Consider the following 66,774-nt stretch of genomic DNA (forward strand, 5'->3'; position numbering starts at 1 on the left):
TGAAAACCTCAATCAAAGCCAGAAATCTAGGGGTTATCATGGATTCTGATTTACATTTCGACAGTCACATCAAATCAGTTACAAAATCTGCATATTATCACCTTAAAAATGTAGCAAGACTTAGAGGGCTCATGTCCACCGAAGACTTACAAAAACTTGTACATGCCTTTATCACTAGTAAGCTTTATTACTGCAATGGTCTCCTTACAGGTCTCCCAAAACAAACTCTAAGGAAGCTTCAGCTTGTTCAGAATGCTGCTGCTAGAGTTTTAACAAAGACCAAAAAATTTGAACATATTACACCAATTCTTAAATCGTTACATTGGCTTCCTGTAGGTCAGAGAATTTATTTTAAAATCATGTTGCTAACCTATAAATCCCTACATGGCTTAGGCCCAAAATATTTAACTGATATGCTTCCACTACATAAGCCTTCTAGAACACTAAGGTCTTCTGAGACCAATTTAGTTTAAGACTTGCCCCAACTCTGAGCACCTTTAAAACAAGATTGAAGACTTTTATGTTTGCTTTAGCTTTCTGCTAAATCTTAAATACTTTGCCTTTATTTTACTAAAATGCCTTTATTCCTTTATTTTCTATTTTTACCAGAAAGATACATGATCTGATACCAGAGAGAAAGGATAAGGGTTTGAGACCCAAGTTCTGTCTGGGTTAGAGTCCTAGAATCTGGGTTGGAGTCCCAGAGAAAGGACCAAGTTTCTCCTCCCAGTTCAGTCGAGTTCCCAGTGAATCGATTCACCGGAAACTCGCGGTGGCCCGATCCTGCAGATTTGCACTTTACAACATCCGCAGAATCTGGCCATTCCTCACAAGGGAAGCAGCTCAGCTTCTAGTCCAATCACTGGTCATCTCCCGCCTCCACTACTGCAACTCACTCCTGGCTGGACTTCCTGCCTCTGCGATTAAACCCTTGCAGTGCATCCAGAATGCGGCAGCGCGCCTAGTTTTCAACCTACCGAAGTTCTCCAATGTGACCCCCCTCTTCCGGGACCTCCACTGGCTCCCTGTATTAGCTCGCATCAAATTTAAAACGATGGTACTGGCATACAAGGCAGTCGATGGAACTGCCCCTGCCTACCTCCAAGCATTGGTAAAGCCACACACCCCAGCTCGATCCCTCTGCTCAACTACCTCAGCTGGACGTCTGGTACCGCCATCGCTAAGAGCTAGCAAAGGTCGATCAGCAAAATCACAACTTTTCTCGGTTTTGGGACCTCAGTGGTGGAATGAGCTCCCTGCCGTTCTCAGGACCACAGAGTCGCTCACTATCTTCCGAAAAAGACTCAAGACTCACCTGTTCAGAGTCCACCTCGACTCTTCATAGCCACCCTCCCCCTTCTGGCTACCATTGTATATTTTATTGTATTGTGTTGTATTGTATAATAGTACTTAACTGTGTAGCAACTGCAGGAGTTGCTACCATTGCTGTAACACGGGGAATTGGTTAGCCTAGCGATTGTTGTACTTGCACTTGGTTCTATGAACATCCTTACTGTACCGACAGTGATATATTGTTGCACTTCTTATGACAAATGTACTTATTGTTTGGATAAAAGCGTCTGCTAAATGCCCTAAATGTAAATGTAAATACAGCGGTAATAAGTTGTACTTTAAAATCAATGCATCTGAAAAGACCGTACAGCAAACACATATTATCTTAACACAGACATCGTGTACAAGCCCATGGACTGTCTCTAAGGGCTAGAACTCCAAATCTCGGATACGTCTTTCTCGCAACCCAGTCGCCAAGAAAAAACGTTGACAGTGTACGTTTCCATGAACACTGGATACGTAGCATTTCAACGTAAAAAATAGCGTGTTATACCTACAGTATCCACCAGTGTTGTTTTCGTCAGGCAAGACGAAAACGAAAATGACGTCGTCAGACCCCTTTTTTCCATGACGAAAATGAGACTAAGACGAACGTCACCAAAGCCATATAAAGACTAAAATGTGACGAAAAATGTAGACATTTTCGTCAGACGAGAACTAGACGAGACTAAATTGTTAGTGAGTGGACGAACAGTCACGCTTGTCCTAACAGTCACGCCCCCATCACACACTAAAAGCCTCGCTCGCGCGCAGCTGCGCCTGCACGCACACGGCACACACACACTACAGAGAGAGGCTGGTGGACGAGGCACACACACACTCAGTCATACACTACAGAGAGAGGCTGGTGGACGAGGCACACACACACACACACACACACACACCATGGCAGCAGCAGCGGTGCCGGGTGCGGGTGGTCGTAAAAAGTTTTGCGACGAAAACTTTTGAGTTTTCGTCGGACTAAAACTAGACTAAAACCTTTGGAGTTTTCGTCGGACTAAAACTAGACTAAAACTTTCAAAGATAGAAATGACTAAAATGGGACTAAAACTAAGAAGCATTTCGTCAAAAAGACTAAGACTAAAACTAAATCTAAAATGCCTGCCAAAAACAACACTGGTATCCACGCGTGCCGCTGTGGAGGCGGGTTTCGGGGTTTGGGTTTCACGGCTTTCGCGGCAAATTGTGGACACGATTGTTTAGGGGGGGGGGAGGTAGACTGTTGTTGACCGGGGAGGGGGGGGGGGGGGAGACACGTTTGTTGAAGGGGGGGGGGGGGGGACACGTTTGTTGAGGGGGGGGGGGAGACACGTTTGTAGGGGGGGGGCACGCTCGACAACGAGAGTTGGTTTTTATTGAACGCTCGACAACGAGAGTTGGTTTTTATTGAACGAGACTTCAACACGGAACAGCTGCACGAAACGATGGTCACGTCACTCTCGGTGACGGTGTCGACAACAATGAACACACGAACAATGTTAATAGAACAACACACAACCACATAACATCCCGAACCCATTAACCCCACTTAATCCTAACAACAAAACAAGTTAACAAAAGCCCCATTTGTCAACTGACAACCCCAATTCCCAGAATCCCCCGCGGCTCCGGAACACGGCGTAGCTTATATTAATCTTTATTATCTGAATGGGAAATGCAATATTTTAGGACAGATACACCATTAAACGCGTTTCTAATGACATTTCTAGCGAGAAATGTACATTTTCCTTACATAATCTTCAGTCAGTGAATGTGTATGATCTTTATTAATCTTTATTAACTGAATGGGAAATGCAATATTTTAGGACCGATTCACCGTTAAACGTGTTTCTAATAACATTTCTAGCGAGAAATATACTTTTTACTTGCATAATCTTCAGTCAGTGATTGTGTCTGATCTTTAGTTTTATAGTTATTAGGATTTGATCGGCTCGCTCGCATGTTTCAACGACGTCAGGTTGTTAGGGACGCTGCTTTCGCTAAACTAGCAGCTCACGTGCTTCCTGCGTTTGTGTTATTAAACTACCCTGCGTTCACACCAAAAGATGCAAAAAGTTGACGCGCGTCACGATCCCATTCAAAGTGAATGTAGAGACGCGTTGCTGCTTTGCTGCCGCAGCATTTGCTGCCGAGAAAACGGGCAGCAAAATTTGATTTGCGGCGGGTCAAAATCTGATTTGCAGCGCGGCATGCCCGTGCCGGCACGGGCGGCGGGCGCGTTCACGTATTTTGCGACGCGTCAAATGCTGCTCGAGTTGAAATATTTCAACTTTTCGGCAGCAAACGCGTGATGACAGCCAATCAGCGTTCAACAGCGTTGCCACTGAGGCGTTGCCACTGAGTGACATGCCGTAACAGCCAATCAGTGTTACTTAAATGGAGGAGAAGATAATAATTGCAGTCTCCGCATACCCGGTGATCTTCAACACCACCGTGGCCAGTTATAAGTGTCCAATACATATATATATATAAGTATAAATGTCCAACCAAGAGATCCTAGCACCGATCCTAGCTAGCAGGTCATCAAACTGGGCCGGATTCAACCTCAAATAGCGCTGGAAGCGTTCGTCATCCAGACGGAGCTCCTGCAGAAGACGGTGAAATTCACCGAGCTCTGTACGGCTCCGAATGGTCTCATGAACCCATAAACGACGGGCATTCCGACGTCTCTCCCTCTTCCACAACAGGTAAAGACATGCAATGCTCGTAATGTCGGCCATGGTTGTGAATGAATTCAGAAGCACCGCGGGAAAAACTTGCCACGCATCAAAACTGCGGCGCAGCAAAACTTTTGCGGCGCAGCAAAACCTTTGACGCGCCGCAAAACCTTTGCCGCGCCGCAAAACCTTTGCCGCGCTGCAAAACTTTTGACGCGCCGCAAAACTTGATTTGCGGCGCCGCAAAACTTCGGCGGCAACGCGTTCGGGCAGCAAATGCATCTTTTGGTGTGAACGCAGGGTTACTTTATGTAACTTGTAATGATATCATCTTGTTAGAAACACGTATATCTGAGAGCCAACCCAGTCGCCAAAAGCATACGTTGACAGTGTACGTTTCGTGAACACTGGATTACGTCGCATTTCAACATAAAATAGCGTGTTATACACACACACGCGCAAGCACACACACACAAGCACACACACGCACACGCACGCACAGACACACACGGACACACAGACACAGACACACACACACACACACACACACGCGCACACGGTGCATTTCGCTGCTAAAACAACAACAAAAAAATATTCCCTCAAATATTATTACTTTCAAAACGTTGGCCAAAATGGCCAATAATATCATTTTTTATTTGGGATGCTTCTAGGACATTTTGGGTGGATTTTGAACGGTATGTGGGCAGCACGTTTTTTGCAGGACCTGGCAACCCTGCGCTGTTGCCCGAGATCTGGATCCACCACCCCCCCCCCCCCCCCCCCCCTAAATAAATACAAATACTATGGCAGAATAAAGAATAAATTCATGCATTATCATTAAACTTGAACATTTGTTTTTACAGTAGATTAGTGGAGGGATGACGTATGTTGGCCAACCCGGAGGTTAGCGTCGCCCTGGGTTCCCTTGACAAAAAGCCAACGGGTTTTTCCATTGGATTTTGGATTATTGCAGAAAAATTAGCATCTTTGAAGCACCTCCTCAAAAACTGAAAATAAATAAATAAATAAAAATAACCGTTTTCCAAAGAACGAAATGTAAACCAATGCATTCTGAATGGGAGTGTTTCTCCGATTTTTCCATGCTACACAGAACGAAATGTAAACCCATGCAAATAAAGACTTCATGGTCATAATAATTGAAATATCATTAATCTCCTGAGTGTGTTGGGTGGTATTCTATTTTTTTCAACGGGGCTGCATCCAGTCACTTGACCGTCATGGTTGCTATGGTGGTTGCTATCGACCGCCCCCTCTAATCCTTACATGGCTCTAAAAACCACGCGGCAAAGGAGCTGCCGTAAATTGTGTTGTTTTTGTCGTAAACTGGGGTCCGACGGTTAAAAAATAGACAGATATTCCGAGGTATCCTTAAAAGGCAGCTTGGATGTTTTTATTTTCTGCAGTTTAGACTTCTTCTATAACCTATTTTTGAAAGCAAAACACCAAGTTCATTGATTTAACGAGGCAGGGTTATTTGAAACAATTTATTCAATAAATATTTGTGAGAGGTCATTCCTTCTCCTGAGTTTGCTTCATATTTATGTCTAGTGTACACCCCTACTGTCCAAAAGCATCCCCCCCCCCTCCCCATATGGATTTGGAGAGTTGTTGCCACGTCCCAGTGGTGGAAGTATCATATAATATGAAAGAGGGCATTAAATTATACTACAATGATCAATTAGGAGGCCGAAGCCCTAAAGGAAGTGATGCAATAGGTGACTGAGGCGAGAACATTTAAGTAAACTGTACCTTGGGGTCTCTTATATATCAAAGGGGGTTTCAAAGGACGCATACGCTTCAACCTGTGGCTCCAGCCCTACAGGAAATGACTCAGCAAGTGCTCCATCTCGTTGCACCTGCACCCAGCGGCTCGCTTGCAAGATTTTGGCCTGAAGTTCTTCCCAGACCTATACCCTAACAGTCCTACATGCATATCTGAGAATCAGGCCTCTCTTCAATAATGACAAAATGTTATGAGAGAAATACAGATTCACTTTTTGTTATCTCATAAGCGGCGTGGTGCCGGCTCCTTTTGACCTTTTGACCCCAGACTTCAAAGACGTGGCCACAGGCCAGCTGTGTCTACACACATTAAGCCACAAATGTACACCTCCATCCCGCAAAAAATGGGGCCTAGAAACTAACCTCTGTCTTATGTACATTGACTGAACTGTTGGAGGTCACGCCCCTTTTCCGGCCTTTTCGAGATAGCTAGGGATGCTAAAATGTTTACACACATTTCCCGGGGCCCCGAGAACGACATATCCAAGATTTGTAGTTCTAGCCCATAGAGAAAAAAAGTTTTCCCAAATGGACTGTCATTTGGACAAAGCCCCTTCAGAAGTGTTGCCTGCGAGACCTAATGGTTTAAGGTCTCGCAGGCAACACGGCTCCAGATCAAGCTCGCCCTCTTGCTACACCGAGATCATGTCCTAGACCTAGGTGTACCATGTAAAATACATGTTACCATTAGCTAGAGTGTCATGCTTGGTGTCATTGGACTCAGCTCAACGTGTAGATGCTAAATAACATGTCATTTGTCACAAATTTTTATCGGGAAGCAAATCAATAGCTGCTCATTATTGATTAAGGCCTCCAATTTCGACAGCTAATTACTACCATTAAACATGTTCGAATATGCTCATGTGTGGCACCGTTGCAATTGCCTGGAAGCGTAGATGTTGAAGGACACCTTGTTCGTCCTCCTACGCCACCGGGAAGATATTTACATGCTTCTGATTGACTAATGAATTGATTCAGCTATTCCCCCAGAAGTCTGGGGTCAAAAGGTCAAAAGGAGACGGCACCACGCCAAAACACCAAAAAAAAGTTCCACCAAAAAAGTTCCTTATTAATTACAAGTCTAAACTAAGGAAAATATAAACATATTCTAAGGTGCCTTTTGAAGGAAACCTTGGAATATCTGTATTTCCTAACCAGCGGACCCTAGTTTACGACAAAAACAACACAATTGACAGCAGCTCCGTTGTCGCCTTAGCCAACGTGGTTTGGAGCCATGTAATGAGCAGAGTGGGCTGGCAACCACCATAGCAACCATGAGAGTCACGTGATATGGACGCAGGCCCATTGAAAAGAAAAGGCCAAAAAACGTAGGCATGTCACATGTTTAAAGCCGTTATTGTATTTGATTAATCAAATATTTAAATATATATTATCTATATAAATATACAATTATTTAGTTATAATATTATTAATAGACCATAGCTTTTATTCAATTTTCGTTATAACAAGATCTGTATCTAATCAGCAAAGACAATGGTTTTATAGGTATGATTTAAACGGCATGCAAGTTGCTGGTTTCAGTGTCCATAGGAACCATCATAGCATGTTATTATATTTCTGTCGAGATCTGAAATATTCATAACTGTCAAACCAAAAATACTTCACATTCACCGTGCGAAGATTATGAAAGTAAAATGCACATTTCTCCCTAAAAATGTTTACATAAACTATACTAAAATATCATATTTTCCACCCAGAATAAAAAGTATGGCCACCATTTTCACAGAAAAATATCCTAAAAACAATCCCATCGGAAAGATGCTCACAGCGTCTATTAAAGCCGTAGTCGGGTTAATAAAGGAGTGAATGGGCTGCTGGAAAACCCACTCTGAATGTCAAACATCGACGGGGATGGCATTACAGTGTAGTGAATTTAACCCCCTCTCCGTCTGCAGAAGACGCCGGAGGGTACCTTTACCGTCAGCGACCGACACTAAAGTGCCCTTGCCAACAGTCTGTATTTGAGATTCTCGGAGTGAGACTGTGTTGGTGTGTGTGTGTGTGTGTGTGTGTGTGTGTGTGTGTGTGTGTGTGTGTGCGTGCACGTGCAAGTGTGTGTGCGTGTGTGTGTGTGTGTGTGGTTTTATGTGTGTCATGTGCTTGGGAGTGTGTGTGTCTCTGAGTTAATTGCTGGTGTTTAATCTTCCACCAGGTGCCTCCCCCCCTCTCCCCACCTTCTCCCTAGAGATGAGGGGAGAAAAGGAGGTGAGGAGGGGAGGTGAAGGAGGGAGGAGGATAGAGGAGGATGAGGAGGGGAGGGAGGAGGATAGAGGAGGATGAGGAGGGGAGGGGAGGGCATGACATGGTTCCCGCGGGTCCTTAAAAAGTCTTAAAAAGTCTTAATTTTTTTTGTGTAAAATTAAGGCCATAAATTGTCTTAAATTTACTGTAAATTTGCTCTAGGTATTAAATTTTGCAGAGGGTTTTTTAAGACTGGGAAATTGTCGCACACAACAAATCACCTAGTGCGTCTTTTAATTACGGCATTTTCAGGAGTTTTACGTTACGTTAACGTTGACATCAGTCATCGGGGGGCCGGTTGCATCTGCAGCCTGCAGCTGCGTCTGTAGGCTAACTTGCTGGCGCTACTTTTAGCTAGTGACGGTTGACATCATTAGGCCAACTTGCGCTACTTTCAGGATGGGACAGTGCAAATTCAATGAGAAATGGTTTGAGGAAGATACGTTTCGGGGGTGGTTGGAGAAGGCAGGTGACTACGAGGCAAGGTGTTGTTTATCCCGAAAGGCATTCATACTAGGGACCATGGGAGCAAAAGCTCTTGAGTCCCACATGAGGTCGCAGAAATATGACATTAGTAACGTCTTGGCTGCTATGTTCCCAGATTCTGAGTTTGCGAAGTCGTTCACCTGCGGTGAAAACAAAACGGCCTATCTAGCCAAATACGGGATCGCATCTTTCATAAAAAGAGAGCTGTCACGCAGCGTAAACGATAAACAGTACGTCCTCATGTTCGATGAGTGAACAAAACCACTAAAAGCAAACAGATGGATATCCATGTGAGGTACTGGCCCACGGACGACACCGACAGCCATGTCTTATCGCGGTACTATGGATCACAGTTCATGCTGGATCATTTTAATGTAAGTATTCCAAACAGTAAATTAATTGAATTGTGTGACGGACTTTTTCCCAAAAATCATATTCGAAGTTTGTTTGTTTATTAATATTAATATTCGAATATTTATTAATAATATTATGAGCATTAAATTCCTTCAGTAAGACCTGGATTGGGCTTCGCGGGGTTTGTTTACCGGCGTTGCTATGGTTACCGGTCCTGCGTGTTCCGACGGTTTATTAGGTATCTAATAAATCGCTGTCTAATCAATACTTCATTCAATGCCTCTTCCGTGGTCATTGCAATATTATGAGTAGACTGCGTCGGGTTCTCGCTCTCCCTCTTGGCCTGCCATAACAGGTTCGAATATTAAGGGCTGCCTAATATTTGTTTGAATTTTGATTTATTTTTTGATATTCGTGTGTGTGTGTGTGTGTGTGTGTGTGTGTGTGTGTGTGTGTTTGAGATCACTGTCAGCCGTGTTTACATGGACACATCTGATCCGCATAGTTGTGGAAGAACAGCTCAATCGGAATAGAAAAGGATCATATAATACGCCTCAATCGGAATACAATTATCTGTTCGTAATATAATTCTATTCGGCTACAGAAGAGGTGGTGTAGTCTGCTATAATCGACATGCATACACTTATTCCGATTAGTTTGGGGTTTAACTTAGGAAAGCTGCAGTAGTTCGCATTTGGTCCACTCCGCACTCCAAACTTGACCGCTGTCAAGGACGGTGGATTTATTGCCCGATTCATGTCTTTGTTATCACTCCGTAGTAGTTACAGTAGTCCGGTAACATATCAACCCCAGCGTGTCTGGTTGCTAAGCGACGGTCATGGGTGACTATGGGTGACACGGGTGGGTTAATGTGTTCGCGTATCGTCGTGTCCGCGCGCTTCTGAGATAACTTTGCAAGAGTACTACTACTGCTAGTACTACGGCTACGGTTGATGTGTATAAGTGACTCAATTATACACACCTTTTCTATCAAATAATTTTTCTGACATTTTTTGGGTCTTAATTTATGTATGTGTTGGTCTTAAAAAGTCTTAAAAAGTCTTAAATTTGACTTTAAAAATGGTGCAAGAACCATGCATGAAGAGCTGGCCAGGACGGCTCTCCTTCCCCAGCATCTGTTTCTCAGAAGTGCAGAGCGAGCATCGACCCATTACTTCAGCATCTCGAAGACTTCTCCCACACGGCCGTGATCTCACTTGAGCGGTGGTCCAAGGGGCCCTGGGGGCCCCCGGGGCCCGGCCCCCCAGGGAGCCAGAACCATCGGCTCCACGTTAAATATCCCAGGCCTCACGCAGCCCTCCGCACGGACGTGGTTCTGGGCTCCAACTGCTAGAGTTGGGAAAATGTTTTGGTTCAGACCTCAAAGCACTACCCCTTCTCCTCCTCCCCCTCCTTCTTCTCCTCCAACACCTCCTCCCCCTACTCCTTCTTTCCCTCCTTCTCCCTCTTCTCCTTCACTTCCTCCCCCTCTTTCTCCTCCTCCACCACCGTCTTCTCTTCCTCCTCCTCCACCTCCTCCTTCCCCTTCCTCTATTCCTCCTCTTCCCCCTACTTCTCCTCTTCCCCCTACTTCTCCTCCACCTCCTCCTTCTCTTCCACCTCCTCCTTCTCCTCCACCTCCTCCTCCACCTCCTCCTCCATCCCCTCCTCCTCCTCCTCCTTCTCCTCCTCCCTTCCTTTAAAAAGCCCCTCCATGTAGCCACAGATTCTAGCTCGTGCTCTAGTGCGGAATTCTCTCCCTGTTCCAGGATTTGGAGCCAACCGTTTTAATTAGCTAATTGGCGCAGCCCTCCTATCTCAAAGTAAAAGTACCCCTCCCCAGGATTTTGGGCCAACAGTTTTAATTAGCTAATTGGCGCAAAGTCTTTATGTTTCAAAGTAAAAGTCCCACACCCCAGTTTTTTGAGCCAAATGTTTTAATAAGCTAATTAGCTGCAAAAATGTGTGGAATTGTCTGGCTGAGTGGGTGGTTGGAAAGAAACCATGGAAGGTTATTTCGAGGCTGGATTTCTCTTAATTCAATTTTGTGAACTTTTTGTCTTTACGTTACTGTGCTCTACTGTGTCTCTATTCGAGAGCTGTTATCATTCCAATGTTCAAAATTAAAGTAATACAGAATGCTGTTTTAATTAAATACAATCTAGTAGCTTGACAATGGAATCATTCCATTCCTCTTTTGATGTCAGTCTTAATATCTGCCCAAATACTTTAGGTTTTGGGCCTGTTTTCTCTTCTCCTATATTCTGTATCTTCTTCAGTGGGTCTCTGGGTCTGCGCCCGGTGCTCGTCTCCTAGCCCTGGGTGGTTGGTTGTCGTTGGCGGTCGGCGAGGTGTTGAGACGCTAGAGGAGCGGGACGGGGGGAGGGGGGGACAGGAGGGCGGGGGCACGGGGGGCTCGGGGGGGATGGGGGGTGGGGGGGACGGGGGCGCCCAGCTGAGGAAACACGCCAGGGAGGAGGAGCCGCTCGCTCCACGCTAAGGACAACGTTTAGGGGAGGAGGGCAGGGTACGACAGGAAGAGGAAGGTTCCTGGTTGAGGACAGAAAACATACTCACTCACTCACTCTCCCACTCTCTTACATTGTTCATGGGAAGGAGGAAAGGGAATCAAAATGTCCCTGCAAGACAGTTCTGTCACTCTCTCGATCTAACGCCGGATACAAGGTTGAATGTATAAATGAATAGAATATATAATGGGAACAATTATTTACATTTACGTTTAGCAGACGCCATTATCCAAAGTGACATTAAGTACATTTGTCAGAAGAAAGAGAAACAACAATATATCTCTGTCGGTACAGTAAGGATGTTCATAGAAGTGCCAAGCATTAGCATCACTAGGTTAATCCATTCCATGAATACAATAATACACAATAGAATGCAGTACAACACATATATATTAAAACGAATGATATGAACACAACACAATCCTAGAGTCACATCCAATACAGTGCCATGCAACACAACACAACGTAACGCAACACACTACACCTTACAGACTCTGCCATGGTGTGCTTCTCCCTCCATGGAGCTCGGCCAGCATTCCTCAGCTCTACTTGGAGTTAAAAAATAGTCTGTTGGAAGCTTCCCTGGATGTTCCTCAGAGGTTCCTCGGTGACAGCAGTCGACCGCGGCCGCAAATGACATCATTCCCCGTCGCCCCCGTCGCCCCCCTTCCCTAATAATAGGGGGGGAGGAGGAGGGGGGCTGGGGTTCTTTTGTTTCCCCTGAAGCTTGGCAGCGCTGCTGTACCCTCACAGCCTCACCGCATCACCGCCTCACCGCCTCACTGCCTCATCTCACCACCTCGCCGCCTCGCTGCCTCACTGCCTCACCGCCTCATCTCACTACCTCGCTGCCTCGCCTCACCGCCTCTCCTCACCACCACGCCTCGCTGCCTCACCACCTCACCGTCTCACCTCACCGCCTCACCTCACAGCCTCACCACACCTTACCACCTCACCGCCTCACCTTACCGCCTCACAGCCTCACTGCCACACCGCCTCACTGCCTCAGCGCCTCACAGCCTTTATTGCTGTTGACCTTGCTGCCAGCCACTGTGTGGACAGCAGAGCACATAGTTTCAGATGAATGCAGACGAGGGGGAAAGGATCAGCGACGGCTGCAGGGGGTTTAGTGCTCAGCAGCTGGATGCACCAACGGTGAACGTAAATTGCCCAAACGTTCGACTTTACACTCAACTAAAAAAAATAGCAGTTGCACCCAGCAGATAGCTTCAACGTAACACTAAGTTATATATAGATATAGATTTTACGACTCCCCTCTAGCTGGTGCAATGTTCCATTCTAGCGATAAAGACCGGTAAATACATTAAAAGACTTAAATACAAAAGATGGCTATTCGAGTTTCAACGGCGTTTGCGTCGGGAACGGATTGTTCGTGACCGTATTGATCCATTTCATCGGCATGATGATGTAGATCAGTGGTTCTCAACCTTTATTGAGCAAACGCCCCCCTGACCTTACCCTGATCCTCTGGCGCCCCACCCCCAATAAAAAAATACAAATAAACTAACAACCCCACTCAAACTCGTGTTATATTGCTTAAAGTTGTCAGTGCATCTTTTTTCATTGATTTTGCGTTGGTCACTGATAGCAATGAATGCCTTCCGATTCGGTTTTGGTGCAAAAAATAAAAAAATATTAATGAATATTCAATTAAACTTCCAGAGCGACAGGGGGGAGGGAGAGAGAGAGAGAGAGAGAGAGAGAGAGAGAGGCCAAGAAAGAAGGGTTGAGGAAGAAATGGTTGGATTGAACATTCATTCAGCGTGACCGCGGTGCGGGCACTCCCGCGGCTCCCGGCCGCCACGTCTCCCGTCGTACCCCGGCGGCCCGGGCACCGTGACCTTGGGCACCGCGACCACTCCCGCGTCTACCGCGACTCCCGCCATTTCCTGTGAACAAATGAATGAATGGCCCTGGAACCACGGGCACCGCGGCCTGGGCAACGTGGAGACTACGCTCAGAGCAGCTGGAACTGAACAAGAGGAAGGAGGAAAACGAAACAAAATTAAATATTTGATTGTGTTGTGTTGGTTATTGAACTGTTAACCCGCAAACTTGGGTTATGTTTATCAGCGTTACTATCAGGGCTTGAAAACGAAATTATTTTTCAATCGTTCCGCTCCGAATGGAACCGGTATATTTAACGTTTTCGTTCTTGAATTCCGCCACCAACATATCGTTCCTGAACCGGTTCGGAACGTAAAATAACATTTGTTCTTAACGTTCCGGCAGTGTTATTGGGCCTAGTCTATTTTTGTGGTCGATAAAAGGGTGACCAGATGTGACGCTTTGCGCGGGACAGTCCCGCATTTCGATTACTTGGTACACGTCCCGCAAATTGAGACGTTGTCCTGAATTGTTATTAGGGCTGGCCCAAATTATTCGAATATTCAAATACTCGTTGGGAAAATTAGCTTAAATCAGTATTCGGAGCTTCGTTGTTTCCGTACGTGACGTTACCAGAGCGAGGGAGGCAAACTATAAGCGACACCAAGCAGAGAAGCGAGAGGTGGAGGAAGAATAGATATCTTGTTTCCCTTAACTTTATAACCACATTAGTGGGATCTCTGGAGGAAAATAAATGCTTAGTGAAATGCTAACCTTAGCTTAGTTGTTTGTTTACGTTCGCTGTACAGCGCCGCGCCAATCAACTGTGACTGGCTTGCTGCAGAGCGTGAGCGTCTTGGGAATACCCGGTAAATATAATGGATATAATATGGGCACATAAGACAATCAATATTCGATATTTGTTATGGATTTATTGTTCAAATTCCCTGAAAAGATGCACGTTCCAGAATGAATTGAAAAGCTCCCGCAAGGGCTGAGATGGCAGAGGACAGCTGATTTGGTATGGAACAACCGCTGTTCGCTTCCACGGGGAAAATCGAAGTAGCTCCAACTTACTTAGGCCTACTAAATAACGTTCAAAAGCTATTAAATCTTCAACAAAATATGCAGATACTGTCAAAATCGGTTCCAGGGAGTATATAGGGATTATTAATGTTGTTTTTGATGGTGTGTTTTTCGGGAATGAGTATTCGAATATTCGAGACGCAGGTTAAGGGCACGCCCACCTACAAGAAACAATGCAAAGGCGATATAGTGGACTCGGTTAATTTAGCTCACGTTACCTTTGTCGAAGATAGAGCTCAGTGCAACTGTTGCTTCGAAATCGCCTCTCGCCAGGGCGGTGGTGGGAATTTGTGACAACTGAGCTTAGCGGGCGGCGAAGTGAACGCGGCAACCGGAAATTATTTTTTTTTTTCATGAAATAGGCTATGCTTTTGTGAAATTGTATAGGCTATATAGAGAACGAAAAAAACGTTAGTAACCGGTTTTGGGGTTTTCAGAATAACGCTTCTGTTCCGGAACAGTTTAAGACCATTTGGTTTTCGTTTCCGTTTCCGTTCCTCGTAAAATTCCGTTCGTTTTCGGTTTTCGTTTTCGTTCCTTGAACCGGTTCGGAGCCCTGGTTACTATAGAGATCATGACGATAGCTGATGTAACGGGAGTCCGGGCGTGTGAAGGGCCGAACCGCGCTGTATTATCACTGTTCCACTGCGCATAGACAGTAAAAAGTAGCTGAGATGGTAGAAGGGTTAGAAACCAATAAATGAAAATAGGTTAAGTATTTCCGGTAGCCTATTTCTCCCATAAAGACTCGATCGCCGATAAGTATGAACAGGATTTATTTAAATAACGACATGGGAATATTATGCATGGTAAATCTTTGGCATGAGCCCCGTCACTGATCCAGGATGATGTGCGGACTCGGCGTATCCTGCCAGGACTAGCAGGGGCGGAGCCTTCCCCTGGACAAGTAGACTGAGGCCGACCTGGTGGTGGTGGGGTGGATGGAGGTGCGACGAACGAAGACCTGAGCAGCAAAGACATATGTTAGACGACTCTTTATAGAGCAGGTGTAGGCAGGTGATTGGTTGCTGGTGATTGTGATTGGCGGCCAGCCGCGCGTGATTTGAGTCCTCATGGTAGAACTACCAGCAAGCTTAACATTTCTCCCATAAAGACTCGATCGCCGATAAGTATGAACAGGATTTATTTAAATAACGACATGGGAATATTTTGCATGGTAAATCTTTGGCATGAGCCCCGTCACTGATCCAGGATGACGTGCGGACTCTGCGTATCCTTCCAGGACTAGCAAGGGTGGAGCCTTCCCCAAAAGAGAGGACGTAGGCCTACACCGGAAATAGGTGATAACTCGGCATGTCCTGCCGGGACTGGCAGGGGTGGAGCCAACCCCAAAAATAGAATAGCGAAAGGGGGTAATGAGACCATACATACCCGCCGTAGAAGAAGTGGACAAGGATCTATACTGCTCCTGGAAGATAAAAGGCATACCCAATATACGACATATTAAGAGTCAATCATATATCCCGTAAAACGATAAGTTTAAAAACCGTCAGCGAGATCGATGAATCACGTAAAAGCAATTGAGCTTAAAAATACCATCAGCGAGATCAATTGAAATTTAGAGCACTCTGCAGCTGTTACGCAGCGAGCCACGAGTGCTTTCGTGCTGTACCAACTGCCGTGGCCGATTCGCTCTCCGGGGTCGCTGCGTGACCCGAGTGCTTTCGCGTTGACCACCGATGTGGTCAACGAACTCACGAGTGCCCTTGATGTGCCACCGACGTGGTCACGCACTCACCGGTGTTGCTGCAGCAAATATTGTGTACTTCCATGTTGAACACCGACGTGGTCAACGAAATCACGAGTGCCCTTGATGTGCCACCGACGTGGTCACGCACTCACCGGTGTTGCTGCAGCAAATATTGTGTACTTCCGTGTTAAACACCGACGTGGTCAATGAACTCAGAGTGCCCTGCACTTGAGCGTTTGATATTATGCCACCGGTGTGGTAATTAAATTTGCATGTGCCTGAGTTGTGCCCACCGACGTGGTCAACGCACTACCAGGGTTGCTGCAGCGAACGTGGAGTTCTGTGTTGTTCCCACCGACGTGGGCAACGCACTCACCGGGGGTTGCTGCAGCGAACGTAGAGTTCTGAGTTGTACCGCACCGACGTGCGCAACGAACTCACGAGTGCTTGAGTTGTTCCCACCGACGTGGGCAACGCACTCACCGGGGTTACTGCAGTCAAACCATGAGTACTAGATAACGTGCCACCGACGTGGTCATACTCACGAGTGCCCGAGTTGTTCCCACCGACGTGGGCAACGCACTCACCGGGGTTGCCGCTGCAACCTTGAGTTTTATTTTCCTATGTTACGCCACTGACGTGATGGCGAACTCAAGAGTGTTTTCTAGATGATCCACCGACGTGGTCATACTCGCCGGGGTTGCTGCAGGTTAACCTGAGTTATGAAACCGAATTTGCTTTATGAATTTAGTACCTGATAACCACCACCGCCAGTAGTGGCAAATAGTGTTGCTTTTGGCAACGAAAATTATGACTAAGTGTCGTCATCAACAAACCTTTATTGCTTGAGAAAAACAAGACTGGACGCAACGTGGATGCTGGGCGTGTGACAATAACTATGATTAAATACATAGTGCAATATAGTTGGCGAATAAAACGAGACTAAAAAGTGTTTTACGAAAATAAGACTGCTAAAATGTCTCTTCATTTTCGTTGACCTAAACTAGGCGATAAAGACTTATAACGTTATTTTGTTCAACTGGAACTTCAACTGTTCCAGACATAACATCAATTTTCAACCGTTTACCTTATTTAACAAAACTACACCCTTGTAACTTCAATAATAGAGCAATTCCAGCGTTATGGACGTGACATTTGAACTCAAAATGACAACTGTAATGACCTAGTAGATTTTTTCTCTTTCAATATTTAAAGAGGTGATGCATATTTTCAGGGCTTCCTATCTTGGAGAATTTATAGAAAAAAACAGTTTTCCCATATAAGGTTTAAGGTTTAAGAAAATGCCAAAAAAGACATGCGTTATGGATGTGACAGAAAATTACAGCGCTTTTTGGGTGATTATACATTTTCATTCATTTCTGTGAACATTTAAGACTAATATCAAAATGAAGATATCCATATGATAAAGGGGTCCACATTGAACATAAAAACTGCTGTGTTTTAAATATTTTATATTTCATGTGGAGTATAAGAAGGAAAAAACAGCGTTATGGATGTGACGTAATTCCGTTATGGATGTGACGCATCTGAAATACACATGGCATCTGTGTGGGAAATCAACAATTTAACCATCATAGCCCTCCAAAATTCCTCAGAATATCAGTTAAAATCTTTAAGTTCCTAAATAAGATTTGCAAGATGGCTGCAAAACAGCATGGATTTCAGCGTAAACGTCTGTCTGTTACATAATCCCAGTTCATTTTAGATTCTGTGTTACAATTATAATAAACATTGACAATGACATGAGGTAAGATCAATAAATAAATAATTTATTCACACGTTTGTTTGTCAAAAGTATTGTAGACAATGAAGAAATGTAGGATCTTTCTTCCCCCTTACTCCGCCTGCACAGCCTCATTGAAGTGGTGCCTGCCTCTGTTGTCCACCAAAGGATTGAGGCGCCTAATAATATGGTTCCTCACCACCCATGACTTGTCCTCCTTTGTTGGCATGATGTAGACCAGGGGTGTCAAACTCATTTTAGCTCAGGGGCCACATGGAGGATAATCTATTCCCAAGTGGGCCGGACTGGTAAAAATATGGCATAATTATGTAAAATTAAACATGCTGTGAGCACACCAAACACAGGTTTCCCATTTACTTCCGTGAATAAAAAGGACCATTTTTCTTGGAAAACTCTGCACTCTGTGTCCACCTTTCGTCTTTTTGATAGAGATATTTTGGGGCAATGAGAGTGCCAAAGCGCATAATGTTGAAAGTATAAGGCAGAACGACAAGGTAGCTCCGGGCTAGCTGCACTACCTGTTTATACTTGCTCCCTGCTCAGCCCCGGTATAAAGTTTGCTTGCTTAACATAATTGCTATAGCGACTTCTAGTGGACACATTAAGAACAGCAGTTTCCTTCATTGAAAAATAGCAGATCATTTTACGTTACATTCCAAAGCGACTTCCAGTTACACACAATTGTCCAGTAGTTCAATTTACAACAAATTAATCAGTGCCAGTCAATGCAATCCATGTAATGCTAGGAAGGATTTTTATAATTTTTTTTTTTTTACAATACTGTACTTCACAAAATCATCTCGCGGGCCGGATTAAACCCGTTCGCGGGCCTGATCCGGCCCGCGGGCCGTACGTTTGACACCCCAGATGTAGACAAAGCCCAGCTCATCATTTTTTCTCAAAAACTGAACTTACACTCCGTGTTGGTCGTAGTCTGTGACAAGGCCTACATATTCCCTCCTGGACTTCTTGCCCTCGTAGGTCACAAGGACACCATCACCCGTTTTGATGTTAAGCGATTGCTCAGATGGATTGGCTTCAGGCTCATCATCACTTGATTCCTCCACATCATCATCAGGGCTCTGGACCAGTGTATGTTTGGCTGATTCTGTCGCTGAGGAGTATGGCTTGTATTTAACTTGGCCCCATGACACTGGAACAACAGAATGCACGTTCAGTGTACCTGGAAGAGGTGCTACCAGCTCCCAGTACTTGTCGATCTTATGTGACACACAGAACTCTATCATATCATCCTTACAGATGAGAAAGACCTCCATTTTAGGGCAGACCCTTCTAGCAGTCTGAGCAAATGTACCTGCATTTATCAGCACAACCTGTCTGCTAAGCACTGCAGTGCCAACAGCCCTCTTCACTGTTCCCCCCACTCCATCCACCGCACCTTTGCCATGGCTGGTGGCAAAATAATGCCATTCAGTGCTCACATTTGGAAATATTTCCTTCAAATTAGAGGACAGGAAAAACCAAACAAATCTGTTCTTAAACTGTGATGCTGCCCCATCACTGAAAATGTGCAGCTCCCTCATTGCTGGGTGTCTCTCTTGAAGGTCCTTCACAATGCCTGTGAGGAAGGTTGTGACTGCCTTTTTGTCATGATGGAGCTCATCACTGACCACAACGTAGGATTGAGCCTCCCCTTTAACCCAGGCTACAGCCGTGAAGACTGTAATCTGGCTTTGATTCCAGTGTGCAGACTGGATTTCATCTTGGTAGCTCACTGAGTAATTCTCTGCAAAGTCTACCTGGAGTACTACACATCCTTCATCACCCTCCCTCATCTTCCCCTGAAAAAATCTGCTCTGTTGTTGTTTAATTAAAGAATGGCGGGTGAACTTGGGGGCAGCTTCAAGCAGCTTTTGTAAAACATCCCTGAAAAGTCCAACCTTTTGCGTCTTAACCTGCACCCCCTCAACAGACTCCCAGGTATACCAGCTGGTGTTGATGTCTTTTTCCTCATCAGGGATGCTGGAGATCAGCTGTTGAAATGTACATCCATCCCCACATTCATCACATTCATTCAGCATGCACTCAGCTCTCTCACTACTACACACAACTGCATCAATGTAGTTACCCACACTTCTGAATGCCTGCCTTGGTACATGCTTATAGGCACAGTTGATCCAAAGTGTAACATTTTCATGATATATACAGAGGCAAACATTTTGAGGAGTGTCTGCTCTTGGGAATATGAATGGTGGGCGCAACTCTGCAAATTTGGACTTCCCCACTATATCCTCCGGGTGCTCTTCCTTGAATAAACGATAGGCCTCCATTATGGACATGGCCATGTGACGTTTTTGAATTTTAGTTTTCTGCCCCCCCTCTCTGATGATGACGGCATCCCTTTTTCCTGGTGCCTGCCTGGATATGTCATCTCTGCTGTAGAATGACACAACAGCTGAGGTCATCTCAGATGATTGGGCTGATTTTCTCCTCTTCTTTTCTTGACCCGGAAAGTTAAACTTCACTGACAGTCTCTGGATGACAGCAGACTTCTTCCTTGGACTTGATGGTAGTGCTTTGATGACTTTCTTTACAGCTTTTCCCAAAGACTGCCTGGATTTAAAGACAGGTGACCGCTGTGTTGGACTGGGCAGAGAATGTTTGAGATGTAGACGCCGGCGTCGTTGTCGCTCCCTTGCTTGCTCCCGTTCCCTCCGTGCCTCTACTTTTGTTTGTGTCACTTTCTTCTTTAATCTCTCAAGCTTCTTCCTCTCTCGTTCATGCTGTTTAAAGCTCTCATCATTTCTCTTCCTCTCACGATAGGCCTTCTGCCTCTCAGCAGCTGTCTTAGCCATTTCCTACAATTTAAATGAAAATATAGTCATTATAACTACATTTAGGGTAATGAACAAGTATTTCAATTTACCGCCATTTCTATTGTTTAACGCTTCTGTCCTGAGTATCCATTCCTAATCTGATTAGCTGGGTAACTTACAAACTCTCACTGATCATTTCCTATATTCTTCCATGAATAAATTTTTAGAGGCTACCTGTTAGACCACTGAAATCTATTTTGTTATCTTTCAAGGACCAACTAGGCTGTTTTTGTTGACACAGTATAGAATACATTTGCTACTTTCTTCATATTAACAAAAAATAACTAAAATACCCTTCATGTCAAATAGGGGAAAATAATACTTAATGTAGGCTATGACAGAATACGGCTACTATTTGGTGACAGATGATGGATACAGACACATATAAAGATGAAATATCATAGGCTTTAGCTATCTGATAAAGATGAGATGAACCAAAATATCGTAGGCTCCAACTGACAGCTGGCTATTCATTTAGCTTGTAGGCCGCTAGGCTAACTACCAAGCTGCTATTCATTCATACATTCATTCATTCATTGACTTTAATCACTTCCATGTCTGTATTCAATCACTTCAATACTACTACTACTACTACTATTTACACCTCTTTACTTTCGTTTCTTCTTAATTACTTACAATATCGTATAGGTTCACTTTACTCACCTTAACAGTACAACGTAGAGGAATCTGCAGAATAGCTGTCAAAGTTTGGGACGTCTTCGTAGCTCTCGAGACGAGACGATTGTTCTCCTCCTCGCGCATACAAAACAATGTAACATGGACAACACTTACCTTACAAACTTCTTGATAAACAATCGATGTATCCTACACAGGTGAAAACAGTAGTTCCACATGACGATGGGTAACCCATATATTTGGTGACGGACAGCTCCGTGTTATTGGCTTCAGCCATATTAAGCCTGCACATCGTGACTTATTCTTGAACGTGATTTATTTATTCTCTGGGATAACGTGATCGCAAGAACGAAGATGTCGCTACATAGAAGTACGCTAAATCTAAACATAATCGTGTATAGACGTATAGGCTACAACCATGGATCGGGGTTAATTCAATCCAACACGTTGACCGATTAAACAATGTCACTGGCATGGCTATTGTGTATAGTAACGTCCGTAACAGTAACGTCCGTAATGTGGTAAGTAGAATGGAGTAGAATGGCCAATTATTTTTTAACATATAACCTCAATTAAATTTAGCTTTGCACAGAGTTTGTTTACTGTTACATTTCAAACGGATGTTTGATAAGAAATGTTTTTCTAAAAAATGTCACGGACGTGACATTGGCTGTCCTGTAAATCTGTGCCACAGTGAAATGGAAACGTGAAATCAAACAACTAATTTACACTTCGCTTAAGTAAACCCCTACTGCCCTTAAGGGAGGCTGAGCATTGTTGTGGGCGAACATTTTGATCCTATATGGTTGTTAAAAAAATCGTTCAATTAGATGTATTGAAATCACAATATTCTTAATTGCCATAAGCTGAGGTAGAGAACGAGAAGGGTGCAATTTCTTTGAAAATATTGGTTGAACTCTTTTAGTTCTGTAAAATACAGGCCTTGATGATATATTTTAAAGTGATTTTGTTCTGTTACATGTTACTTTATTTTAACATGGTGAGGTTGACATTTACATGGAATTGACCAATATCTAAATGGAATTACGATAACACTGGAAAAGAGTATGAATGTGACTAAAACTAATAAAAACTAAAATGACAGCTTGACACGAGACTAAAAAACAAAAAACAGCTATGGTTGCAAACGTGTAAAACCTGTCTTAACCGAAGTTAGAGAGCATCGTGTGCGCTTGAAGAAAGAACCTTTAATTCGACCGGATATAGGACGTTCAGAGTGACTGAGTTGTGCCCCAGTTGTGCGTTGACGTGGTCAACGCACTCACCGGGGTTACTGCAGTCAACCATGAGTATTAGATAACGTGCCACTGACGTGGTCATAGTCACGAGTGCCCGAGTTGTTACCGCTGCGCTGTGGTCAACGCACTCACCGGGGTCGCCGCTGCGAACCTTGAGTTTTATTTTTTCCATGATATGCCAACGACGTGACACCGAACTCAAGTGTTTTCTAGATGATCCACCGACGTGGTCACACTTGCCGGGGTTGCTGCAGGTTAACCTTGAGTTATATAGCTAAATTTTGCTTTATGAGTTTAGTACCTGATAACCACCACCACCACCAGTAGTTGCAAATAGTGTTGCATTTGACAGAAATTATGACTAAATGTCGTCATCAACGAACCTTTATCGCGTGAGGAAAACAATGCTGGTCATATGACAATGACTATGATTAAATACGTAGTGCAATGTTGTTGGCGAATAAAAAACGAGACTGAAAGTGTTTTACAAAATAAGACTGCTAAAATGTCTTCATTTGCGTTGACCTAAACTAGGCGATAAACTGTAATAACGTTATATTGTCCAACTGGAGCTTCAACTGTTCGAGACATAACTACATCAATTTTCGACCGTTTACTTAACAAATCTACGCACTTGTATCTTCGATAATATCTAAACGGAATTTCGATATCACTGGAAAGAGTATGAACGTAACTTAAACTAATAAAACAAAAATGACACCTTGACACTAAGACTAAAACTAGAATGGAAACAGGCCGCCGAAAACAGCTGTAGTAGCAAACGTGTTAAACCTGCCTTAACCAACGTTAGAGAGCATCGTGTGCGCTTGAAGGAAGAACCATGAATTCGACCGGATGTAGGATTCGTGAGCTGTGGAAGACCGCCTTCCCAGCCGTTTGATAGACGCGACCGGCAACCCTTGTTCAGCGGCTATCGCTTTAAGACCGTTTTAAGAAGATGGAAAAATGCCTTGCAAGAGAAGGTGACATCAGCGAAAGCCAGGTCCCGTGTAGGTGAAAAAGTCTGAGTAGGAGACGTGTACGCATGGGCGCATGAACCCGAGAACGCATGAACCCAAAAACGCATGAACCCAAAAACGCATGAACCCAAAAACGCATGAACCCAAAAACGCAAGAACCGTAGAACGCAAGAACCGTAGAACGCAAGAACCGTAGAACGCATGAACCCGTAGAACGCATGAACCCGTAGAACGCATGAACCCGTAGAACGCATGAACCCGTAGAACGCATGAACCCGTAGAACGCATGAACCCGTAGAACGCATGAACCCGTAGAACGCATGAACCCGTAGAACGCATGAACCCGTAGAACGCTGTGAGAAACAATGACTTGAGTAATATGTTAAAATTAAGGATGGAATCTCCCAGCTCTCAGAGAGCACACTAATCTATTTGAAATATCGAGAGTGAGTTGGAGTGGCCTACACGCATAAATAATTGTAATACACCAACATGTTAACTGTCATACATAGCTAAACAAGCAAATGAAAAATTAAATACCCCGTGTAGGGGAAAAAGTCTGAGTAGGAGACGTGTACGCGTGGACGCATGAATGCAAGAACGCATGAACGCATGAACCCAAGAACGCATGAATGCGTAGAACGCTGTGAGAAACGCTGTCTCGAGTAATATGTTAAAATAAGGAAGGAATCTCCCAGCTCTGAGAGAGCACACAAATCTTTTCAAGATATTGAGTTGGAGTGGCCAACACACATAAATAATTGTAACACACCAAAATTGTTAACTGTCATACATTGCTAAAGAAGCAAATGGAAAATTAAAATACCCCGTGTAGGGGAAAAAGTCTGAGTAGGAGACTTGTACGCATGAACGCAAGAACGCGTGAACCCGAGAACGCATGAACGCATGAACCTGTAGAACGCTGTGAGAAACACTGTCTCGAGTAATATGTTAAAATAAGGAAGGAATCTCCCAGCTCTGTGGGAGCACACTAATCTATTCAAAATATCGAGTGAGTTGGAGTGGCCTACACGCATAAATAATTGTAATACACCAACATTGTTAACTGTCATACATAGCTAAACGTGATTCCAACGCGACTGAAGCTATAAACAATAATAGACTATAAATAATAATATAAAATGATACCGTAATGTACCTGTTCTTTGTCTTTGGACCTTTTGAATTAATGGATCGATATGTGAATCGCATCGCGAGCAGAGGAACGTGAGAGTTAGTGAGCAGCAGCTGAACCAATCTAAAAGTCCCTTCGTCAATAAAAACCTCTTAGTGATAATCAGTTACCACAGTGCCTAAAACCCATCAACTTCATTCATGTTAATGTGAAAGGAAAAACCTTGGACACGAGAAGTTAACTGAGCAGTGCACTAGGCCCTTTTGATGCAAGGCCGAAACAACGTGTCTCGCTACGACTCCTTTCAGCTGCCCACCCCTCCTCCAGCAAAAAGTAATAACAGAAAACGGCTAATAAAACACTTGAGGTGGCGTTTTGAAGAGAAAACGTACACATTTTTTAGTACACGGTATAAAGATAATTATGAACCTTTGATTGAACCTTTGATTGCGAACGTAGAGTTCTGTGTTGTACCACACCGACGTGTGCAACGAACTCACCGAATTCGAACAGATGTAAAATCTGTATGCTGTGGAAGACCACCTTCCCAGCCGTTTTGACGCTGCTTTGTTATCGCAAAATATGGTTATACGTTTACAACGCCATGCTTGGCACCATAGAACGCTACCTGCTACAATAGGGTAAAGCTCGAACAGCGCAGACGACTCTGACCCGAGGGCAAACGTGCCAGCTTCGACTGGCCATCTCAGCAAACCATTGCCCTTGGAAGAAACCCCCGAACCCGACCGAGGGAGCCGCATCCTGAAGCTGGACTGGGAGAGCTGTGAGAGAGAATACGCTGCGGGGGCTAACGCGGGGACTGCAGTAGCCATGGTAGCAGGGCACGTGCCAGGTGCGTAGCCTGTGAAGGCGGAGGAAGCCGAGCTGGATGGTTGCTGGAAGTAGAAAGGCGCCGTGGCGACTGACGACAGCGGGTTGGGGGCCTGGACCCGTCCGGGAGTTCCGCATGGTGTTTCGACGGCGGCCATCCTGGTGCCAATGCTTTGCACCAACTCGGCAAGGGTTTGTAGAACCAGGCGGATGTCCGTGTTGGGGACTTGTTGGTGGTGTTGTTGAGGATACCGGGGACCGAAATGAACAGCTTTCTGTGCTCGCTTGCCCAGACCAGAAGAAGTAGGACGACCAGCACGAATCCGAAGTTATGACCTCTTGGTGGACTCTAATTAGGCGAACTCTAATTAGGAAAGTTGACCACGAAAACAGACCAATACATGTTAATTCTCCCGCAAGGCAGTACTAAATCTTTGTTTCTTTTATGTGTCAAAACCGTGGCGCTGATAAAAAGCTGAAATATTAAGCAGCATTACGAATCCAAACACAGATCCTTCGAGGAAAAGTAACCCCAGAAGTCAGAAGTAAGAGCGCGGAAAATATCCGAGCTGAGAGCTCAGTATGAGAGGTCTATGCGAGTCTTCACACACTCATATACAGGCCAGCAACGTGCAAATTAATGCTCACTTAAGATTAAATGGATTTTGGGGCAACATAAAAAAGACTTTCAGTGGCGCGACTGTTGTGAAGGAGTGCTTCAACGGCGCTGCCGAGACGTTAGTTTAAAGGTAAACAAAGGGATGAATTGTGTGAAAAAATAAAGCAAATCCCAATGTCAGCTGCAACGACAACCAGAAAATCTGAAATGTTATCAGACGACGCACTGTCACAACTTGATGCGGCTGTTCAGAGTGCCCCATGCATATCCTTAGCCATTGATGAGTCCTCTGCTTACTTGACATGTAGGCCTAATGCTCTTTTTGTGTATATATGAAATTAAGACCTAGTGTACCTGTTTTGCTTACCTAAAATGTAGGCCTAGTATTCCTGTTTTGCTTACTTGAAATGTAGGCCTAGTGTACCTGTTTTGTTTACTTGAAATGAAGGCCTAATGCTCTTTTTGTGTTTATTTGAAATGTAGGCCTAGTGTACCTGTTTAGCTTACCTAAAATGTAGGCCTAGTATTCCTGTTTTGCTTACTTGAAATGAAGGCCTAATGCTCTTTTTGTGTTTACTTGAAATGTAGGCCTAGTGTACCTGTTTTGCTTACTTGAAATGTAGGCCTAACACTGTTAGGCCTACATTTGAAGTAAGCAAAACAGGTTAAGCAAAATACCTGTTCCACTGATGGCCCAAAATGGTGGGTGCTATCCTGGTAATTTCTCTGCGTGAGAAATATGAAGTGTGGCGTGTGAGCAGGTGCATGGGTTGAATTGCGTGTGTCTCACACCAAATGCGTGAGCCTTGAGTGCCCTGTGAAAATTATAAGGAAATATGCTGTGTTGTTTGTTATAAAAAAAAATTGGGCTATTAAGAGGTGGTAGGTTAGAGGTTCGGACCTTTCTTGGAAGTAAATTTTAATAACTGGACCTTGTTCAATTTTTGTTGGAGACCCCTGATGTAGATTTATAGACGCGATTTCGGTTTTGCCGGGCGGAATTACTTAGAATAACCGGCCTTCTATGGAGGTAGATTTGTGTCTTTATAATGCAATCAAAAATAATAGGTTTGAGAGCAAAACTTTCCACACTGCAATCAAAAAATAGGTTTGAGAGCAAAACTTTCCACACTGCAATCAAAAAATAGATTTGAGAGCAAAACTATTGACACTGCAATCAAAAAATGTTTTATTGCAAGATAAATTAATGTGATAAAAAAAATATTAATGGGAATCCAAAAGTTTTTCTTTGCAAACCCAAAAGTTTTGTTTGCAAATCCAAAAGTTTTGTTTGCGAATCCAAAAGTTTTGTTTGCGAATCAAAAAGCTTTGTTTGCAAATCCTAAAGTTTTGCTTGCGAATCCAAAAGCTTTGCTTGCTGTTGAGCTGAATCTCGTGGGCGGGACCTACGCCGAAAGATGTAAGACACGTCTCTATTGGCCAGTCTCGATCGGAGTGACAGCTTGGCAACATCCGAAAAGCCGCTGCCCCCCGACCGCCTCCAGAAGCAGATTGTCGGCCTGACGGACAGGGTGTTCGTTTGTGACTCTCAATCCGCGGCGGCCGTCAACAACATCGCCCTGCTCTCCTCTGCCATGGTCTCCTTGTCGGCTGACAGGGAGGCCTACGGAATTTTCAGGGCGCACAAGCGCGCGCACGGGACAAGCCCATAAGGCGAAGCCTAGACGGTGTAGCCTACATGAAATAGAACTCCCTCTCTCGTTACTAACTGTGGATGTTGCCAAGCTGTCACTCCGATCGAGACTGGCCAATAGAGACGTGTCTTACATCTTTCGGCGTAGGTCCCGCCCACGAGATTCAGCTCAACAGCAAGCAAAGCTTTTGGATTCGCAAGCAAAACTTTAGGATTCGCAAACAAAGCTTTTTGATTTGCAAACAAAACTTTTGGATTCGCAAACAAAACTTTTGGATTTGCAAACAAAACTTTTGGGTTTGCAAACAAAACTTTTGGATTCCCATTAATATTTTTTTTATCACATTAATTTATCTTGCAATAAAACATTTTTGGATTGCAGTGTCGATAGTTTTGCTCTCAAATCTATTTTTTGATTGCAGTGTGGAAAGTTTTGCTCTCAAACCTATTTTTTGATTGCAGTGTGGAAAGTTTTGCTCTCAAACCTATTATTTTTGATTGCATAATAAAGACATAAATCTACCTCCATAGCCTTCTTGACAACAGTTCGGCTGCTAAACAACTGACTCTCTTTCCACCCTCTCTCGCTCGCTTTCTTGCTTTCACCTATAGAATAATCGACTGTTGGGTTTGTGCTGCGGTGCTTTACTGCTGTGGGGGGGGGGGGTCTCAGCACGTTTTATAGGTGGACCGCCCCCCAGCCCGCCTCAAACACACCTCCTCACTTCTGCTCTTATTCTAAATATGTTCACAAGGACACAGGGGAGGGAGGAGGGCAAGCTGGGGGAGGCTGGGCCATCTCTCTCTCTCTCTCTCTCTCTCTCTCTCTCTCTCTCTCTCCTCTCTTTCTCTCACTCTCTCTTTCTCTCCACCCCCACAGATCATGAATCGGGCCCTGGACAGCCCAGCCGGAACATCGAAGCATCGTGGGACAGGAGATTTATGGATCGATTTTAACCCCTCAGAGTTTAAAAATAACGAGAGCCCTGCAGGAGGGAGGAGGGAGTAGGTGTACCAAGCTCTGAGCCTTAGCTACTCCCAGCAAGAGGAGAGGGAGGAGAGAGAGGAGGAGAGGGGGAAGAGAGAGGAGAGGAGGAGGAGAGGGAGGACGCTTCTTCCGCCCAGCGAAGGGTACACAGCTCTGAGCCTTACCCACTCGCAGAGCGAGGGAGAGGGAGGAGAGAAGGAGAAGAAGGAGGAGAAGTAGGAGAGAGGAGAAGAGGAGAGAGAGGAGGAGCAGAGGGAGGAGAGTAGGAGGAGGAGAGGGAGGAGAGAGAGAGGAGAGGGGGAGAGGAGCGAGAGGAGAGGGAGGGGAAAGAGAGAGGGAGGAGAGAGAGGAGAAGGAGGAGAGAGAGATAGAGAGGGAGAGGAGCAGGAGGAGGGATGGAACAGAGTTGAAACAGAGAGGGAGGAGAGAGAGGGGGAGAGAGTGAGGAGAGAGAAGGGGAGAGAGAGGGGGGAGAGAGAGGAGGGAAGAGGAGGAGAGATGGAACAGAGAGGGAGAGGGAGGAGAGAGAGGAGGAGGAGAGATGGAACAGTGGTGGTCGCAGGGGGTTTTGTAATCATGGTTGGTTTTATGTTTTAATGACAGGCTTAGGGCTGTAGCCATATTCCCCGGTCGCCTGCTGGACACGGACACTTTAATGGGGGGCCGTTAATGGGAATATTATTATAGTCTATCGTTAACAGCCTCTATCCTCCGCGCTAATCACTTTCCCAGGTCCGGTGAGGACCGGCTACCACTCCAGCATCTGTTCGGGGGATAACTCCTCACTGCTGCCGCCATTTGCATTTTATCAGTCCCTAATAACGCAAACTGACGTGGAGTTTATTACACGACACATGATTGTGGATTGCCTTCCGCCTTTCTGAACATAATGTCGACCGAAGGGCAGAAGAGGCTCACTGATGAACAGCAGACGTGAACCCTGTTTAACCCGTACAGGTGTGTTCTGTTGATGAGCCGTCATCATCTTAGTGACATCACAGGTGGAGGCGTCCACCCAGGTGCATGCTAGGTTCTGCACAAAACCAGGGTCGAAGGGCCAATCTGTACACCATAGACACTAAAGGCACACACACTCAGATGTGGTTTGTTTCTTTAATTTGTATTTTTATTAGTAGTCAGTACTGTTATGGGTCAGGATCCAATATAACACCTAGAAGTGGAACAAACTAATCGCCGAGCCAAATACTGCAGCTGAAGGTGCAGGCTAGCTCTCTGAAAGAGTGAGTCTGGACGGTGAATCTGTTCTTTAAAGCAGATCATCACCAGGATGATCTGCAGTCTCATTTGATCCTTATTTCCTCTTCATATTCGCCTCCTTTGAGGGTTTTAACAACAGTCTGAGGCGTGTAATAGCAGCGTGCTGACAGCCCCTAGCCCTCATGAGACGTTAGCCTCTAGCGCTTACGTCAACACGGCTCTCACTTCACAGAGGAGAGCGGCTTAACACCGTGGTATGTGAGCTTCACACTGGTGACACAGAGGAGGAAGATACACACAGATACAGATACACAGATACAGATCCACACAGATACCCACAGATACACACAGATAGATACACACAGATGCAGAGATACACACCAGCTCCCCTCAGACCAGCAGGCTGTCACCGTCTCCCTTCATCAGGGTGGAGATGAGCATAAGAACTCTAATTATGTCTTCAGCGCTCGTGTGAACGGACAGCGGCGCTCTTTAGTGACGGAGGAGCCGGTAATTAGCGTATCCAGGGGAGCGGGCGATCACAGCGGCCCCCGCAGCACGCCCGGGGGAGGCAGGCCCAGACTGACTCAGGCCTGACTCAGGACTGGCACAGGACTGACTCAGGAATGACTCAGAAAAGTCCCAGACTGACTCGAACTGACTCAGGACAGACTCAGAACCAACTCAGGACAGACTCAGAACCGACTCAGGACTGATTCAGGACTGACTCAGGCTGACTCAGGACTGACTCAGACTGACTCAAAACAGACTCAGGACTGACTCAGGACTGACTCAGAACTGACTCAGGACTGACTCAAACAGACTCAGGACAGACTCAGAATAGACACAGAGCAGACTCAGTACTGAATCAGGACTGACTTGGACAGATTTTTGTTTGGTCTTTTGATCTAGGAACACACGCTGGCATTATGCTGACATATAATCGATTATTGGAGCTCTGGTTGTGTACTATGTTGCTTGTGATGCAAACACACATGGTCACACACACATACACACACACAAACATGCGCGTGCAATCATGCATGTTCAAGCACACACCAAACTGCTCTGTGCAGTGCATGAACATACATTTGCAGAAATGCGCAAAAAAAGTAAAACAACTTCCATGACATGACCACACATGTGTAACCGGCTACGTTAGGCTACAGGCTACGTCAGGCTACATCAGGCTACGTCAGGCTACATCAAACTACTTCAGGCTACGTCAGGCTACATTGCAGGGGTGGTGGAGGTGGAGCAATGAGGAGGAACAGTGCTAAGGTGGAGGAGATGGAGGAGGTGGAGGAACAGCACTGGGGTGGAGGAGGTTGAGCAAAGGAGGAGGAGCGAGGAGGAGCTTGTCCGTTGGCTCTATGGAAACACAGCTGAGCTCCTCTGCTACATCACGGCACATTCTCTGGAAGCGGAGGAGATCCGAGCGCATACCAGAGAGCCCTGAATGCATATCTGCTTTATGTTCCCCTGGATGGAAAACACATAAAACCACCACCACCTCCACCCCCTCCCTCAAATAAGAACTGGATTAACATCTGACATAAAACAGCTGAAGGCCGTCACACAGAGCTAGCATTGGATGGCTTTAACACATGGAGAACGTACAGCTTTATAGAATAGAACGACCAGCCAGTTATAACAACACATTAACAGCTTTTATTTAACTAGTTAAGGCCTGTTTAGTGCAATATGTTATGTTCACCGACCGTTCTTCTTTCTCATCTTAGATTAGAATCCTTATCCAATTAGGATTTAGCTAAACCCAGTTGAGCAAATCAGAAGCTTCTGGGGACAGAAAGGCAAATTTGGTTTTAGTGCGAATTTGAAAAGTGAGAGAAGGGAAAGCTTAGATAAGCCAAGCGTGAAATAAAAACTATTACTAAGAGAGACCCCCCACTGTGGCTCCGAGCTCTTCAATGTGCACTTTAACTGTTAAAATACCACAGGGAAATGAAATCCCACTTAAGCAAAGCCTCTGTTTGGATTAATTAAATTAGAGTTGATATTAGCTAGACAAACATTGATGATGACTTTGATTTGACCACTAAAATTGTTTGATGGTATGACTTCCAGCAGAGCCTATTCTTTTGGAGGTTTTACCTCTAGTCGAATATTGGGTGAGATATATATGGGTCTGGTGACGGACATATAAACATTACGTTCGTCGTCAAAAGTACAAAAGTGTTTTCTAGTCTATTAATGACCAGAGATCCCACAGGCAATTTCCTACATTTCTTCATCGTTGATTATAGAAAAGTAGGCAACTGTGCTCCTTAATGTTCCTGGAGGAGGGGCCCTCTGTCACACACACACACACACACACACACACACACACACACACACACACACACACACACACACACACACACACACACACACACACAAAACCAAACACACACAGAGCTACTGCGGTTCACAGAATATATGCACGGAGATCTCAACGCATGAGAAAACTAACGTTTTCGAATGCGGTTTGGTACTGTGGCTAGTTCTCAGGCTAGTGGTACTGACTCCCTGCCGTCATATCCTACTAAATGTTGCCCTCTTTTGGTTGAAAGTGGCCCCTGCAGCTGACTGAACAGACGGAGGGCTCCAGGGCTCTGGACCTGAGGATCACCGGCATAATAGAAACTGTGTTCGCTCTCCAATGGATAAAAGAGATAAATCTTCCACACATGATGGCGGATGTTGGACCACGCATATCCAACATTTCGTTGTCTCTTTCATGTCCGTTTTGTCCATGAATAGCGAAAGGTCGCCGCGGCGTGGAAGTGAAGACCCTCTTTCATTAGTGAAGGCCCTCTTTCATTAGCGCAACCGTGGGCATCGGGCGGTGGCAGAGTTATGAGTCCAGGGCAGCATTAGGGTCCCGTGTGTCGTCAGTACAGGGCTGGGGTTCAGAGCCACATGTGCGTCCCTCAGGGTCCGTCTGGGTGGTCTGAAGACCTCCACCATTCCCTCGGATCGGCCGGCAGAGCGCGCGCTCTCTGACGTGAAACGCTCTTTGTTGAGCGTCGTTGGAGGACCTGATTCATGACCCGACGGAAAACAGAAATAACCGCGTATCTGAGTGGTTTATTAGGAAGCTTATGGAAAACTCTTCAAGCCCCAAGTAAAATGAAAAGTTTTACTTGGGGCTTAAAGATGGGAAATGAGCTATAAAATAATTAAAAGCTTAACAATCAAATTGTGCTGCTTTGAATTCATTTCATTTATAAATGGCGAAGTAATTTGATACTTATAAACAGGGCTTTACCCACCTGATCTAGTGAGGTCTAGTTATGCATCACCTCATGCAATTATAGGCTACCTTACCGAATTAAATATTTAATATTAGTAAATTATTGTAACCAGTTGGTTCCGTTTGAAAGGCCCTCTAGCTATATTCCACTGTTCCCAGTAAGAGGAGGAATCTTTACTTCATTGGTCTATAGGCCTGAATTTATACGCTTTCAGTCGTTTTTGTCGCTAAATTTAGTAGGCTAACGGAATGGTCCAATTATCAATGTCAAGACTTTGTATGAAGTCCTGATAGGGTCTAGTACAGGGGTCACCAACACGTTGCCCGCGGGCACCAGGGCAACGTGTTGGTGACCCCTGTACTAGATGTTTGTACCATGTTTGTATGTTCATCGTTTAATTGCACTATCGGCTTTTTTTTTGTATCGTCCTGTTTTGGTCAGCATATGCCAATGTTGTTATCAATAATAATAAAACATGAGTCCAGGGCAAACATTTGCACAAGGCAAGCCGATGCACTTCTCCATGTTGATAAGAGCATTAAAATGAGAAAAATTAATGGGACAAAGCAATCAAGGGATATTTAGCATAGAAATAAAAATCGTGCGTTAATTTTGACATTAATGCGATAAATATATTAATCGCTTGACAGAATATATAACTAAAGGCAAACTGAGCAAATTGGTTATTTCAGAAGAGTGTATCAAACTGGGTGCCCTTCGTATGACTCAGTACCCATGAAGTAGCTCTCAGGTTCAAAAAGGTTGGTGGCCCCTGGTCTAGTATGTAGGCCTACCCTTGTTGTGTTTTTCTTGCATATATTATTATTATTTATTGCAATAACAGTGTGAATCTCGAAGATTTTCATGTAAATAGATAATTGTGTGTGTGTGTGTGTGTGTGTGTGTGTGTGTGTGTGTGTGTGTGTGTGTGTGTGTGTGTGTGTGTGTGTGTGTGTGTGTGTGTGTGTGTGTGTGTGCGTGCGTGCGTGCGTGCGTGTGTGTGTGTGTGTGTGTGTGTGTATGCATAAAATCACTATCCATCACCGAGTGAAGTAACCCTATAATGACTGAGCCTCTGGCCCGCTGATGAAATTTCGCCCCTTCACCGGCAGTGTTATTGATGTAACCAACAGGCGCTGATGACGACCCTGTTGGCATCTATGGGAAGAAATCATCCTGGAGATAACCACATAAACATAGAGTTTGTTAATGTGGCAATCGTGCCAACGTTGTTGGTCTGTTGCATTTTCGTTCACAATAACACTGAAGACCAATTTCTTTTAGTGTTAGTTTAAAATGGTCGTTACAATGGAATTTTTGAATGAAATGTCGAGATGTAAAGCGTCGAGATCACCGCTAGATGGCGCTATAACACCACCAGAGGGCGCTATAACCGTTATAACACCACTAGAGGGCGCTATAACACTACTAGAGGGCGCTTTAACCTTTATAAAACCACTAGAGGAGCTATAAATCCAGGAGAGGAGCTATAACACCAGTAGAGGGAGCTTTAAGACCACTGAGAGTGGTCATCTTAAATATGGCTGTTGGACAGGCCTAAGCCCTGAAAGGTGAGGTTTCTACAACCTAATAAATAATTACAGTGTGGGAACCTTAACCTTAAGTGCATCATAAGTGGGCATATATTCACCCAGGAAACCTTGTCTCAAAATGCCCTTAGTTTGGCAGCAAGGTAGGACGACGGGGCGTCACATAAACAGACCACCAGCATGTATGAACATGACACACATCCCCCTGATGTCCGCTGGCATTACTCTACATCTGATCTGCTCTATCTCTGATGTGGTGGGCTGGGTCATCATAGAGGGCTCTTTGTGGATTCTACTCACATTTTCCTTCCTCACTTATTGAGGACCTGCCGAGCCTTAGTGTTATTATCATCTGTTCGAGGACATTAATAGAGTTCAGATATTTTGACATACTACTCTACTTGTGTGTGGCCCTCTGGTGCCTCCAGCTACTGCTCACTGGTACGACTTTGGTAGGTTCTGTGTGGAAGTGGGTCTGGGAGAGTCTTAAATAGGACACTGGTGGAAATAGCCGTTCTCCGGGGAGCGGGTCGCTGGTCCGCGTCGTGTGACTCGTCTTCTGTCTGTCACGGAGCCATCCTAGGCGCTTGTTAAACACGGAGGCGGCAGCAGCCTCCGTCCAGGGTCTCTTGAATCCAGAGCCAGGAATCGCCCACTGTTCCCTTCTGCTTCCTTCCCGTCCGCAGAGCCTCTCATGGAGGTTCAATCATTACCTTTGGCAGCCTGACTGGTTTAGCATATCTAGACCAATTTCGCCAGGGGCCTTTTTATCCTCTATTTCCTGTTCTTTTGTGTCTGAAACACATGCCCTGATTTTGCTAGAATGCGTTTTACGTTTTACTGGTTGATTTCCTCCTAGGCGATTTTAAAACGTATATTTCCTTTTCAGTTTATTATGTGGTTGTTTGGGTAACTTGAAACCATCTCTGGAGAAACTGTATTGGGTTTTGCCGAAGGTTGTATCTTTGTGAAAGTGAAAAAAAAAAATTCAGTTGCCTTTCTTGCCACTAAGACAACACACACAAAGCTGAGGTTCAAACTAACTGTCGAGACAGAGTTCTACTGTATCACAGGACACAGTGGCCTTTCACCAGTCCAGCCGGTCTGTCTATCTGTCTATCTGTCTCACCTGAAGCACAGCCTGGCCAGATGTGGAAGCTCTGACTCCAGTAGTGCTGGTCCTGCTACATGGTGCTGCGGTAGGGCTGGTGTAAGTACGTGGTGCTGGGTAAGGTGAGCTGGTGTTAGTACGTGATGCTGGGTAAAGTAGGGCTGGTGTTAGTCCTGCTCTGTGATGCTTGGTTAGGTAGGGCTGGTGTTTGTTTTTGTAGCAGACAGCATGACCATGCCTCCGCAGCCAGATGGACTTCGCTCTCCATCTTAGAATTTAGACTGAAGACAACTGTTCGTCCAATATCTCTCTCTCTCTCTCTCTCTCTCTCTCTCTCTCTCTCTCTCTCTCTCTCTCTCTCTCTCTCTCTCTCTTTCTTTCTCTCTCTCTCTCTCTCTCTCTCTCTCTCTCTCTCTCTCTCTCTCTCTCTCTCTCTCTCTCTCTCTCTCTCTCTCTCTCTCTCTCTCTCTCTCTCTCTCTCTCTCTCCCTGCTAAGGTTTGGATAGCTCTTTAATGAATAAACAATAGGCCATCTGTATATTTACATCTAAAGTTCCCTCCGTTTGTTCAGCCTGATAATATTTAAAATGGTTCATTATTTATGTAACAAGCAATCTGCAAAAGAAGCACACAGAGAAGCTCTTTGTTCCAATCTGGTTTAGTTTGAAATTACTTAACATTTAAGCTTATTAGGCTCTTTACAATAAAGAAGACATTTCCTCAGCCTGTAGACACTGTTTTCTACTTAACTCATCTTTACTCTTCCCTCCGGTACTCTACTCTGTAGTCTACTCATTTCCACTCTATCATGCTGTACCCTACTCTATTCTACTTGATTCTACTCTACCGGAGACCCTGTAGCTAGCTGGCTGCCACCCTCCACTAGTTGACTCTTGCTGCTCTCCTGCAAACACCAGGACCAGCTGGACCAGGGGCTGAAGTTAGTCCATAATGGAACAGGGCCTGGGGCTCCATGTTGAAGATCTGTCTCCAGGGGGCTGCGTTCCAAATGTCATACTTTTTATTTTTACATGTAGTACACACTGCAGATACATACTGTTGCACACAGTGTGCATACGAACGGGACAAACTACAGGTGATGTCACTGATGAGGATACCTGTAGTGCCCCCCATCACCTGAGCCATAGGAGCTGCGCAGAGGATTGTGGGAATAGACAAAAGCATGATGGCTTGCATATTGCGAAATGCAACTGGATTTTCATCCTCATCATCAACTTTTATTATTAGACTCAAGGTCCATTTTAAAAGACATACAAAACAAAAAATAGACAACACACAGTAGAATAAAAACATTCCTGTCTCTTATAAAAGGCACTTACACCAATGTCTCCAAAGGTATGACCGGTAGCGTACTGCACTATAACTTGGGTTCGACAGCAATTATAATTACATTCTTTGAGTCATTCAAGTGACCGATAAATCTGTACATAAGGTTCCTAAATAAAGCTTGTAAGGTGTTAACTCCTGCATTCACATATTGCTGACTTGCCCTACTCCACCTTGGCTTTTTAAGTAAGATCCTAAAACAATCACTGTAAGCAACCTGAAGTCTGTGCATACTTGGTTTTTTTAACTTACCCCATAAGGGGGCAGTATAAAGGGGAGTCCAATATGCTCTAAAGAGACATGTCTTTACATGATCAGAACACATATGAAATTTTCTTGCCAACATATTGGCAGATTTTGTACAACATCCTGGTATTATTGGCATGCTGTATTGGGACATACTAAATCTTAATCTTTTTGGGGTATTGGAACGTAGGCTCCACATTACTCCATTCTACCCTACTTTATGCTACTAGACTATACTCAACCCTACCGTCTAGTCTAACATATAATACTCTGCTCTGCTTTACTCTATTGTACTCTACCCTACTATATTATATACCCCACACCTCTCTCTCTCTCTCTCTCTCTCTGCTTGTCTTTCTCTCACCGCTCACCTCCCGAACCCTTTTCTTTACACGCAAACACACACGCGCACACACGCGCGCACACACACACACACACACACACACACACACACACACACATAAATGCACGCATGCACACACACGCACGCCCGCTTATGAAAATACTGTTCATGAAACCACTAAACTTCCTAATCTGAACCTTTTCTTCTCTGCCTAATGAACTAGGCACGCTCTGAAGGGACGTGGGGCTGCAGGCGGTCCCTGAATCGACTCCTGCTCCCCCTGACATTGGGGGGTGCGTTGGGCGTTGTGGACTACCAGGGGGCGTCTCACCAGGGCAGCTCTGATCAGCCTTTCTGCTGGAATATCTCTGCCTAATGGTGAAGTCCAGAGTAGTTTTTTGTCACAAAATAAAACGATTTCCACGGAAAAGGATGAATTATTTTCAAACTTATTTAACGAACTGAGATTTTTCTTTCTCTGAGTTTAACGAGTAACATTTGCATGGAAAATATTGAGTGATTTTCCTTTTCTGTGTGTATTTGGAAGGACGTTATTTATTGAGTGGTGTAGAGACAACTAGATGAAGGGGCGAGTCCTTTCCCAGTACGAAGCTTTTATCTTCCAGTGCGAAGTGCAGTGGGAGCCCACTGGGAGAAGCGCGTTCACGCATGCAGCGGCGCGCCTCGGAGCGGACGGCGCGTCACGGGGGGGCTGGTCGGTGACACGGGCTGGCACCGGGAGTTAATGAATCCGAGAGTAAGTAGCGGAATGTACCGGTCTGTGATCTTCGACGCTGCCGGCTAGCACCTTGCTCACCGCTGCCATGGTACGTCTTACAGACGGAGCAGTAGTGACACCTCGGCGCTTTAGAGCAAACGATTCTTTGGATGGTTCTTCTTATTAGCGGACTCTAGTCATCCGGACCCGGGAGGGGACCACAGGACGGACGGACATGGAGAAGGGGGTCCGAGGGAAGCCGGGAGCGCGTCGGGAGAAGAGCTCTAAGAACGGGAAGCTGTTCCGGAGGAGGTCGTTCCGGTTCGTCGGGGGCTTCATGAACAAGATCATGAGAACTTTGGGAACTTTATCGCACTTTGGAGGAGACATGGACGACGGGAGGCGGGAGACGGAGGATGATGACGGGGGGTTCCGGGACGGGACCCCCTGCACCCTCCTGGCCAACTCCGGGAAGATGTTGAGGGAGGAGGACCCAGCGGGGGGGCCGGGGGACCAGCTCCTCAAGAAGACCGGCACCACCACCACGACCGCCACCTCGGGGTCCCACCGGTCCTCGGGGCGGGAGAAGCTGTTCTGGTACTACGGGGACCAGACACCCGGGGTCCTGGGGCTGAAGAACCACGGGAACACCTGCTTCATGAACGCCGTCGTCCAGTGCCTGAGCAACACCGACCTGCTGGCCGAGTACCTGGGCCTGGAGCGGTACAAGACGGACCTGGTTCCTGGGGGGCTGGGGGAAGGGCCGGGGGGTCAGGAGGGGACCAGGACCGGGGAGGTGACTGAGCACCTGGCGCTGCTGGTCCGCGCGCTCTGGACCCTCGACTACACCCCGCAGCTGTCCGTGGGCTTCAAGGTGGGTCTGGTGGGTCTGGAAGGTCTGGAGGGTCTGGTGGGTCTGGAGGGTCTGGGGGGTCTGAAGGGTCTGGGGGGTCTGAAGGGTCTGAAGGGTCTGAAGGGTCTGAAGGGTCTGAAGGGTCTGAAGGGTCTGGTGGATCTGAAGGGTCTGGTGGGTCTGACGGGTCAGGTCGGTGGGTGGGACGGGGTCTCGATCAGAAACAATCTGACGGTGTTTAGTTCAGAGGTTCATATCTCGCTGCGTAAAGACGTGCGCCCTTCACTGGTTATTAATTAATCTTTTTTATTTTTTTTTGTCATACAAGTGGCTCACAAAAAACCTTCTTAAAGTGATCTTCTCTTATTGTCTCTTTCATCACAACTGCTGACAAATAGTTTTGCGTTGCGTTTTGTGTCCCGGACAGAGTGTTTTTGTAATATCTCCACATGCAAGACTGAACTATCCGCTTTCTTCGGAAATATGTTGTGGTTGTAAAAAAATCTACTTTCACAGCCATGAAACTGAACCGCACATGAGAGTTTCTGTGTGTGTGTGTGTGTGTGTGTGTGTGTGTGTGTGTGTGTGTGTGTGTGTGTGTGTGTGTGTGTGTGTGTGTGTGTGTGTGTGTGTGTGTGTGTGTGTGTGTGCCAGCCAACACGCACACACAGAAGACATGACAAATGAATGATATACGGTATTATTATATGTATTCATATAAGTGGATGTTAGTTTGGCTGATCTCAGGTGTGTGGCTGCAGTTCCCAGGTGTAATTGTACTCTTTAGTGTGTAAGTGTATAGCGTCCCGGTCCCTCTAAAGAGCCGGTGTAGCTTGTGCCTAACCCGTGTGTATAATTATGGGGTAACACGAACTGCAGAGCGGACAATAATCCCAGGGTGCTGAGAAAGTGCGATAACGGAAGAATCAGTGCAGGTTGTTTACAACGGGAGGCATGACTCACCCAGAGACCTTAAACTGCACCTCGCTTCACAGGGAAAAACCCTCTCTGTATCAGGGTCTATATCAGGGTCCCCACACCCTCTCTGTATCAGGGTCCCCACACCCTCTCTGTATCAGGGTCTATATCAGGGTCCCCGCACCCTCTCTGTATCAGGGTCCCCAAACCCTCTCTGTATCAGGGTCCCCACACCCTCTCTGTATCAGGGTCCCCACACCCTCTCTGTATCAGGGTCCCCACACCCTCTCTGTATCAGGGTCTATATCAGGGTCCCCACACCCTCTGTATATCAGGGTCCTCTCTATATCAGGGTCCCCTCCCTGTGGCTCTGAAACCCATATGCGGTCCCAGGATATTGCTGGGTTATAAACTAAAGATGAACTGGCATTAAGGCCAGTACCGGTGAGGGTGATAAAATCATCGCTCACGTCTCCACTGGCTTCTCAAAAACATCCATGACCAATATCAATATCACTTCTCCATCACTTAGTGGTGCTGATTAGGCTTCAGGCCTCTGGCTCAGGCCTGTGAATGTATATGTAGTAAAGTACTTTTATGGAGTTTCCCTGTTATGTTGTACTCAAACTCTGTACTGACTGAAGCACATTGAATCAAAAGATGAAGTATTGTGTTGCCGCTGAAGGGAGTAATATGTAATAATGTAATTCATCTGTACAGCGGTGGTTTCAGAGACAGGTAGTTTATACCTTCTGAGACGAGGAGGTAATATGTTTTCACCCACCTTGCCCGAGGGGTAAAGACCTGCTGCACGGTAGTTGTACTAGTTTGAATCAAGTTTAATGTGCCAACAGAGGCTCCCCCTCTCTCTCCCCCCCTCTCTCTCACCCTCTACCCCCTCTCTCTCTCTCTCTCTCTCTCTCTCTCTCTCTCTCTCTCTCTCTCTCTCTCTCTCTCTCTCTCTCTCTCTCTCTCTCTCTCTCTCTCTCTCCCTCTCTCTCTCTCCCTCTCCCCCCCTCTCTCTCCTACTCTACCCCCTCTCTGTCTCTCTGACTCTCCCCCTTTCTGTCTCTCCCCCCTCTCTGTCTCTGTCTCTTTCCACTCTCTATCCCCCCCTCTCTCTCTTTCTCACCCCAAAACTTTCTTTCTCCCTCCAACTCTCTCTCTTCCGGTCTCTCTGTTTCTCTCCCCTCTCTCTGTTCATCTCCTCGCTTCTCTCTCCCCCTCTCTGTCTCCATCCTAACTTTCTTCTTCTCTTTTCTCTCCCTCTCTCTTTCTACTTATTCTTTATATACATGTCTCTATTTTCTCTTCCTCTCTCTTTCTACTTATTCTTTACCTATGACTATATTTTCTCTCCCTCTCTCTTTTTATGTATTCTATCTATGACTCTATTTTCTCTCCCTCTCTCTTTTTATTTGTTCTTTATCTGTGACTCTATTTTCTCTCCACCCTCTCTACTCCATCCCGACTCCCTCCCTCTCTCGCTCTCCCCCTCCACTTTCTTTCTCCAAGCAACCCACCCGCCTCTCGTCTTCTCTCCCTCCCAGCCCTCCTCTCTCTCCGTCCCACCTCACCTCTCCCTCCCCATACCTCTCTCCCCCTCTCCCCCCTACCTCTCTCCCCCTCTCCCCCCCTACCTCTCTCCCTCCCCTCCCTTCCTACCTCACTCCCCCCCCACCTCTCTCCCCTCCTCCCTCCCTACCTCACTCCCCCCCTCCCATCCCTACCTCACTCCCCTCCTCCCTCCCTACCTCTCTCTCCCCCTCCCTCCCTACCTCTCTCCGCCCTAGCCTTTTGAACCAAGATGGCGGCTGCTTGATAAGGCGTAGAGCAGCAGGGAACAAAGCAGAGAGCTGCTATCCAGGACACCTGGCCCGCTGCCACATTCTGGAGCACCTGGTGTGTGTGTGTGTGTGCGTGTGTGTGTGTGTGCGTGCGTGCGTGCGTGCGTGCGTGCGTGTGTGCGTGCGTGCGTGCGTGCGTGCGTGCGTGCGTGCGTGCGTGCGTGCGTGCGTGCGTGCGTGCGTGCGTGTGTTTGTGGTTATTAAGTATGACAAAGCGTTATTCTCCAGCTCTCGCTGCTGGTTTATCTGCTGTGTCAACATGTCTTCCGCTGAGGTCCCATGTGACGCACATCGCTGTGGAAACGCCGGGAGGTTCCGGGCTCTCCTCTCTCACCTTCTCCTCTGTCTCCTCCCACCTAACGGCCGCTTTACTCATTTAGCCGACGCCTTATCCTTAATGATTATTCAAAGGCAGCGTAGTGATTGAGGTGCAGGTAGGATGAGGGGGTGAGGGTGCATCCTGCTCTGGGACGGCGTTTGCGGTCGATACCCAGTACTGTGTGTGTGTGTGTGTGTGTGTGTGTGTGTGTGTGTGTGTGTGTGTGTGTGTGTGTGTGTCTGTGTGTCTGTGTGTGTGTTTGTGTGTCCCCTCTCTCTGTCTCTCCCCCCCTCCCCCTTCTGTCTCTCCCCTACTGCCTCTCTACCCCGTCTCTCTCCCCTCTCTGTCTATTCCCCCCTGTGTGTGTGTGTGTGTGTGTGTGTGTGTGTGTGTGTGTGTGTGTGTGTGTGTGTGTGTGTGTGTGTGTGTGTGTGGAGAGATGGAGGGAGGCCTGCAGCTCGAGCAGTAACTCACCAGAGAGAATCCTGGTTTCCATAACAGCAGAGGCCTGAGGAGAGAGAGGGCCGGTCAGAGAGACCAGAGGGAGAGAGTGGGAGGGCGGGGATGAAAGAGAGGGGAGGGAGACAAACAGGGGCCTTGACTTCAGGGTAAGAGAGAGAGAGAGAGAGAGAGAGAGAGAGAGGGAGGCCTTGACTTATCCAGGAATGTACCCCCTACCTCTCCAGTAGTTCATCGGTTTGAAGAGAAGTAGAACCAACATAAAGTCCACAGCCTAGCAGAAGTTTTGCTATTCAGTTATTAGAAGACACTTCTGTCCTCAGAGTCTCATTATTGTAGACCATGAAGTAGGAGGCAGGATTAGGGCCGCTCTGTTCCAGGACCTCTCCAGGTTAGGCTGTGAACGTTGGCGTTCGAGCCCACAGCCTCTGGGCAAGGAGCCAAACCCCCCCACCACGACGCTCTTGCTCCATCACAGGTATGTTAGGACGCAGGCAGTACCTTCCTGTGATTGGCCCACGGTGTTTAACCCTGGTTTAGTAATTGGTTATTGTTGTAACCAAGTGATGCTGCTGTGGTTAGAGGGGCCCTTCTCCAAGGTGCCTTTATCCCCAGCATGTGTCAATATCTCACCGAGCCCCCATTGGTTTGTACTGGTTACCCGATACCCCACTGGTTTGTAGTGGTTACCCGATACCCTACTGGTTTGTAAGTGTTACCCCATACCCCATTGGTTTGTAATGGTAGCACCATACCCTACTGGTTTGTACTGGTTACCTTATACCCTATTGGGTTGTACTGGTTACCCCATACCCTACTGGTTTGTACTGGTTACCCCGTACCACACTGGTTTGTACTGGTTACCCAATACCCTACTGGTTTCTAACGGTTACCCCATACCCAACTGGTTTGTACTGGTTACCCCATACCCTACTGGTTTGTACGGGTTACCCCATACCCTACTGGTTTGAACTGGTTACCTGATAACCTACGGGTTCGTACTGGTTACCCCATAACTGACTGGTTTGCACTGGTTACCCCATCAGACAGCCTGAGGAGCCGTAGAGGAATGGATTTCTGACCCGTCTGGTCTTCATAGTTTAGTCTATTAGTGATCCACGTCTGGCCTGGGCAGACCTCTCCAAGTGATCCCTTATATTACTACGCATGTCCGACAAGCAGCCAAGAATATGTTAAAAAAAGTGTGCATTCCTGAAACTATAAACATTAAATATTCAGTGGTTTTTAATTGACACCTTTCTGCACAGTTCCCCAGATCAAAGTATCTCATCCCTTTAATCACAAGCAGAGTCTCATAGTCAGGACATCACAGGGGAGGGGACATGCAACACTGGTCTGTTCTCTGACCCCGTTAGGCCTCCTGGCCCCCCCGCCCCTCCCCCCCCTCTCGCGGACGTGTTCCCAGACTGGGCAGCTGGTGATCCGTCGACATCCAGTATATTCCTAATGTGTGTTTAGCAGCGGCCAAGTCGCATACGGACAGCCCTCGAGTAGCGCTTCCTCGAGTAGCGCTATAAATGGACAGATCCTCAAGGTTCGGTCGTGTGTCAACGTGCACCTGCTCACTCTCACATACGGGCGAGCAGAGTTCTGGGTGAGCGTGTCTACGTCAGGACGTTGGTTCAGGGTTCTGGGTGAAGGTGTCTGCGTTAGGGCGGTGTTTCAGAGTTCTGTGTGAAGGTGTTTGCTTCAGAGCAGTGGTTCTGGGTTCTGGGTGCAGGTGTTTGCGTTATTGCGGTGGTTCTGGGTGAAGGTGTCTGCATTAGGGCGATGGTTCTGTGTGAAGGTGTCTGCGTTAGGGCGGTGGTCCTGATTTCTGGGTGAAGGTGTCTGAGTCAGGGCGGTGGTTCTGGGTGAAGGGTGAAGGTGTCTGCGTTAGGGCGGTGGTTCTGGGTGAAGGTGTCTGCGTCAAGGCGGTGGTTCTGGGTGAAGGTGAATGAGTTAGGGCGGTGGTTCTGGGTGAAGGTGTCTGCGTTAGGGCGGTGGTTCTGGTTGAAGGTGTCTGCGTTAGGGCGGTGGTTCTGGGTGAAGGTGTCTGCGTTAGGGCGGTGGTTCTGGGTGAAGGTGTCTGCGTTAGGGCAGTGGTCCTGATGTCTGGGGCAGAGCAACAGGGCAGTGAGTGGGGAGGGGGGCGTAGGAGAGCTGTTCTTTATGGGATCTGACCGCAGCGTTCTGCGGTGTGTTTACACGCCACCGTGAAGCTCAGGGACTGAGAGGATGTGTCATGGCCCTGACTCACGCGGTGTGATGGAAAGGCTCAGCAGGGAAAGTGGCAAGCACCGACAATCACTAGGTTAACCCAGTCCCTGTCTACAACACAGATAGCTAGGATATGATGCTACACCATGCTAAGTACTGTTTTTAGGTGTCAGGATATACAACATACAATACGTTTGTAAGAGGGGAGTGGGGGGGTATGGGGGGAGGCTATGCCTTGTGTCTCGTTCTGCAAACATCGTACAACGGGGAACTAAGCTCTCATTTGGCTTCAGAAGTGAATACTCTGGCCTCCAGTTCAACACTCCTTCATTCTCCACCTCTCACATTCTGTGAGATGTGTCTCTGCTCTCTCCTGCTGGCCCGGGTCCATGTTGGCCAGACCTACTGGCGTACAGCGTATAAACTAACCAAGTTGTTCATTACGTCGCCGTCCCCATCTGGGGAACACATAACTCCAGCCCCAGCACACACACACATCCTGGGTGAGATCGATAAGTTATGTGCAGCCCTCACCGACTAATCAGAAGAGCTTCAAAGACTCTCAAGCATCCATTACCTCAGAGACAATTGGTGCCTTGGAGTTTGGCTGGCTGTTATCGTCATCACTGCTGCTGGAAGTACAGGTTGACCGCTTCACATGGGGTTGTGTGGGGTGGGGGAGGTGGTTGTAGGGGGGTTGAGGGTGAAGGGGTGGAGGTGGTGGAGGTGGTTGGGGTGTATGAATTGTTGTGTAGTGGTGTTGGTGGTGTAGGGGTGGATCTGGCAGTGTTGTGGTGGTGTAGGTGGTGGGGTAGGGGTGAAGGTGGTGGGGTGGTGAAGGGGTTAGGCTGGTGGTGGAGGTGAAGAGGTCAAGGTGGTGGTCTAGGGGTGTAGCTGAGGAGGGGTAGTGTATGGGTGGAGTTGGTGGTGTGTGCTGTGTGCAGTGTGCTTGAAAGCCGTTCCTAAGCAGCCCAAGCTTAATAACTTAGGTGTTATATGTTGATTCAGATAAATGGGTCTAAGTTACAGTCTATGGCCGCCTGGTTTCATGTTTAATTGTTGTATTGGCTACAGCCGGGGAAATGGCAGATATCAATATTGATACTCAATAAAAAAGAGCAAAAGTCATAATGACATAATGACGAAAATAAATAATTTGATTATTCTTCTGAAATATTTAAGGGATGAGCGGGCAGATCTCAGTGGAGGAATGCTCTGCATATGTGAAGATCGCTTTAATTCCACCGCTTGCTGTGGCTCCAAATTGAGGTTTTAGGAAAAAGGAAAAAAGCTAAAACAACAAAAATAAATAACAATGGATCCCGCTGAATAAAAATAGAGTTCTTGTGTTTGGACAACATTGGATTGTTGTGAGTGGTTGTGTGTTGTGTGTGATTGTATGTTCTCACTCAGTCCTCTACCAAGAACATTGATGAGCAATACAAATCACAACAATTGTGTTAGCCTAAAACATCCTCAATGTGTTCTGTAGTGGTTCTAAATGTTGTGCTACGTTACTGAGTGAGTGGGCCGTAGGCTGCTGGAGCAGGGGCAAGTAAAGAACGTGTGCTGCCACCTTGTCATCACGCCCATGTTAGTCAGAGCTGTTTCATGGTGCAGTCAACAGTCAATGTAGAAAAAATAGATTGTGTCAATTTATCGATGTCCAAGTGTAAAAAAAGTGATGTAGGATTTATTTTCTATTTTTAACATTCCCACCCTGGTAGTTAAGTTTGTGAGTAATTTTCGGCTCAAGGTGTTTATCACATCATTGACAACTTTGCTTTTCAGGATTTATGAAGCAGACTTATTCAAGATAACGTTTTGCACTTTCGTTTCAACATCAGAAAGGAAATGGATCAAGTCCTTTCTTTGATGCCACAGCCCTCTGTCTCTGAACTCTAACAGTCATCCTTTCTGCATTTTAAGCAGACTTAACAGCCCAACGTGCATTTAAATCAAGCTCCCAGTCAATATACCAGGAGAATAAAGTGTTGTAAACGGGTTGACATGTCCCCATCAGAGGACGTCCCCGATCTGAAGGTCTCCAGTGCCGAAGTCTCCTAAGTGCTGGTGATTCACACAGCTTGGATATGTAGATATATCAGCCCGCATTTTAAGGCGTCTGCAGCCTCACCTCTAGGTACACCTGAGAACAGCCCAAACTGTAGGTGTACCTGAACCTCACCTGAGAACAGCCTCACCTGGGAACAGCTTCACCTGTAGGTCACCTGAGAACAGTCTCACCAGAGGTGTACCTAAGAACAGCCTCACCTGTAGGTACACCTGAGAACAGCCTCACCTGAGAACAGCCTAACCTGTAGGCATAGGCGTCGATTACGGGGGGGACATGTCCCCCCCACTATTTGAAATACGAATTTTGTCCCCACCAGTTTTAAAAATGTGCAAACCAATTGCGACTGAAAAAATCCCCACATACTCAACCGAAATCGTCGAGCCTAAAATCATGCGATAGGCTCGCTCGAAGACATCATTTATTAGATAGGCCTACCTAATAAACCGTTGGAACACACAAGACCGGAACCCATAGCAACGCCGGTAAACAAACCCCGACTCCCGAGAAGCCCAATCCCTATGAGCTCCCCGCGCTACGGCCATCCGGAGGCACACAGAGCTTTTGGCCGTGATATTATACATACAATTATATTATATTATATTATATACTATTATATATAGAGCTCCGAGAGTCGCAAACGGCAACAATCACTTTCTCCTCCATGCTGCAGTACACCCCGGACTGCACTGCGCTGAGTTTGACGGTTGAACGCTGATTGGCTGTTACGTTACACATGTCACTCAGTGGCCACGCTGTTGAACGCTGATTGGCTGTCATCACGCGAAATTCGTGTCAAAGTTGAAATTTGTCGCGCCACAAATCCTCGTGAACGCGCTCGCCTGTGCACGGCAAAAGTGTGGCGCGACAAATCAAAAAAATTCGCCCGATACGCGTCTATACGTTCACTTTGTATGGGATCTTGTCTTCCCGTTGCGTTTGGTGTGAACGCACTGGAGAAGTTTCAAGACAGACAGCCAAAATTGACATTTTTATTCAGAAAATAGCCGGTCCTTTTGCTTCCTATAAAAAGCATGTTTGTGACACTGGATATCGATATGGATACGTCATCTAGCCTGCATGTGGAGGGCCACATAAGGTAAGAAATTGGTTTACGTAAACTTTGCTGCTGGTTCTGTTTGCTCGTGAATCGTGATGACCTGGCCAAAGGTTGGTCCTGAGCGATTGTGATCTGATTCTGGTTGGTGTTCCAGTTAGTATGCATTGTATATATAGATTGCAGCTAGTAGCAGCTACACACGGTGCGATTGCTATGCCAATGTGGTTATAGTTGGTTTTGTCTGAGGTGTACCTGTCCTGAGCCTCACCTCAGAACTGCCACACCTGAGAACAGCCTCACCTGTAGGTCACCTGAGAACAGTGTCAACTGAGGCCACAGTAGGTGTAGCTGAGCCTCACCTGTACATACACCTGAGCAGGGTAAGCCCTCTGGGTTCACTGTGAGTCAGGGGGCTAACAGCGTCTGCAGAAGGACCTGATGTTAATTAGGGTCACTTCAACGTCCTTCCCTTCATCACTACCTCCACCTCAGCACCTCCACACACACATCATCACAGCACTCTGCGGTCGCCGTAGCAACCCAGAAGGGGGCTCCTGTTCTTACCTGTCCCCCTCATGGCCCGTGTGTGTGTGTGTGTGTGTGTGTGTGTGTGTGTGTGTGTGTGTGTGTGTGTGTGTGTGTGTGTGTGTGTGTGTGTGTGTGTGTGTGTGTGTGTGTGTGTGTGTGTGTGTGTGTGTGTGTGTGTGTGTGTGTGTGTGTGCAGAGTTCTTCAGGGAAAGTAATCGAATCCAAAGGAATAGCTTTAAAGAGACTTTATTTAGTATAAAGTATTTTCAGTATGGTAAACTGATACTCTGAAGCAAAGAGAGATTGAAGATGTATTCTAAACACGTGCTGAGCGACTCCTAGCTGATCAAAAACATAACCCATCTATGTCTGGAGCTGCCGAGAAGTTTCTGAAGTCAATGTGGGTCTGTAGGCTGTTAGGGTCTGATCAGCGCGGTCCGGAAGTAGTAGGGGGGAGCCGATGTGAGATAATCTTCGGTATTTTCTCGCCTGGTCTGTGATGCTGCCTTCTGTGGCTAAAGTATTTATTACAGTCTTCAGTAAGGTCTTGCTCCCCTTGTGGCTATGTATGGTATTTACGGCTTATGTGTTTGGTCCTGCATCATTCAATGGGTCTATGTGTGGGTAGCTTAGATTCTTAAAATACGTAACATGTGTTAGGTGTGTGTGTGTGTGTGTGTGTGCAGCAGCATCTACAGCCAGTGAGGCTTTTAAAATAAAGGAATAGGAAGAAGAGCTTTCAGCCATCGGCCTTTAAAGCCTAATTATGTGGAATTAGGAACCGGATTTGAAATAATAGGCTGCACTTAGAAAATATACAAACTGTCTGTTCAAATAAAAGCAGCCTTGTGTAAGTGTTACCCATCTGTGGTCACTCGGTTTAAGTGTTGCATGGCAGTCCTAAGAAGTGCAGTCCAATAAGACTTGACAGGACAGGTTGGATTTGTAGTAAGGAGGAGACAAGGGGTCCTTCCTCTAAATTAAATTACCATTCAAATTTAAACAATCTGTCACTAAACCCTCAAAGCAGATCTGCTGTTGAGCACGCAACACACTAGACCATTACCGTCCAAGTGGGGTCACTCATGCAGAGTGTGATCCTCTCCCTGGTAAACTCATTAGAAAGGTTCTGCATTTGCATAAAACAATCCATCTATCTATTTTTTAATCCCAATGTATCTGACCCAAACCTCAATTTAAGGCGCTTATCCAGACTCAGTTTCAGTATGGCGCTGGGGGGGTTATGGTTCAGTAGGGTTTCAATCCTAAAGAAACTTTTTTCTTTAGGATTTATTATAAACAGCATGGACAACTAGTGCCCGCTTGATAACATACAATAGTATTTTAAACACACTGTGTTTGTGTTGTTTGTTTAAGCAGCCTCAGCTGGCCCCAGTCGGATTAGATTCTGGTGAACTGGACCCCTACGTGCTCCCAGTCCACCATGTAGGGGTACCAGTATGACCCTCCACCCCCTCTGCTCCTCCCAGTTCACCATGTAGGGGTACCAGTATCTGACCCTCCACCCTCTGCTCCTCCCAGTCCACCATGTAGGGGCACCAGTGTCTGACCCTCCACCCTCTGCTCTCCCCAGTCCACCGTGTCCAAGCACGGCTCCCAGTTCCGGGGGAACTCTCAGCACGACGCCCTGGAGTTCCTGCTCTGGCTGCTGGACCGCGTGCATGAGGATGTCCACCTGCCACCCTACAGCAACAACAACAACAGCCTCCAGGCCCCGCCCACGGTAAACATAACAACAGCCTCCAGGCCCCGCCCACGGTAAACATAACAACAGCCTCCAGGCCCCGCCCACGGTAAACATAACAACAGCCTCCAGGCCCCGCCCACGGTAAACATAACAACAGCCTCCAGGCCCCGCCCACGGTAAACATAACAACAGCCTCCAGGCCCCGCCCACGGTAAACATAACAACAGCCTCCAGGCCCCGCCCACGGTAAACAACAACAACAGCCCTCAGGCCCCGCCCAAGGTAAACAACAACAACAGCCCTCAGGCCCCGCCCAAGGTAAACAACCACAACAGCCCTCAGGCGCCTCCCACAGTTGGGTCATGAACCCCTACTCTGCAGGTGCTGCAGTCAGGTCAGACCACGCTGAGGGAGGAGGAGGAGGAGGAGGAAGGCTGCTTTAAAAAGCCCAGCACGTCCTGCCTCAGCCAGCCAGCCCCTGCCCCCCCTCCCCCTCCCTCAGAGGGAGAGGATCCCGGGGGTCTCGGCTCCTCGCCTTGTTGTTCGGCTCGGATTTGCTGAGTCATTGAACACAGGACAACCACGACTAGTGGAGAGAGGGACCCCCCCCCCCACACTACACACACATGCACACACACACATAAAAAAACAGACACACCCGCTCCCATACACACACAAAAACACACGCACAAAACCAGACACTCACCCAGTACACAGTCAGACACACAGTGAGAACAAACACACACAGGGTCTCGGTAATTTGCAGGAACGTGAGTCTGTCTTCTAATTCAGAGCAGCAGTGGTGTGGTTTAGCAAACACACACACACACACACACACGCTGAGTCATTGAACACAGGACAACCAGAACTAGTGGAGAGAAGAACACCCCCCCCCCCCAAACACACAAAAACAAAAACACACATTATCATCTACAAAACGGCTTTGGGTTTCACACATTTTGTTTGAGTTCTCCTTTAGTTCTGTTGATCAGTGGGAGATATCTCTCTTAATTAATAATCTGTGTCTGTCTCTGCTTGCTCTTCCTCCCTCTCCATGAATGTGTCTCTTTGTACGGCGGAGAAAGAGAGGTTGTTTGTGCCCTGAGAGGAAGAGGGGAGAGGGAAGGCTAGCCAGAAAAGGGAGAAAAAGGTAGATTGTAGGGAGAGAAGGAGCGTGAGATGAGGAGAGATGGAGGGAAGGAAAGCAAGCAAGAGAGAGATGGAGAGAGTGGAAGTGAAAGGAGAGAGAGAGAGAGAGAGTTTTGGGCATCAGTCAGGAGGGGAATGAGTTGGCGGTAAACAACACAGAGAGAGAGAGAGAGAGAGAGAGAGGGAGAGAGAGAGCGAGAGAGAGAGAGAGAGACAGAAGAATGGGAGAGAGAGGAATGGGAGAGCGAGAGAGAGAAGGTTGTCACCTTTCCTTATTTCCCGGGGACGAGACGACCACCAAGTGACAACATGAACCTAACTTCACGGTGTTGTTGTTTCTGAGTTCTCTCTGTTTTACCTCTCTGAGCTGAAATGCGTCTTCAAAGGAGGAGGAAGATAAGTGGACTTTAGATGAAGAACCCATGTATTGTGAGCAAACAGACGAAAAAGAACAACAAGGAGGCTAGGAGGGACTGTGGGTGTGTGTGTGTGTGTGTGTGGATGTCATTGACTGAGTTTGAAACGTGTTAATGGTTCAATTGGAGGACAGCAATGACATCACTGGCCAGCAGCCAATAGCAGCAGCTGTCTCATTGGCGAGGCGGACGTAGTATCATTTCCTTCCTGTGACGCCGGCCGCCGCCAGCTGTCCTCTCCCGGGTCCTCAGTGGGCTTTCATTGGTCAGAGCAGAGTGGATGTAGAGAGAACGTGTCATGATGTTTTATTCTATTTAAAGATTCAGGATTGTGAGCTTCCTGATTAAATCCTTATGAATAACTATTTCTGTGTGTTCTGAAAGTACGCTTCCATCATGCTTTCAAAAACAGGTCAGATATTCGTGACATGCTTTTGAAAGCAGAAGACAGACGGAATCATTCGCTACAAACTATAAAGCGTTAAAAAATGTATCCAAGGACCAATCAGCACTTGGGCGATGTGAATATCAGGATGGCTAAAGAACCCAGAACCTTTCAGCGGGTGGTTAGGAACGTCTTCCTGATCAATACAGGCGACAGGATGAGCCTGTGTGTGTCTTTAAGGGAAGACAAGACTGAATGAGATGAGTTGAGGCAGCTGAATTCTGTTACATGGTGTTCTGCTCTCGGGTTCGGGAAGGCGCTGGACAGGTAATAATAAACAGGACTGAAACATAAAGCTAGTTTTGTTGTTCATTAACTCCATCCCCCAGAATATAATATCAGATAATATAGTGCAGCTGACGACAGGCTGTGCGGGGAAACAACTTCTATTGATCTCTGAGGAGGACATTAAGGCTGGCAGCACATAAAGAATGGATATGTTCACACCATGAAGGTGTGTGTGTGTGTGTGTGTGTGTGTGTGTGTGTGTGTGTGTGTGTGTGTGTGTGTGTGTGTGTGTGTGTGTGTGTGTGTGTGTGTGTGTGTGTGTGTGTGTGGTGTGTCTGTGTAGTGTGTGTGTCGGTGTAGTGTGTGTGTCTGTTCAGTTTAGTGTGTGTGTCAGTGTAGTGTGTGTGTCCGTGTTAGGGTGTGTGTGTTTGTGTGTCCGTGTGTACTCTTTCTATGTGTGTGTGTTTGTTTATTTTCATGTGTTTTTGTGTGTATGTTTCAGTGTAGTGTGTGTTTGTGTGTGTGTGTGTGTGTGTGTGTGTGTGTGTTTGTGTCATTGTACTGTTTGTGTGTATATGTCCGTGTGCGTACAGGTATGTCCATGTGTGTGTTTGTGTCAGTGTAGTGTGTGTGTGTGTGTGTGTGTGTGTGTGTGTGTGTGTGTGTGTGTGTGTGTGTGTGTGTGTGTGTGTGTGTGGGGGTGGGTGGGTGGGTGGGTGGGTGGGTGGGTGGGTGGGTGTGTCTTCTGGGCCGGTGTGTCCTGCCAGGCTGGAGCAGCTTCCTGTGGCTCTCAGCCACCAGCTGGGTAAGCAGCTTCCCCGTTGGACGCTTCTCGGCTGACCTCTGACCATGCTCGGTCCTGATTGGCCGAGAGGCTGCCGCCCTTCAGGAGAGACAGAGATGGAATTTTTCTGCCTGTGGATATTTTGAAGACTGAAAAAGTATGTGTGTGTGTATTCATGTGTGTTTGTGGGATTATTACCATATTTGTGTGTGTGTGTGTGTGTGTGTGTGTGTGTGTGTGTGTGTGTGTGTGTGTGTGTGTGTGTGTGTGTGTGTGTGTGTGTGTGTGTGTGTGTGTGCAAATTAATGTAAGAGTAGGAGTGTGTGTGTTTGGTAGTGTGCATGCATGCGTGCGTCTGTATGTATGTATTCAGTGTGTTTTATGCGGGTGATGTTCATTCGTTCACTTGTGGGGTTCTGATTCCAGCCGTCTTGTTTCTGTGAAGCCATCTTTAGTCTCTCTCTGCATGGGGCACAGATGCAATTAATCCCTCATTACAGTGTCTCTGAGGCTCCCGGGTCTCTGAGGAGACGCTTCCATCATACACACCCTCTGCTGCAGTGCTCAGCCAGCACCTGGGCACTTACCTACCGGCTATGGTTATCAACCTACCATCACAGAGATCCCTCCATAATGTACCGTATTAGGCTTTATGTGTGTTCAAGTATTCTTTTGTTTCAGCGAATACGGAGGTATTGCTTCAGTATTTGCTGAAATGGCTAAACACTAAAGTCTTTATCAGGAACCCCAACGGCCGTTTTACACTCTTATTGTATGTGGTACGTCCTGGCACTTAATAGTAGTTCTTAGCATTATCTAGCATCTTATCCTAGCTGTCTCTGTTGTTTACAGGGATGGGTTAACCTAGCAATGGTTAGTGCTTGGCACTTGTTCTATGAACCTGTGCCAAGCTGTTACTGGACCGACAGAGTTGTATTGTTGTTTCTCTTTCCTCTGACAAATGTACTTATTGTCACTCTGGTTAAAAGCGTCTGCTAAATGCCCTGAATGTTAACGTAAATCAGGACTGACGGCTCCGACCTACGAACCCCCTGCGTAAGACGGGGTCTGGAATCAGGGGGGCGGGCGGGAGGAAGTGAGCAGCGTCGGCTCATGATTGGTCCTCCCGGCTGTTCTACTGCCAGTGCGGGGGCCACTCTGCCCCCGGCCGTCGGACGTTCTCCACCCTAAACATACCTCTGGGTGGAGTGGCATCCTGCTGGCGGTCGGACGGTGTTCCTACGTCTGCTGCTGATGGTCGTCATGACGTCTGCTGGTCTTCATGATGTGATGAGGAAAGGTCGCGCTTCACATCTACATGCAACCTGAAGGAGGCGTGTCTAGAAATAAGCGGACCCCATAGCGGAGACTAGGTCGTCCTGAGGCTCAGTGTATTTTGGATCATGTGATGTACGGCTTCTGTGGGCTACGTCAGGTAACGTAGCATTTGGTCTCAACTCCCTCGGGGCTGTGGAGTCAACATTACACAGAAGGAGTCCACACCAACCACATGGGCATGTGGCTCAGGAGGTAGAGCGGGTTGGCTGGTAACCGGAAGGTTGCTAGTTCGAGTCCGGCTCCCCCTAGCTGAGTGCCGAGGTGACCCTGACCGAGACCCCTCACCCTGACTGCTCCTGACGATCTGGCTGTCGCCCTGCGTGGTTGACTCTGCCGTCGGTGTGTGAATGTGTTTATGAATGGCTTTATGTCAGGCAGCATTGTAAAGCGCTTTGAGCAGCAACTGGATAGAAAAGCGCTGTATGAATGCGGTCCATTTACCATATCTTGGTGGCTCAGCATTCATCAGGGTGAGCTTCACCTCCTCCTCCTCCTCCTGCTCCCTCTGTCCTCACCTCCTCCTCCTGCTCCCTCTGTCCTCCCCTCCTCTGTGTTTTTATGTGGTGCTGCTCTCCTCGTCTCGCTCTGATTCAGACGAGCCAGGCTGTTATTATCGAGCCCGGTGTGATTCAGTCTGTCGGCTGCCCTGAAAAGCGTCCTCCTCCTCCTCCTTCTCCTCCTCCTCCTCCTCCTCCTCGTCCTCATCTTTGTCCCTGAGCTCTGGGTCACTGATCCGCTGCTGTGACGTCTCCCTCGTCCTCGCTCCTCCTCATCTTCTTCAGCTCCTCCTCATCTTCTCCAGCTCCTCCTCCTCCTCTCTACCTCCTCTGCTCCGCACCGAACGCTGATCGGTGCGGACCGCTGGGTTTAAATCTTCAGTGGGCCGTCCCACATTGTGGTCCCACCCCCCCACCACGGGCCCTGAAAGGTCTTCTTTACACATCTAGACCACAGAGAGCAGAGAGCAGTGCTCTGTGGGGGGGGGGGGGGGGGGAGCATCTCAAGCCCCATTCAGCATCACTATTAATGGGGCTTCTTTTTATAGAGACTCACTGTGTGGCTGGAGGCAAAGTCTACCATCCATTAACCCCCCCCCCCCACACCTCTCTCTCTCTCTCTCTCTCTCTCTCTCTCTCTCTCTCTCTCTCTCTCTCTCTCTCCCCCTTCCTGTTCTTCGTCTCTCGGCCGCTCACTCTCAGTACAAGCACTCTCACGCTGCTGTGTCTTCATTTAGAACCCTCTTATACACAATGCACCGGAGCGCACACATGCACTCAGAGATTAAAATACCTTCACAAACACACACACACACACACAATGGCACATTCATAATGGCACATATCTACACATTCACACACGCCAGGACCATTGTGGACACACACGCACGCACACACGCACAGCCACTCTTCGTCTGACCCAGTTCCTGGACTGTCCCTGGCCGTGTTGGGGTTGGTCTTCCTCCGGTCTCTGGTCTCGGGCTTCCAGCTTCACCTCCAGTCCCCGTGTCCACCTATCTGCTCCATTATTCACAGCAGGAGCCGTTCCAACCGGCCCCCCATCCCCCATCGCCCCCATCCTCAAACACATCCCAACGAGCACTACGTACGGTATCATCAGACCACAAAGGATGTTTCATTAATCCCAGACCGGACGTTCACCGAGGTAGAACAACAACAGAATGCACGCACTAGATTACCCAGAATTCCACACGCATGCAAGGTGGTTTCAATGTGAGACAGAGAGAGGCTGTAAGTGGCTCGTATATCCGACACTCAACAGAAGGCTCTTGTTTCGACCCCAATGTCCTCCATCTTCTCCGATGGAGCTGCAGCCTCCACCCCTCTCACCTCCATCCAAGCCCCCCCTCCCTCCTCCTAATTACTCCCCCTATCTCCTCCGTTTATCTAAATCCTGGAACTCCATCCCAGCGCTCTGGTGCTCCGGGTGGAGGTCTTCGGAGTGTTCTCCTCCGGCCCACACAGACCTCCAGATGACAGGCTCACCGTAAACGAGCCAGAGTTCAGCGTCTTTCAGGATGAGCTGAGGAGCTCTGTCTCTGTGTGTGTGTGTGTGTGTGTGTGTGTGTGTGTGTGTGTGTGTGTGTGTGTGTGTGTGTGTGTGTGTGTGTGTGTGTGTGTGTGTGTGTGTGTGTGTGTGTGTGTGTGTGTGTGTGTGTGTGTTTGCCCCCAGATGATGGTTCTATATTTGGCTCTGAAAAGCTTCCCCGGCTGGCTTGGATTTCTAGATTTCTCCACAATAAAGGCTGCAGCTGAAATGAAGAAGGCTTCAGGTCGAACCATCGTTTAAACGTCATCCTGCGCCGTACCGCGCCATCGTGTTCATCACTCTGCTTTCGCAGCGGACAGACAGGTTTCTGGGTATTTTTAGTCTTTTTGTTTTCCTGTAAAAGAAAAGGAACAATTTAAAGAAAAATATTAAATTCTAATTAAATCCACAAGCTTGACCAATATTTCACAAACACTAATTTTCCGGTATTTTAACCTGATAAATAAGAAAAACGTTCTCTTCCTCTAGTAATTGATCATTGGCCGATTTTTGAGACACTCAAATAGAGACAAATTTATCAAATGTAACAATGATCTCAACACGGACATGACCCGTGATGAAGACCTGGCTCCAGGAGGAACCTGGAGGAGGACTGAGAGGGGAAGAGCTGACAGCCAACGCTGTCTCCCTCTTCTTTATCTCGTCATGATGTTTCCATCTCACCCGAAGAATTCTTTCTGGTGTCTAAGAGACAGCAGCTTATGTTCCGGTCAGTGTTTTCTGCTCTTCAGAATGACCTGACATTAATAAACGCTGGCTGCAAACCAGCGCTCCGCGTCTCCTCCCAGCAGACCTTCGCTCTCTGGGAGGAACTCTTCACATTACGAACATCTGGATAACCACAACCAAATCGCTACGGTAACGGGTCTGAGGGTGAGGCGCTCAGCGCAGCGAGCTGATAAGAACCAGGGGCCCGTATCCTGGGGCCGCTGAACGTTGCCTCCTTATCTGGACCTGGAGATAGGGCTGGAATGTACCGGAACAAACCGTGACACGGAGGGAGGTGAGAGACGTCAGCGACCGACACGCTGTGGACGGGCTTATCGTCCACCCCCTCAGCGCGGTGAAGGACCCGGAGACACGCAGACGGGGAGCAGGAGAGGGGGGGGGGGGGGGGGGGTCGCCGTGGGAGGGGGGGCTGGTGTTACAGACCCGTCCCCAGACCCTGAGCTCAGAACCAGACCCCTGGAGGCCCTGGAATGTGTGCATCGAGAGTAAATAACACATTCTCTCTCTCTCTCTCTCTGTCTCTCTCTCTCTCTCTCTCTCTGTCTCTCTCTTTCTCTGTTCCTCCCTTTGTACCTTTTCCTCTGTATCTGTTTTGTGTGTCTCACTTTTCCCCACAATTTCTCTCTCTGTTTATTTTCTTTCATACACAGACACAGACACACATACACAGCTTGTAAGTTTATGTATAGGAAATCTGAACCTGATGTTTCAGCAGTTGGTGGAAATCCACCTGTGAAGTTAGAATCATTGACAGGTTAATGCTGCGTTTTCATGGGTCAGCCCCCAGAATTGAAAATGTTTCACATTCTTCAGTTTTCAGCATCAAAATGAATAACCTGACAACCTGACCTATTACAAAGTGAACTCAGGAGGAGACATGGGAGGTCTGGGCACCACGAGCACTGTGTTTTAGATTTTAAAGCCACTAGATGAATTTAATCAAATAATTCTCTAAATCATTTGATGTCATATATTTTATTCCATTCTTTGCGAACGATCCGACTTCACTATTGCAACATATCGTCATGTGTGTTTTGTTTTGCATCCTGCCGTTCCGTCTGACCGTGTGTTTGTGTTTGTCTGTCGGTCTGTCGGTGTGTCTGTCTGTCATCTTCCATCTGCCTGATTTGAGCGCAGCATCAGAGAGACAGACAGACAGACAGGGCTAGAGAGAGAGGCACATACATCCTTTTATGTTCTCTTAATGATCTGCTGAGTGCAGCAATTTTTCGTTGTCTCATCTCATCTATGAGTTTCTTGATCTGGATTATCTAATCTTCCTGTTCTTATCTCACTGATCTCAACTATCTATAGAATATAAAAATATGATTGATTAGCTTCTTTCTGTCTCTACCTGCCCTCATGATAACTTTATATCAGCAGTGTTTTCATGTTCCAGATAGTGTGTTTCTATCGAAATAATTTTTTGTTCCCAAAGCAACTTATTAATTTAATAAATATATGATAAAGTCATCCTTTGTGCCTCGCTAAAGTAAACTCAGCAAAGACAGAAGATCTGCCATCTGTGAGCAGCACCAGGGAGGATTACACAAAGCACAAATCCTCTATCCGCTGTGCTTTCTGTGAGCTTTTGATATTCTATACCGTATTTATAGCACTGATGTATACTTTAACTGCCGCAAAACACTATTGAGGTAATGCACTGAGAACTAAGACCTAGATAGGATATAAATAAAATAATATCAAGGATTCAGTATTTTAGTTTAGGACAATTTTGAAACAGGACTTTAATTTTTAGAGTACATGCTATGTTTTCCAAATAGACACAACGGCCAAGGAGTAGAACTTAAAACACTCTACCTCCGTTACAGAGTAGAACCTAAAACACTCCACTTCTTTCCATGAATTGATTTGGATCTTGTTCTGATGCCGCTGCAGGGCCCTGGTGGACCTGAGGCCGACCCACCTGCCGACCCGACCCAGCCACAGTGTGTCCCGCCCGGGGAGAGCCACAGCTTCGTCCAGGACCACTTCCAGGCCCAGTACAAGTCAGTCTCACACACACGTCCGAAATACACTGGGTGTGGAACACGCGCTGATGGGAAAATATCCATCTGGAGGAGGTTTCACTCGGCCGTTAAACTACAAAGCTGAGCCCTCAATGTTCCACGTGATGTTCTCCACTCGGAGGACGATCACTCCTGTAATGCGGAGTTGTGACAAAGCAGTGTGGTGATTGGACTGACAAGGAGGGACATGATTAGTGGTGGAGACGTATCTGCACAGCAGGAGGCCTAGTGGAGGGCTGCTCTGGCAGTCCACCGGTCGCTGTATTTACCTCTCCACCGCTCCGGAGAAGACTGGCCCAAAATAGATTCTGTGTGTGTGTATGTGTGAGTGACTCTCTCTGTTTGTGTGTGTGTGTGTGTGTGTGTGTGTGTGTGTGTGTGTGTGTGTGTGTGTGTGTGTGTGTGTGTGTGTGTGTGTGTGTGTGTGTGTCTCTCTCTCTCTCTCTCTGTTTGTGTGTGTGTGTTGGGGGGGGGGGGGGTTGTGGAGGTGTGGCTGTGTTTGTGTGTGTGCGTGGGATTGTGTGTTGGTGTGTGTGTGTGTGTGTGTCTCTCTCTCTCTCACTCTGTTTGTGTGTGTGTGTGTGTGTGTGTGTGTGTGTGTGTGTGTGTGTGTGTGTGTGTGTGTGTGTGTGTGTGTGTGTGTGTGTGTGTGTGTGTGTGTGTGTGTGTCTCTCTCTGTTCGTGTGTGTGCGTGTGTGTGTGTGTGGGTTCACTAACAGTGACTCCTGGTGAGGAACATTTCCTACGCAGTTGTTCAGAGCCTGAGGTAGGACTGAGCAGGCGGTAAAGTATCCATCAGTCTGTTTACTGAACACTAACGGTACAGTTGGCTCTCACAGGGATTAAATATGTGGTGGCCGGCCAACGTTTCGCTCTCTTTCCTTTCAGTCTTTTCACAACAACAAGAAGGCGCGACTCCCATCCTCTCACCCGGCTGTGAAGTTCTGTGTGTTCGTATTGCCCAGCCACACGACGGGGAATAACAGAGGCATAAATCATACTAATAATAACGCTGGCTTCCTTTGTGGCGGAGGTTCTTTATTGAGGAGCCGGGCGGTTTATCTTCATATCTCTCCATTTCCTGGTTCTGCGAGCCCAGTGAAGTGGATCGGGTGTATGGGGGCGCAGGCCTCTTAAAACCCAGTGAGCGCGTCCATCCGTCTTCACATGAGCCCTGGAGTTCTGGTGTTTGTAGTGGTGGAGCCGCGGTATCTCAGGCGACAGTACATTCTGTGGTTCTGCAGAGACAACGTGTTTCCTATCTTGAATTAGATCGGTTGTCCATCAACTTTAATGATCCCATCGTGGACACACAGAGGAGAACACAGAACTCCTGACTGATGAAGCTTTTTGGAGCGTCGTCTTCTGAGAGAAGAGGAGTGGGCTCTCTCAACATTCACGGCGGTCCAAACTCATGCACATTAATAATGTAATCAAGTGCCCGACCAGATGCAAAATTTCACCTTGCGACGCTGAAGTTGGCGTCTCTCTGCTTATTACCCGCTGATCCAATCCCTCTGTGCCTCCCGGCTAGTTACATGGAACACTGTCACCCTGCTGCTGACAGCGTAGAGACGTCAGGAACGCCGTAACTCCCTCCAGCTGGGATATGATTCTGCTGCGTCACCCTGTGTGCGTGTGTGTGTGTGTGTGTGTGTGTGTGTGTGTGTGTGTGTGTGTGTGTGTGTGTGTGTGTGTGTGTGTGTGTGTGTGTGTGTGTGTGTGTGTGTGTGTGTGTGTGTGTGTGTGTGTGTGTGTGATTGTGTGTGTGTGCACGCGTGTGTGTGTGTGACCACCTGCTGTCCTCATCAGACTCACGATCCCATCGACTCTGATTGACGATCTTTTAAGACGAGGACGATGCCTTTGACTGGGAATCACGGAAAATACAGAGGGAACTTTATCAGGAGGAACGATGACTTTGACTGAACTTTCCCGGTCCACAGCTTTACTGTTGTACACCAACCCAGTCGCCAAGAAAAAACGTTGACGGTGTACGTTTCCATGAACACTGGAGACGTACTATTACAACGTAAAAACAGCGTGTTATACCTACAGTATCCACGCGTGCCGCTGTGGAGGCGGGTTTCGGGGTTTGGGTTTCACGGCTTTCGCGGCAAATTGTGGACACGATTGTTTAGGGGGGGGGGGGGGGGGAGGTAGACTGTTGTTGACCGGGGAGGGGGGGGGGAGACACGTTTGTTGAGGGGGGGGGGACGACACGATTGTAGGGGGGGGGGGGAACACGTTAGTACACGTTAGTTTCCGCGGCTCCGGAACACGGCGTAGCTTATATTAATCTTTATTATCCGAATGGGAAATGCACTATTTTAGGACAGATACACCATTAAACGCGTTTCTAATGACATTTCTAGCGAGAAATGTACATTTTCCTTACATAATCTTCAGTCAGTGAATGTGTATGATCTTTATTAATCTTTATTATCTGAATGGGAAATGCAATATTTTAGGACCGATTCACCGTTAAACGTGTTTCTCATAACATTTCTAGCGAGAAATATACTTTTTACTTGCATAATCTTCAGTCAGTGATTGTGTCTGATCTTTATTTTTATAGTTATTAGGATTTGATCGGATCGCTCGCATGTTTCAACGTCAGGTTGTTAGGCTGCTTTCGCTAAACTAGCAGCTCACGTGCTTCCTGCGTTTGTGTTATTAAACTGTTACTTTATGTAACTTTTAATGATATCATCTTGTTAGAAACACGTATATCTGAGAGGCAACCCAGTCGCCAAAAGCATTCGTTGACAGTGTACGTTTCGTGAACACTGGATTACGTCGCATTTCAACATAAAATAGCGTGTTATACACACACACGCGCACGCACACACACACACGCACACGCACGCACGCACAGACACACACAGACACAGACACACACAGACAGACACACACACACACACACACACACACACACACACACACACACACACGCACACACGCACACGGTGCATTTCGCTGCTAAAACAACAACAACAAAATATTCCCTCAAATATTATTACTAAAGAACCGTTTTCCAAAGAACGAAATGTAAACCAATGCATTCTGAATGGGAGTGTTTCTCCGATTTTTCCATGCTACACAGAACGAAATGTAAACCCATGCAAATAAAGACTTCATTGTCATAATCATTTAAATATCATTAATCTCCGTGTGTTGGGTGGTATTCTATTTTTTTCAACGGGGCTGGTGCCGTCTCCTTTTGACCTTTTGACCCCAGACTTCTGGGGGAATAGCTGAATCAATTCATTAGTCAATCAGAAGCATGTAAATATCTTCCCGGTGGTGTAGGAGAACGAACAAGGTGTCCTTCAACATCTACACTTCCAGGCGATTGCAACGGTGCCACACATGAGCATATTCGAACATGTTTAATGGTAGTAATTAGCTGTCGAAATTGGAGGCCTTAATCAATAATGAGCAGCTATTGATTTGCTTCCCGATAAAAAATTGTGACAAATGACATGTTATTTAGCATCTACACGTTGAGCTGAGTCCAATGACACCAAGCATGACACTCTAGCTAATGGTAACATGTATTTTACATGGTACACCTAGGTCTAGGACATGATCTCGGTGTAGCAAGAGGGCGAGCTTGATCTCATTGGACTCAGCTTAACGTGTAGATGCTAATTAACATGTAATTTGTCAAAAATCTCCATCGGGAAGCAAATCTATAGCTGGTCATTATTGATAAAGGCCTCCAAAATCGACAGCTAATTACTACCCCGAAACATATTCAAATAGGATCATGTGTGGCACATGTGTGGCACTGTTGTGACACAATCGTCTCGAAACGTAGATGTCAAAGGACACCTTGTTTGCCCTGTTGCACCACCGGGAAGATATTTTCATACTTCTAATGGATTGATTCATATTTTAAGGTTCTCGGAGTGAGACTTTAAGCGGCTGCAGCAGAAGTGTTGAGACGAAAGATGATATCAAGACATTAATAGAATATTCACATTCACATTATGATTCTTCGTCATAACATCCGACCAAACATCCTTTACATTCACCGAGCGAAGATTATGAAAGTCCAGGCCCCCCCTTCCTGCACTCGGGGTCCGACCGGGCCAAGTTTCGGTGCGGGGGTCCCAGTTAGGCCCTAGAATATGGTATTCAAATTTCAGGGCGGTAGGACCTTCCTATCTCAAAAACTGTTTTTCCACCACATTCTGAACCATTAGGTCTCGCAGGCAACACTTCTGAAGGGGCTTTGTCCAAATGACAGTCCATTTGGGAAAACTTTTTTTCTCTATGGGCTAGAACTACAAATCTTGGATATGTCGTTCTCGGGGCCCCGGGAAATGTGTGTAAACATTTTAGCATCCCTAGCTATCTCGAAAAGGCCGGAAAAGGGGCGTGACCTCCAACAGTACAGTCAATGTAAGACAGAGGTTAGTTTCTAGGCCCCATTTTTTGCGGGATGGAGGTATACATTTGTGGCTTAATGTGTGTAGACACAGCTGGCCTGTGGCCACGTCTTTGAAGTCTGGGGTCAAAAGGTCAAAAGGAGCCGGCACCACGCCGCTTATGAGATAACAAAAAGTGAATCTGTATTTCTCTCATAACATTTTGTCATTATTGAAGAGAGGCCTGATTCTCAGATATGCATGTTGGACTGTTAGGGTATAGGTCTGGGAAGAACTTCAGGCCAAAATCTTGCAAGCGAGCCGCTGGGTGCAGGTGCAACGAGATGGAGCACTTGCTGAGTCATTTCCTGTAGGGCTGGAGCCACAGGTTGAAGCGTATGCGTCCTTTGAAACCCCCTTTGATATATAAGAGACCCCAAGGTACAGTTTACTTAAATGTTCTCGCCTCTATTATATGATACTTCCACCACTGGGACGTGGCAACAACTCTCCAAATCCATATGGGGAGGGGGGGGGGATGCTTTTGGACAGTAGGGGTGTACACTAGACATAAATAGGGAGCAAACTCAGGAGAAGGAATGACCTCTCACAAATATTTATTGAATAAATTGTTTCAAATAACCCTGCCTCGTTAAATCAATGAACTTGGTGTTTTGCTTTCAAAAATAGGTTATAGAAGAAGTCTAAACTGCAGAAAATAAAAACATCCAAGCTGCCTTTTAAGGATACCTCGGAATATCTGTCTATTTTTTAACCGTCGGACCCCAGTTTACGACAAAAACAACACAATTTACGGCTGCTCCTTTGCCGCGTGGTTTTTAGAGCCATGTAAGGATTAGAGGGGGCGGTCGATAGCAACCACCATAGCAGCATGACGGTCAAGTGACTGGATGCAGCCCCGTTGAAAAAAATAGAATACCACCCAACACACGGAGATTAATGATATTTAAATTATTATGACCATGAAGTCTTTATTTGCATGGGTTTACATTTCGTTCTGTGTAGCATGGAAAAATCGGAGAAACACTCCCATTCAGAATGCATTGGTTTACATTTCGTTCTTTGGAAAACGGTTCTTTAGTAATAATATTTGAGGGAATATTTTATTGTTGTTGTTTTAGCAGCGAAATGCACCGTGTGTGTGTGTGTGTGTGTGTGTGTGTGTGTGTGTGTGTGTGTGTGTGTGTGTGTGTGTGTGTGTGTGTGTGTGTGTGTGTGTGTGTGTGTGTGTGTGTGTGTGTGTGTGTATAACACGCTATTTTATGTTGAAATGCGACGTAATCCAGTGTTCACGAAACATACACTGTCAACGAATGCTTTTGGCGACTGGGTTGCCTCTCAGATATACGTGTTTCTAACAAGATGATATCATTAAAAGTTACATAAAGTAACAGTTTAAAACACAAACGCAGGAAGCACGTGAGCTGCTAGTTTAGCGAAAGCAGCCTAACAACCTGACGTTGAAACATGCGAGCGATCCGATCAAATCCTAATAACTATAAAACTAAAGATCAGACACAATCACTGACTGAAGATTATGCAAGTAAAAAGTATATTTCTCGCTAGAAATGTTATTAGAAACACGTTTAACGGTGAATCGGTCCTAAAATATTGCATTTCCCATTCAGATAATAAAGATTAATAAAGATCATACACATTCACTGACTGAAGATTATGTAAGGAAAATGTACATTTCTCGCTAGAAATGTCATTAGAAACGCGTTTAATGGTGTATCTGTCCTAAAATATTGCATTTCCCATTCGGATAATATAAGCTACGCCGTGTTCCGGAGCCGCGGGGGATTCTGGGAATTGGGGTTGTCAGTTGACAAATGGGGCTTTTGTTAACTTGTTTTGTTGTTAGGATTAAGTGGGGTTGATGGGTTCGGGATGTTATGTGGTTGTGTGTTGTTCTATTAACATTGTTCGTGTGTTCATTGTTGTCGACACCGTCACCGAGAGTGACGTGACCATCGTTTCGTGCAGCTGTTCCGTGTTGAAGTCTCGTTCAATAAAAACCAACTCTCGTTGTCGAGCGTTCAATAAAAACCAACTCTCGTTGTCGAGCGTGCCCCCCCCCCCTACAAACGTGTCTCCCCCCCCCTAAAACAAACGTGTCGTCGTCGTCGTCCCCTTCAACTAACGTGTTCCCCCCCCCCCCCTACAATCGTGTCGTCGTCCCCCCCTCAACAAACGTGTCTCCCCCCCCCTCCCAGGTCAACAGCAGTCTACCTCCCCCCCCCCCCCCCTAAACAATCGTGTCCACAATTTGCCGCGAAAGCCGTGAAACCCAAACCCCGAAACCCGCCTCCACAGCGGCACGCGTGGATACTGTAGGTATAACACGCTGTTTTTACGTTGTCATAGTACGTCTCCAGTGTTCATGGAAACGTACACCGTCGACGTTTTTTCTTGGCGACTGGGTTGTGTACACTGATGTTTCCGCGTTGACATGCTGACCATTTCCACCTCAATCTGCCAAACAAACTCTTCACAGCCTTCGAGAAACGACTACATGGGTCTGACCGCATGAGAAGAACATTAAACAACATAATTTTAATAATATCAATAGTTGAATAAAACTCCCAATTAATTAATTAATAAACACATTTCCGGCGCCCGT

General features: G+C 46.6%; 1 protein-coding gene across 1 annotated transcript; it reads left to right on the forward strand.

The window, feature by feature from the left end:
- The first annotated feature begins 38,486 nt into the window (after positions 1–38,486).
- Positions 38,487–60,211, forward strand: LOC132473104 (ubiquitin carboxyl-terminal hydrolase 43-like). The gene is made up of 3 exons (XM_060073077.1): positions 38,487–39,456; positions 50,455–50,604; positions 59,624–60,211. Exons 1-3 carry the CDS (start codon positions 38,818–38,820, stop codon positions 59,837–59,839), a joined length of 1,005 nt encoding a protein of 334 aa, XP_059929060.1. The 5' UTR covers positions 38,487–38,817; the 3' UTR covers positions 59,840–60,211.
- The last annotated feature ends 6,563 nt before the right edge of the window (positions 60,212–66,774 follow it).

Source organism: Gadus macrocephalus, chromosome 2 (assembly GCF_031168955.1).
Source record: "Gadus macrocephalus chromosome 2, ASM3116895v1".
NCBI lineage: Eukaryota > Metazoa > Chordata > Actinopteri > Gadiformes > Gadidae > Gadus > Gadus macrocephalus.

What these genes read in the sequence shown, in the direction of transcription:
- LOC132473104 (XM_060073077.1), top strand. Translation starts at nt 38,818, where the DNA reads ATGGAGAAGGGGGTCCGAGGGAAGCCGGGAGCGCGTCGGGAGAAGAGC. An exon ending in AGCTGTCCGTGGGCTTCAAG is followed by an intron (nt 39,457 to 50,454) that starts GTGGGTCTGGTG and finishes TGCTCTCCCCAG; the next exon opens with TCCACCGTGTCCAAGCACGG. An exon ending in GCCTCCAGGCCCCGCCCACG is followed by an intron (nt 50,605 to 59,623) that starts GTAAACATAACA and finishes ATGCCGCTGCAG; the next exon opens with GGCCCTGGTGGACCTGAGGC.